We start from the raw sequence: 70486 nt of genomic DNA on the forward strand, positions 1-70486 counted from the left end.
AAACTTTCGCGGCGAGCTCGACCCACTCCCCCACTCGTTTTTGGAATGAGAAATAACATTTGGTCCTAAATGTAATTAGCCTCAAATGCAATCGTTTGACTGCACTAGTGCATTGTTGTTATAGCGAACATCCACATTTAGGTGTTACAGTCAAACTAAGTGAAGCGTACCCCTCAGGATTACATTAATGATTTAATTATTTGAATATTGAACCCGCTAATCGTTTCAGCAGCACAATGACGAATTGAATATTTGAAAATGGAACCAGCTAACCGTTTGAAGAATCCAATAATGGATTGATTATTTGAATATTGAACCCGATAGCCGTATTCGTTTTGAAAAGGCGCGGATCATTGTTCAAATCAGAAGTCCATTTCTGATTGGATTATGCGAACACGTGATGATGGATCGGAACTATTTCAATATGGCGTCAGATATGGGGGGAAAGGTGAGTGCGAGTGTTGTGTAGAACTTCTTGTAAATGTTGTAAATGGAATATTATCGAGAGCTTTTTTCGCCTATTTACATCTTGATGAACTTGAAGAAATTCGAAAAAAAATAGTTTACGGGCGAAGCCATCGCAAGAATTTTTTTATTTCGTTAATATTTGCGATCGACTGTTTTCGCAGTGTTTTTACAGAGCGGTTTGTTCATTTTCAGGATTCCTCGTCAAATAGAACAGTCTTATTGGACTTCATAAATGGTTTTCTAATTTGAGCGATGATCCGCGCCTTTTCAAAACGGATACGGCTATCGGGCTCAATATTCAAATAATCAATCCATTATTGCGTTCGTGAAACGGCTAGCGGGTTCAATAATCAAATAATCAATTCATTATTGCATTCTTGAAAGGACTGGCGGGTTCAATATCCAATTGATCAATTCATGAATTTAATCTTGAGGGCTACGCTACCCTTAGTTTGACTGTAAAGTGACAGCAGTTATTGCTTTCAAATTATTGCAAATTTTCGTGGTTATATGAATAGTGAACGCACTTTTTTCCGTGAAAAATTACTTGCCGAAATTATAAAATCTCTTGACCAAGTCTGTTCGGTCAAGGTGGCCGGATTAGTCAGCGTTCTATTGTTATGAGATCTGTCGATTTGATGCCAAAAGCACATCGGTATAACGATTTGTAGCCAATGCTTCTCGGCCTACATCTCAAGCGAAAAAAAACCCTGATTAAAACCAGCGAGCGAGCCCGCAATACGCCATGAATTTTGGTCACAGGATTTTCTGGTGCAATAGTTATCGCTTTAACATCTCAGTGTGGATGCGCAAGCACAGTTAAACTATTGGATTGGAAGCTTATTACATTTAGGACCAAATGTTATTACATTTACGACTTTATTACATTTAGGAAAGTTATTACATTTAGGACTTCAACAACTTTTTTCCTCAACATATATGCATTACCTCAGTAAGAAACGGAAGGAGAGAAGAGTGAAAATTATGAGCTACAAGCAGCTACTTTTTTCCACTTAACAGAAAATTCTCTTGGCCGATATACGAAGAATTGTACCAGAGTTACAAGAGAGACAATCACAACCAGATCTTTGAAGTTTAAAAACAGCCAACACGTACATTATTGGTGCACGCATGTCTCTCCTCCAGCAACATAGTTATCATTGAAACAACATCCCAGTTTTTCAGTCCAATGGGGACGGAAAAATTAGAAGCGTGGAGCGAAGATGGCGTATATGTCGCCGAGAGGTTTCCTATTTACAACCTTTCGATTTTGCCTCCGAATGCTATAAAAATTATGATCCGGCCCAAGTAGTATGCAGACATGTGTCACTTCTAGACAGAATATGTTGAAAGCTAACTTATCACAGGGTTTTTCTGAAGCTCGATGATGGAACATCGTTGCCAGAAAATGAAAAGTCCGAGTTGGATTCGTTTTATTTCCTCATGGGGGTCTCATATTTTTCCTTTGACCAATACTCGTGACAAGACGAAATACTTAGCAAGATTTATAGGCAAAGGTTATCCTAGATATTGAACCGAAATGAGGAGCAAAGTACATTCGCCCTATTAAAATCCTCTAATTTGGTATGTCGCGAAAACAGTGTGAACTCCAAAATCGGCGTGGTGCTACATTTTAAGCCGTTATTTTCATTTCTGTGAAAATTAATTGGTTTAAACATTGTGTTCCCGAAAAGGAGGTCATGATCAGTCGCATGTGATTTATCAGGCAAGATATAGATAACACAAGTGGCTCATATGCACATTTTTCTGAGCGATTTTCAATTGAGGGTCAAAAGTAATTAAGGATTATTTTAGTTTTACTGAACTTCGCTCTGTGATTGGTCCAGAAAGCTTGCACTGTCCTCTCAACCAATTAGATGGAAAACTGAAAACAATCTCGACTTGGTCATTCGCCGCGTTTTCCCGCGCTTCAAGCAGTCTGCTTTCTTTCACTTTGACTTCTCATTGGCTGATGATAAGGCAAACCTTTGTTCTGAATGATGGACGTTATTTGGTTTTTGTTCTACGACACTCTGTGAAAACTGCTCCGATCTTTTCTTTTTTTTTTTTTTTTTTTTCATCGTTGCATAAAGCAAATATGCTAAGTGCACGATAGCCCCAGCTTAAGAAACTCCCAATAAGCTCCCATTGATGGAATGGCAGAAAAAGGCTTCGTCGAAATTCGATCCCGTGCCCCCGGGATACTAGTGGGCATCAATACCAACCTATAGCTAGCTACCAAACCACATGTTGAGAGCAAAGCAAATTTTTAAGGGATTTATAGTGGCTATGCAATCTCGAGCTCGTGCTGAAAATTTAAAACAAAAAAAAATTCTTTATTTTATTCAAGCTGATCAAACTTTACACTATTCACAATATACGACTTAATACACTTTTGAAGAAAATGACAAGTGTAGAAGCCTATAAAGAAATACAGAAATTTTACTTTTGTAAACATAATTTCCTGTTGTCCCCTCATGGAGATGTTATGGACAATCAAAAATTTCCATTCAGGGTGTGAGTCAAAAATGTAACCCTCGCACAATTCAGTCAGGAGATTGTTCTGCCTTTTCATCATCTCCCACTCTTTCCTCACGGGCACAAAATGCAAGACTCTAATAAGTGAACCTAGAAAAAAAAAAAGTATGCTATTCAAAATTCTTCCTTCTTATTGCATCTTTAAGGTATCTGATCTGTCATGATTGAATAAAAAAAACAATAAAAAAGAAGGGAAGACACTGATTGGACCCGTGAAAGAAAAAGAGAGGATTCACTCCTAAACGATCTTCGCCCAAGTAGAGGCTGTCTAGCTACTCTTTCGGTAGTGGTATGCGTGCGTATGTACATTAGAGACCTGCGAGGAAGGACAAGCGGGAAAAGTTTCGTGTAAGAGCCTATACCTCAATTTTAAAATGCAAATGATGAAAAAAAAAATTAATTTTCAATACAGCAATAAGAAATAAGTAAACAAAAACAATCTAGCCTAAAGACGGCCTCTAATAAAAAAAGAAAAAATTGAAAAAAAAAAAAATTAAAAACTGTAAGAAATGCGAATCAAAAAAACTTCAACAAACAAATAGTATTTTTGATGTTTTTGTTGCAACTTAAGTGATTTTTCGTTCAGTTGCAAGTCTTCAATCCCTAATAGAAAAGATCAGAAAAAACCGCGCGGAGAGTATTGCTTTAAAGAAGCCGTAATAAACTCTTAAATTATGCTAAAAAAAGTATGCTTTTCAAACTTCTTCTTTCTTATTGCATCGTTTGTGAGCATGAGATGACAGTTTTTTTGTTATAAAGAGGGACCACTTTTAAGCTTAAAAAAAAATGGATAGTGGCCTAGATATAGAGATGTCAATCTCCAATCAGTAGCAAAAGGCTAGATGTAGTTACTATGTAAATATCTTTTGATGCAGGAAGACCATCAGGCAGCTCACGAAACCAATTGTCTAGTCTCTGCTAATTCAGTCTAGCTGCTACACAGTCCTTCGTTGCATCTTTCGTGTGGAAAAACATCTGGAATAAATGGTGGGTGTTTTCAATTTAAATACAGGAGTTTGAGAAATATTTCGCTTGCCTTGAATCCATTGCATTTATTTTGAAATGGATTTAAACTAAAGTACTGACAGCACTTGTATCACGGTTAACGAACGCCATAAGCAAACCTCTCATTTAATTTTCCTTGCTATTTAGGAAAAAAGAAACCATTATAATCCAAGCATGAACCAAGGAAACAGATTGAATTGTAATATCCTGTAACTTTATTTTTTTCATAAAAATCGTAGCTAACTGTCAATATGCTCTTAGTAGTCGGCGTTTCTTTTTTTTTTTTTTTTCCTTCTAGTTATTTCCCGTTTCAGCGTTTAGAGAAAAGAACACACTGTCGCAAGGCCATCGATTTCACCTCAACCAGTTTCTTCCGATTGTTATCGAAACTGACAGCTTTTTGCTTCATGGATTGATTTCAGGTTCTTTTATTATGTTTTAATCCCTAAAAAAGTCGAAATCGTTGTAAAACAGATACAAAAACTGGTCTCTTACCTTTTTAATGGACTGCTCGGCCATTTGTTTCCGTTCTATCTTAATGTATACATTGCGTGCTCCTCTCCCTCTTTGATCAAAATTAATGATTTCGCGAATTGCCATACGGATTATTCCAGTAATTCAAAATTCACTTTCTCTGGAAAAGTTACCTTAAATCAATAGCCCCTCGGGGAAATTAACTTTGCTTGTGGTAAGTTAATAACAAAATGTAAAAGGAAAAAAAAACAAATTGTCACGATTTGTTTCTGCATTTTTTTGTTCGCTGCTGGATTGCTACTTTCAAAGAGAGATGTCTACATCTCATGAGAAATAAAATGGAAAAATGAGTTGAATAATAAAGATGACTGATGGGATTTAGGTTTCCCTCGTCATTATATATTAAAGCGAACTCTTTTCTTTCTATTTTGTTCTTGTTTTTGTTTTTTTTTTCATGCTGGGCTCGCATGAGAATTCACTCTCTCTTTCCAAAGCGTCCAGTGATAAAAATATCCTTGCGTGTCTTGTGTCATTGCTGATTTAAGGAAAACTTCACGTTTCCCAGGCAACCAAATTAGTGGAGGTTTTAAAAAAATATGCGAGAAAAATTAATTACAGCAGCGCTGATAATCAGCAATAATAATATCTCGTACGGAATGAGTAATTTTTTCTGCATTATGAATATATCTCTACAATATTTGGCATGGTAAGTCGAACAATTCTGAATTGATAATTTTCTTCATTCACTCGTATCAATTTGTAGTTTTTTTTTAAATCTTTTTGTGATTTTTTTTTCTTTGAAATCTGTTTTGTTAAATTCTGTGAGAATGTTTAAATTATTAGACTGGCCAAGCTACCTTCTAAACCGAAGAAAAGTGAATTTGTTGTGGTTGACTCAGACGCGGATCCGTACCGGTTTCCACCGTTTTACGGAAATCGGTCAGAATTTTCATAATAAAAGAAACAAATAGATATGCATATATTTTTAATAAAATTAAGCTGCAAGTTGCAGCAAATATACTGCCCGACTGACTCAAAAAGCCAGGAAAGGACACTTCAGGTAGTTAAAATTGAAAAAGTTTCCCGTGGGAGCATGCCCCCGGACACCTCCAGGAGTTTGCGCCTTTGGTGCTCTTTTTGCAGTAAATTGGTCAAAATTTTTCCTAGATCCACGCCTGTGACTTTTGTGGAGTTTGAAATCTTCTCTTTTCCAACAGGGTGAAAGAAGAATCGTTCATACCCCTGCGTTTTTTAAAACTGTAGGTTGTGTTCTTTAGGGGTTAATAATATTTTTCGCTTGCTTCCGACCTCATCCTTTCGGGTATATGGTATTTTGAGGACTGGACTGTACTGGACTGGACAAGTAAAACGCGGACAAATAAAGCGTGGACTAGTAAAACGATGACTGGTTATACGTGGACTAGTAAAACGCGGACTAATAAAACGCGGACTAGTAAGACGCGGACTAGTAAAACGCGGACTAGTAAAACGCGGACTAGTAAAACGCTGAATAGTAAAACGTGGACTAGTAAAACGCAGACTAGTAAAACGCGGACTTAACAACAACAACAACAACAACAGAAACAATTTCATACGAAGGCGATTACAACACTTGATGGCGAGCCAATTTAGTGAGTGACAATCCCTGTTTGACCTTTAAGCTACAAATGGGTTTGACATGCGCCAGATACAAACGATTTTATAGGTTTAGGCTAACAAAGAAACGAATTTTATTCAGCAGCAGTTCAAAATCTTAAAATACACTTTCGTCGCAAATTTCACAGCAGAAACGCAGGATTTTGATGAATAAAAGTCGTATTAAGTCTCCTTGTGTCTAGGTAGAAAGAGTCTCGTTGACTTCAGCTTTTCGGTGGAAGAAAAACCGATTTACACACGCCATTACAGAAAACACATATTTGCATTCACTTACAAATTGACTTTCCGCGACATTTTAAAACGGAACAGAGGTAAATCTTCGAAGATTAATCGTCGTTGGAAATAAAAATATACTTTCCGTAAGATCTCTAACTGTTTTTCTTTTTACGAGAAAATCGTCGCATGATCATTTAACTCGTGTGTGTTTGTCACGCCAGTACTGCTGTTTGGTGTATGCTTCTTTACTCTTCAATTGACAGGTGTCACATCGTGACAGTTATTTATCAAAAAAATGCTTCAAAATTTGTTCGGAAGCCTTTAATTACCTTTACAAATAAAAATGTTTCCGCGAAAGCTTCCTCTTTAATTTGAAGAACCCGAATGATTTAGGGCTACAATTACGAGTTTAATTACGGGAAAATCCTCCTTGAACTTAACAATTTGATAGCGAGTGAGTTATAATGAAAACAAACGTTATTCAAATTAAAGAAAAAGCTTTCGCCGAAACATTTTTATTTGTAAAGGTAGTTAAAAGGCTTCCGAACAAATTTTGAAACATTTTTTTGAAAAGTAACTGTCACGATGTGACACCTGTCAATTGAAGAGGAAAGAAGCATACGCTTTTGGAGAAACAGCAGTACTGGTGTGACAAACGGCAAATCGTATTGAGTAGACTGGACTGGACTGGACTGGACTAGTAAAACGCGGACTAGTAAAGCGCGGACTAGTAAAACGTGGACTAATAAAGCGCGGACTAGTAAAGCGCGGACTAGTAAAACGCGGACTAGTAAAACGCGGACTAGTAAAACGCGGACTAGTAAAACGCGGACTAGTAAAACGCGGACTAGTAAATATGTGTTTTGGAGTCGTCAGTCTGCTTGTTTGTTTTCTGTAATGGCGTGTGTAAATCGGTTATTCCGTCTTCTACCGAAAAGCTGAAGTCAATGAGACTCTTTCTACCTAGACACAAGGAGATTTAATGCGACTTTGATTCATCGAATTCCTGCGTTTCTCCCGTGAAATTTACGACGAAAGTATATTTTAGATTTTGAACTGCTGCTTATAAAATCATTTTTAAAATCGTTTTTATCTGGCGCATGTCAAACCCATTTGTAGCTTAAAGGTCAAACAGGGATTGTCACTCACTAAATTGGCTCGCCGTCAAGTCTTGTGATTGCCTTCGTATGAAATTGTTTTTTGTTGTTGTTGTTGTTGTTGTTAAGTCCACGTTTTACTAGTCCGCGTTTTACTAGTCCGTGTTTTACTAGTCTGCGTTTTACTAGTGCGCGTTTTACTAGTCCAGTCCAGTCCAGTCCACGAAATACCGTATGCCATCCTTTCTTGATGTACCAGTGTTTTCTGTTTCCGCCCCTGTCTCTTTCCTAATCATTGATCAAATTGTCGTCTTCTTTAAGGACACTAATCTATACAATACAAGAGGTGGCCAGGGTTAAGAAAAATTTTTGTTCTATTTTCATCGTGCAGGAACAACTATCCGAAGAGCAAGTGCAAGGTATGATTGAAATTCCAAAGCATTCTTAAGAAAATACGAATCTGCTAGAAAGGCTCCTTGTCAACAGAAGATTTTATACAAGACCTTGCTGAGAGTGCAAACTCAGTCGAATAGATATGGCTCAGTTAATGCCGACCTTTGCACTGAATTTGAACCCTTTACACCCCACTATCAGTATGAATATTCACCATACTGCTCCTCGCACAATAGGTGGTTTGCACGTTACGTCATTGCCGCCATGTTGGTGGACGTAAACAATAGATATTTCATTAGCTCCTTTTGTTCGTCCGCCAGCATTTGTTCCTTTCACTATTGTTATCTGTGTCTCTAGAGATTGGTTGCAAACCACCTATTCCTAAAGTGTTGACAAGGAGAATTCGTTTAACAATTGAGGGCTTCTTTCGTTGGTGATCATTTCCTCTATTTTTGTGATCTAAATGTGTGATTCAGGGAAGATATTGTAGGGCGAGATTAGTTAAAAGGTTAATGCAACTATTCTAACCGCCTCCCGGTTAGCTCAATGGATAAAGCGCTGGACTGATGTGCGGGAGATCGAGGGTTCGAGCCCCGGCCGGACCAACACTCAAGGTCCTAAAATAATTGAGAAGAATATGCTGCCTTTCTATAACATCAAGAAACGGTTTAGATATACTAGTCTTCTCGGATAGGGACGAATAAATGGAGGTCCCGTCTCCTGAAGGGTTAGGGGTAGGAGACGTCAATTTCCCACGCATGAGATTACTGTGTGATGGATGTCCTCCCCTGGGTTGGGATGGGTGGGTTGTTGTCTTGCATTTCATACATGAGCCTCTGGCTCGGGCAAGATGGGTAACTATGCCCCCACGTAAAGACATTAAACTTTGATCACTACTATTACTAAAACAAATGATTTGGCCATTTACGTAACATTCAGCGCATGCTGGTTCAACTACGTGCTTTGTGTCACAACATGTCCTCGTATGTTAGGACTAAGTATGACAGCATGGATTCTACATTATCGTTTGTTTTGTTTTCTTGCATTTGATTACCAATTCTATCGGAGTAATTTTCAAATAAGTATCGAAAGTACTTCGAGACTGCACTAGTTTTCCTTTGCTTCACTCCGAGTTGGTCCAGGAAACTTGCACCAGTCATTCAACCATTCGGATATCGAAATAACTCCATGGTCAATCACGCCTGTATTCTCCAGCGCCCTAGGCATTTTTGTTGTTCTAATTTTGAATTCTCGTTAGCTCTTAAAGGTATTTTCCTTTTTCTGATTGGCTGTTGTGACTACTTTACTTTTGGCTCTACGATGCTCAATCAAAAAGCGGACTTCATCTTCGCTAAAGAAGACAACCTCGTTCTCAGGGCGCTTTTCCCTTGAAAGAGAGGACGGGCGGGAAAAGGCCGTGGCATCGGCCGGTCACATGGTGATCTTAAATATTCATTCCAGTACTAATATATGCATTCCTTTGGGAATAAAGATAAAGACAGACTGGCATGGACTCCCCATGTGGCTTTTTTGGTCGCTTCGCATTAACGCCACAGCCTAATTTATTACACTCAGGTTTTTCCTATGTTGGATGCGCAAGTGACCGGCCGAGACCAGGGCTTTTTCTCAGCGATTCTTCCTCTCTTTGAAGGGAAAAGCGCCCTGAGACTGAAGTTGGGAAGAAGACTGGAAATAAATGATGGGTGTTTGTTTCCATTGCGAGCATCTCAAAAAGTGCTGTATCATATTTTTTCAGAATACAAAGACGCCTTTTGCTTGTTTGATCGCGACAGCAATGGCTACATCACCACAAGAGAACTTGGTTCAGTTATGCGATCCTTAGGCTTTAATCCGACTGATCAAGAGCTGCAAGTCATGATCAACTCAGTTGATTACGACGGTGAGTGTTTCTAAGGGAGATAAGAGGGTAGAGAGAGGGATGATCGGAGCTTCGTCGGAGCTCCGACGAAAGGCAAACGCTTTTAATAATTATTCACCGAAGTGGCACGGCAAACAAACTAGCGTTCACCCTACGGAAAACGAAGGTTGAATTCACGGAAAACGGAAAATGCAGCGATCTCACGCTCGGGAAAACTGTAGTAAAATGTTGAGGGAAACAAGCTATACACTAGGGTTTTCGTGGAGCAGAATAACAATCGACAAACACCATGTTTTCATGGGATTCACCGTTCGTAATTCTGTGGGAAAACGCTTGGAAAATGCAGCGTTCGCGCGCACTGGAAAACTGTAGAAAAACGTTCAGGAGAACAGGCTATTCATTGGTATTTTCCTGGTGCTGGAGAACTTGCGATGAACTTCGTGTTTTTCTTGTATTTTACTGAGGGTGGACAGTGAATTTTCCGTACGTTTTCAGATATCGGAAAACGTTAGTTTCGTGTTGAATTTCTCAGTCCGACGCCATTCCAGAAAATTAACAGTGAACCCGGACGGTTTTTTTTTTTTTTTTTTTTTTTTGCCGTGTTAAGGTGAACAGAGGTGGATATAAACATCCGCCATTTTTACCAACACTTTGGTGAATGATTGTTTTATTATACACCACACAGAAACTAAAAAAAAAAAATCAGTTTATATCTGTCAATATACTGAAACATTGGTCGGAAATTAAATTGTTGACGCGCCATTTCGTCTCTTTGGCTGCGCGGGGGTTAATAGTACTTGTCAATCACTTTGGAACCAGCAAATCAGCTCGCACCAAAAGAACCATCGACCTGTGTGGTATAGACCTACATTGCTATTTTTGTACTCACAGACACACATACACACACTTACACACACACACACACACACACACACACACACACACACACACTTACACACACACATATACACAAACACGTTTACAACTATCGTAACGAATGCCGAACGTGAGCGCTTACTCGAGGAAACACGCTATTTAAGTTTACTTTACACATACTGAAGTTTTTACCCTGAAAAGGTGCGAAAAAATTTCCATCACAAGACTGTCGAATAAGCTGAGAGCCAGTTAAATGGCGCGTATCTCATTTTTCACTTGTGAAGAAAACGATACGTCCAATCTGGAGCCGTGTATCCTGTGTTTTTTTTTTGTTTTTTTTTAGGTATGAGCTGTACCAAGACGATTTTCCTTTAACCTTTAGTGGCACTGTTTCTCAAACCTTCGGAAAATTCTGCTCTCGGGACTGTTTATTAAGTTAAGCGAAGACTTGAATGTTAATGTTGACAGAAAAAGTTGAAAATTGAAAATACAACTTGCATGCTGAAAATAGACCTCGAATGTTGAAATTAAAACTTAAATGTTAAAGACAGACTTAAATGTTGAAAATGAAACTTGACTATTGAAAATAAAACTTGAATGTTCAAACTAGACTTGAATTTTGGCAGGGATTTAAAGTCATCGAAGCAGAGCTAAAGCTGTCTCGTGTTTCTCTCTTCACATCTTTCGTGCTTTTGCCAATTCTTGCGTGGTCTACAACAAAACAGAGCAGCTCAAGGCTTCTCTATTTGTTAAATATACATTAGCAGTGATCACTATTATCAAATGAGGCAGCGCTTATGGAAGACCGATCTGAGAGACGGCAGAAATCGACCAGCCTTTTAAATATATCGGAAAAAACTGGTATAGGTGTTAACTAAAAACCCACGCCATTCGCATGTGCCGTTACAACCTTGACAACATCTGGCTTTCGGGAGACACGTTTTTCGATTTCAGATCTGAATTGTTCATCAAATACAGTGCTTTCATTTCGCACCGATTCTTGTTTGAGTAGCTACGTGATAAACATTTGCAAATAGTAAACCGTATCTTCCTACAAGCTAGAGAAAAAAAAATTCGAACTTCGATGAAGCGTGTTATGAAAAATTCTGGGATAATTGTATGTACTAGGAGCAACGTCATCATACCTTAAAAAGCAATAAGAATTTGCTCAAAATTTAGATATCAAAAATAATAAAAACTGACCAAAACATACGCGATAAAATATTATTAACTCATGCGTTTTATCTGCCGCTTGGATTTCTAATGTTTTGCATAAAAGTTGTGCAATGGGAATGTTAATTGCCTTTCGGCCAAAATGCATCGCCTGTTCTTTTCGTCGTTAGCTTTGAATTACTGAAAGTGATATCTAGAGATCAGGTTGAAGAAGGGAGGTTAATGTCTAAAGAAAGTGGGGTGTTGCGTCGGTGAGGGGGTATTACAAAGAAACTTTGGTATTATCAACTTAGATGGTAATATAAATTGCCCACCGTAAAGACTTTCTCAAGTGGACGCCTCGAACGTTAGCCCTTGATCGTCAGAGCGAAAAAGGCTTTGAGCAGCAATGTACAATTACATACTTAAACACGTGAATCTTTAACTGTGTTAATCTTATCTTTGGACAAGATATCGATATAATACCCTCTTTAACTACACCATTCGATACTTTCGTTTATCGTTCTGAAGGTAATTCACAATTAATAACTGTGCCTTAAATAATTTATTCTTATTCTGTATTACTTAATACTGACTACATGGTCTCGGGTGCGATCATTCCCAAGACAAGCACACGTATTTTTTGCTATCATCGGCTGTAATTTGTGCGAGGAAAAATAATATCGAAACAAATAAACAAAGAGAATGAAATTTAAGTTCAATATCGATACGGATAAAAATCAGCTAGTTTAAAGTCGTAGTCATCCCATATTTTAGTACATCGTGTCCGTTCCCTGGCCTTAAATTACCGTATTTTTAAACAGTTTTCTTTAAGTAATCATTGTCGTAATGAAAAAAATTGGCATTTTCACTTTGATAAAGCTATTTTTTAACGTGCGCGTTTCTTAAATATTCCCATCGGGTACTTTTATTTATTCATTCACAAACAAGAGTATAATCTCTCCGTTCACACATTGACTCTTTGTTGATTTTTTTTTTTTAACTCATAAAAAATTGTCTTGTCAATCTCTTTCCTTAGCTCCGAATAACAATAAAACTTTTACAAGTAGATACTGAGGTTACAACGGTGAAAATTGAACTTCTGATCGGGTACTTTTAGCCCTTTGTATCCGAAACTTAAATTATTCTCAGTTATTCTGTTTGCCTCTTCCTCAAACCACAAACGTATGCTTACAATGAGCTCCGATAAGTATGGATTCGTTTCGGTGGACTGAGCATGTAAAGAAGCTATGAGTAAATAACTTCAAAAATCATACCGGTGAAATTTTTAAGACAAGTACAGTCAGTCGCTAAATATATCTTTTTTTTTTTTCGGTTTTTTTGATGCATAAGAACAAGCTTACTTGATATACTACTGCCTTGGAAGCTCTGCCTTTTAAGTTTACGTTGAAAATTATAAGGAAGCGGAATGAGACAATTTTCTGCGAAGCATACAATATGTAAACATAATGTATAACTGTATGTGGGACAGAGAAGTGCGAAATGTAGTTTTTGATCACGATCGAAATAAAAGTTGAACGCTGCAAAGAATTTTCTATTTATTGAAAGATATACAGGTAGTTTAAGATGTCACTACAGCGTCGTGTGGGAAAACGTTGTCAATAAAACGACTTCTCTTTTCCCCAAAGAACTACGCCGGTAGCTCGATGCATCTACCGTTTCTGACGGTGCGACGTTTACCCTTCTACACAACATGTGAATGTAGCGTTGAGTCCAAAGTAAAAAACATGAGCTGTCGAGACTTCCTTGCTAAGAGGACGTAGAAGTTGAAGATTTCACGTTTTCGTTTTGTATAGGCGCCTAAGAAATAAAACAAGTTTTAAACGCCCGTGCTGCCTTTTGTTTTGCTTATTAGATTTGTTTTGTTCCTTACATCTTTTGTTTGGCTAAGTTCTCATTGTCGTCAAGTCTCTATTTCTAAGAACGTGACGTTAGTATTTGACAAAGTGAGAGATACGCTTTTGAAATTCTTACGTAAAAGGATGACTGGGGGCGTGTGATATTTGCACACCCGTGTCACGCCTACGAAAAATAACATGTTATGGGCATAAAACGACTGGGATTTGATCAAACTAAGCCAGAACACAAGAAAGCTTGAAAATTTGAGCCACGAAGCAGTCTAATATGGTTTAAAGCAATTCAAAAGATTGACAGTAAGTAACATTTATCTCTGAAGCTGAGATCACTCGTTTAATGCATTCGACGGCAGCAAATTAAAATGATGCAAAGAAAAAAAAAAAAAAAAAACACGCAAACCTTTTTTTTTTAAGTTTTTACTTGAAACAAAACTTTTTAGATGCCGAATGCTGCGAAAAAAACAAATATATAAAAAAATCATGTTTCTACGGAACAGAATAATTAACGATTTCTGTTTTTTAAAAAAAGGAAACGGTGTGATCGACTTTCCAGAGTTCGTAAAACTTATGGAAGATCAAAAGAAACCCGACGAGCGAGAGGCGGACATGATGCTAGCGTTTCGAGTCTTCGACGCCGACAATAAGGGATACATTGAATCAGCGGAGTTGCGCTACATATTACTCAATATGGACAAAAGAATCCCAAGAGAGGAACTTCATGAGATGATCGTCAGTGCCAAACTGGATGAAGATAAAAGAGTAACCTACCAAGGTGAGTTGAGAAAAACGAGTCGCTTTATGTCTATAATTTGCAATAAACAGCTAGCTGGCCGCCTGTACCGTAGCCTGACTAGGTGACCAATGCAAAGAATCATTCACATTTAGTGACTGAGCGACCGATCAAATGACTTACTTATTGAGCGACCGATAAACAGTACGGCGTACTTTCATAATAAACAACTGTACTGTATAACAATGCTATACTCGATTAGAGCCAACCTAGAAAGCTTTGATAGTTAAACACGTTCTCCTTGTCAGTACAAAAGGGGATGCTTAGAGTACAGTACGGGGAATATGTCTAAGTGTTAAGATGAAAAAGAATAAAGGAAAGAGTTACTAAGAAATACTTGACATTGATTTCTACAGAATTTCTTGCCCTTCTTGAACCACACGGTGAGACATAAAATCAGCTCCTTGTGGTTAAACCCTAAGAAGTTAAAAGGTACTGAAACAACAGCATCACACTGAGTACGTCTGCTGAAAGTCCACCCTCGAGCTGCCATAACAACTGGAACAAGCCAACCCGACGTCATCCAGCAATTACTATATCACTTTATAAACTTCATTTGCGGAAAGAAATTCTAATTCATATAAGATAGTTCCAACCCTCTTTTGTTCCTGTGAGCATGAGCGTTTCATCTTTTACAGATACGCGTTTCATTTGCAAAAAGTACACTTTCGTAGATTGTCCTTATAAATATTAAAACTTTGCCTACGGACGCCACAGCAGAGACATGGCACACCGTGACGGTAACAGCCATGGTGTGTGACGTCATAGTGACCTAGTTAGTGAGTTGTTATCAAAATGGCGGCGAGGTAGGTGAATTCTTAAAAAGCAATTAAACACAACCTTCAAAAAATTACGTTTTACTTTTAATTAGTGCACCTCTCTTGAGGTGATGAATAGTAAATTTTTTACATGGTCTTATCAAGAGCGAAGATAAAGCTTGAGCATACTTTTTCTAAAATGAAATAAAGGTACTGCAAATCAAATTTATGCAATTGGACAGCTTTGCCTTGAAAGAAGTGCCTTCAAATCAATTAGAACTATTATTTACAATAAACATCAAGCATATGTCTCTTATATCTCTAATAAGTTAACCTGAAAAACACATTCTAGTTAATACTAGATAAATCACAACAAACTCACCTCTGTAAATATTAACTCACGAAACAAAATATGAATTCTGAGAGATAAAAAAATACGTTAATAATATATTTGATTTCATATTTAGCCGTTTTTCATTTAACGTTTTTTAAAATAAAAACAATTTGTATTAAAATCACTATTTCTCTGACTGTGTCATTCCAGTTTATACCAATCCACACTATAAAATAATAATAATAATAATGATAAAAAATCAAGTTTGAAAGAAAGAAAACTTCCTCCTTTTTCACACAACCTAAAAAAATAAAAGGCCCCCTTGGAATTCCAAAACCCTTCACTTTCACAATGAAGAGAACCCTCATAATTTGTATAAAAAAAGAGTTTTATGCGCATAAGGATAAAATATCATTTTCATATCATAGGTTTCGCACTAATGGCCCCCGTTTTAAAGCAGAGCCCTTGTCGCCTATAAAAACTCTTAAATTAAAGTTTTAAACAACTTTTAGCTAAAACATTTGTTCAGCGCTAACAGCTAAGCATCGTGAAAACCGAGGTTAGCCAGACATTTCAATCGCTTAACTTAGATAACATTTACCTCACAAATCTCGCACAGTGAGCGCTCCTTACAGTGTACCTTATTCTCATTTAAACATGACGTCTGAGAAATTGGTGTCAAGTTAAACAGTGCTCCTTGATTGATAAAAGGGGGTAAGTGTCTAGAGATAGTGGTAGTGCCGTTGCGTCGGTAAGGGGGTGGTATTCCGAAATAATTTGGTTTTATCGATTGAGTTGTTAGTTTAAACTGGCCACCGTTAAGTGTTTGTAAAGCTGAGCGTTAGCCCTTCGTCAGATAGCGAATATGGGAAGTGTTGGTTAACTAATGTTCTTCTTTTGCCTCGTTATCTTTCTGCTTGACAAGACGTTGATACTATGGGGCTACTCACTCTCGGGAATGAAATCGTTAAAAAAACCGAACAAACAACAATAACACCACAAAATTGTTCTCTAACGTATATTATAAACGGAGTTGTTTCGCCTTATTTCATCTTTCGCCATCTTTTTGACATTCTCTAAAGTTCTGACACACTCTAAAGATAAGTTATTTTAGACGCTATAGCTTCCTTATCTTCATTCTTGTAAGAATGTAAGTGTAACTTGTAAAATATAATTTTCAATATGGGAAAATAAAGTACATTTGTCTCCCATTAAATGTACCGTAGAAATATCTTATATATCCTGACCAAATGCTGAGTTGCCTCCTTCATAACCCTCGTCTCCGCAATTTATCGTGTCTGGTCAACAACTGTCCTTTATCAAGAGCTACTTCTTGGCGAAATGTTGACAACGATGCCATTTTTTGCTCGTAGAATCAAGTGAGGCTGAAGATCTTCGTAGTCTTGTATGATGTTCTGAGGGGCAACACTGAGTTCAAACCTGTATTTTTGCCAAACAAGACAAAAAAAAGGTAAACTTTGTAATAATAAACACGAAAAATTATGCTCGCTTGATTGGATGAAAACGAGCGCATTTTTCATACAACACGAGTGCAAAGTTTGAACACGAGTGCAAAGTACAAATAGCGCGCGCGCTGTCAAAATTTCGCTTGTTTCAACTTTCTGCGAAGCTTTTTTCATGTAAAATTATTAATAAGTAACAACAAGATTTCTCGTGCACTTGTAAGTTTTTCAAAGAATACAAATTTTGTTGTCTTCGACTCGTGCTTGTTAACACCAAATTGCACTAGAAATTATATTATTTCCTGTACTAACTGCACTTGTTTGCATCTCATTCCTAACACATAGTGGCGCTCACATAAACCCACGGTCACGCTCATCATGAACAAGCATGCACGTTGCTCGCACACGCATGAGGAAAAGTGTGTGATCACGTCGCGAATAGGTTTGGATTTACATCTCAATGGTTGAATAGACAGCGCGAGTTCGTCCGTTCACAAATCACGGAACATGGTAGACTAAAACCAAGTCAAGTAATTAATAGTCAAGATTAGCTAAACGCTATTACTTACATTCGTAAGATCATTGCCACTGTAGTTTTCAATTCAGCAAGAGCAAAACTTTGTCCAATGCAGTTCCTGTAGAAACAATAATGATGGATACGATGAGCAAGTGAAACATTGTTATCAACTTTGTGGTAAAGCAGTATTTCCTTTTAACCCTTTCCACCCAGCTAACATCAGAATGTATATCCTCCATACTGTTCTCTATACATTCGTCCTATGGTTCTGATAAGGAGGATTCGCTTAAGTTGATGACGATCGTTTCTTTTATTCTCGTGACTTCAATGTTTGATTCATTATTGATACTGTAAGAAGAGATTAGCTGCAAGTCAGTAAAAAGAAGTCAAAGGATTGACAAGCAAAAGTCCATTTTACAGTTGTGTGCTTGGTTGCGAAGCCTTTGAACGGGAGTGAGGCTAGGGGTGACCTTGTTATGATACAAACTTTGCTGTCTCTCAAATGTAAATCACTTTGTTATCATGCTAACTAGATACAGGTCTCTATCAAAACAAGGTCACCTTCAGCCTCACTCTGAATCAAAGGCTTGGCAACTAAGTACACAACTGTAAAATGGCCTACTGTCTCCGTCCAACTCGATTAGCCAAACTGGTATTTAGATTTACTAAGTCATTCTTTTACTTTCCCTCTTCAAAATAAAAAGAAATCAGCAGTGGTTTAGCGTGGTTTGTGCTCTTATTGACAACGATATTCGTCATCACAGCGGTCAAAATGTTGTGGACTCACGAGGTGCAGCCGAGTGAGTTCGCAGCACTGCAGATTGTTTAAAAATATAAAATAAAACTACTATTGAACTCGGTTTTCGCATGATATCATGAATTATCGCGCATCTAAGTTACCTGGCTCAGCCTTCGGCTTCAGCAGATAACTCAGACCTCTGTTTGATATTTCATGATACCACACTCAACCTAATCTAATAGCTGCTCATCATCAGCACAATTGCCATGGTTACCTTGGCCCGGCAGAGAAAGGAATGTATGCATAGGGTGACATTTTTTCCATGTTTTCAGTTGTGAAACGAAGAGGGTCGAATTTCTAGGTAAAAAATAAAAAAATAAAAAAATTAAATAAAAAAACCTTTCAGGATACTAATTTAGCGTGATAACTTTCCTAACTAAACAAATTCAGTTAATCATAAGGGATACATCCGTTAATAAATGCAAGACGGTTATCAAGATTAGGAACACATTTCGATTTTACATTGACTTGGAACTGGATCTAAAACGTGAATAAAAAAGAAACGGAAAGGTACTTCTCCAGCGAGCATTCACAGTGCGAAAAAAAGAGTAGAGGAAGAGAATTCCGTTTCAGCTAAAACAGACCAAGCCAACGCCCTGCCTATGTTCGGTTTTTTTTCTTTATTATTTTTTTAAGGGGGGGGGGGGGGGGTTTCCCGAACAGAGTCCGAATAAACTACCGGCCCGGAGTTCGCTGTGATCAACCACAAGCTTCAGATTTTTAAAGTAAATTTATTTGATCGCCAGATTACTGACGGTCCTGAAGCATTCGGTGATAACTACATAAATTAGAAGAATGTGTGTTACGTAAAGAAATAGCTAAAAAACGAAAAGAAAAGACCACCAAGCTTGAAATAACCTCAGGGAAAGAAAAGTTACGCTATAGTTCTGGATAGGGCGCCTAAAAGCAGCAAATTAAATTTCTCCATAGGTCTCCGATTAACAGTCTTTGTTTATCGCAGAAATGTCTCCGCGTGCGTATTTATTAACTGATAAAACTGACGACTTTATGCACGTAACGCACGGTAGTATGCAGTTGGCGACATTCGCTTTGGCATGGACGGGTTAGGTTTTCAAACAGGTGTTCTGAAGGAAAGCGTGATAATTTAAATTACCTCGGGATCCGCCCATACATGAGGATTACGATGCAAGGCAAATATATGAGTAGTAACCCATGTTCCTGAAAAATAAGCAAACAAACAAGTTCAATAAAAAACAAAACATGAACAACAGTGACGATGAACTGTCTCTAACGAGAAAATCTGTATATTTCTTTCCACTATAGATCTCTTCACCAAACCATTTTGTGTTACTCGTGGCATGCCCCAGCAATTTGAATGGATACATCAAATGATTAAAGTGCCCCTAAGATCAAAATTTTCGTTCATCATTTTTTTTTTTCATTTTCGTGTTCAGTGTGTCTCCTTCACCTACTCTGCCAAATTTCAGTCTAGACCGAGAACCAGAAATATCTTTTTTTGGGCCGTTAAACTCGCGATTTCGCGTCCGCCATTATTTGACCATTTTCCGGAAATTGATCGCAGGACTCAGATGAAGTGACGTCAAAGGCTCAACGCGAAAATCTAACATGGCAAAATGTCAGGTAAACATAACAGAATGCTTTACTCTATTCTTACAAAAACTAAACAAAAATGGCGAGGCATCGATGCGTAATTCAAAGCTGAAGTAATCGTGCAGACCATGCTGTAGGTATTTCTCTGTATCGGAGCTTTGCAAATAGATCTGAGCGGGAAAAACGGTTGCGAATTGTGCGAACTCGCCGAGTAAACTACAATCCTGCACGAATATTTGTGATCTACTCCGAACACTTCTCGGAGGACTGTTTCGAGAGATCTGTGTACCTTGAAGGATCTAGGCGAAGAATTCTGTCGGATTCAGTGCCTACCGTTCAAAAGAAGGGACAAGAAGAACCGTCCTCTGTGCGATCTCGACGAAAGTGAAGTCTACAAACCTCGACGGGTTTTGTCACCTTTACATATGCGCTGATCACTATCCACCTTTAACAACTCTCTAGCAGAACACCTTAAACAAAGGAAAGTTCTCGGTGAACATTGTGAATACGAATGATAAAATAGCCGAATTGAGGAATTAGATTTCTGACCTCAAAGAGCTCACTTTCACAAAAGAGATGAAAAATATAATTGCGTGCTCTGACTCTAAAAAAAAGCTAGCTTTAATAACAGAGAAAGTAGAACAAACAGCTGAAGACAGATAGAGTGTAGAAACACTTTAAAATGTAGGCTTGCAGCGAAAAAAACTGAGAACATGAAAATTTCTTTAAAATCCTCTCAAACTAACAACCATCTGACAGCCAAGTCAGCGTGCTATCAAAGGGTCCTAAATTCATCCCAACACCCGTGACAAATGAATGTGAAATCAGGCCAAGTTTTGCGAGATTTATTTGCAAGACCAATGCGCCTCCGTTACACCTTTCACGGACAAAACAAAGAACCACTACCGTTTCATATCAAACTGAATGCCACCGGTTCAGTCTTCTATCGCCCTTCAGAGCTACTTGGAAAATTGTCATACTACAACTTGCAGACTGTATTAAGCCAAAAAATACATTGTAACGCAATGAGATCACGGCTCTGAAAGTGCTGAGGCAAACTCTGCTTTAAACCTCACCAAAGCAACACAACGCTAGTCATCATGAATAAGACAGAAAAAACATAAGGCCAAAGTGCAACTCAACCACGGAGTTCACTTCAAACCTCTCAAAGCACCGATAGTAAAAAAAACCCGCTGGAAAGGGTTAATGAGATCATTGACCAATAATGCACCGGGCAAACACATTAATGGCTTACAAATCGCTCTCACAAACCCCCAATATCCGCCTTGATACACAATCAGCCACTGCCGAAAACAATTTTTATATATCTCTCGATCATTTCTTACAAAAAAGGAAAATCCCTTACAACAAGCAAAAATACAATTCGAAGGCGATAAAGCGATGTGACCACAAAAGCCACATGGGGAGTCCGTGCCGTTCCTTATTTATCTTTATTCGCATGGCAAAATTCATCGTTTGCCGGCGCAAAACTATCCTCGGAAGCTTCAGATAATTTCTGGGACAGTTCATCGCCAGACAAAGTCGACATTTTACGACTGACAACGAAACAGTTCTCAAAAAAGTAATATGTGTGATTCTCTGTGCAGCGAACAAAGAGAGTTGTGACAAAGCAAAGCATTAGTTTGTTGAGCCTTTGACGTCATGATGACGTTTCCTACTGTACGGCTGGAACATGTTTTCAGCAATGGCGGACGATTTTTAGACGACTTTGAAGCGGTAAAAATCGGTCATCGAAGGTTTATTTTGAGTTTTTAATAGCAAAAAGGGTTTTAACTTGACCCAACTCAACATTATGTAAAAGAATTAGCCCAAAATAAAATGGCCAATTTTCGTCTTAGGGGCACTTCAAAAAAAAAAAAAAAAAAAAAAAAAAAAAACTGTTGAAAAATATCATATTTTGCCGTGTTACGGCTCACAGATGACGTTCGAATGTGTTTAGTAATAAGAGAGGTACACGACTTAAAGGCGAGTGGTGTCATTGATGTTCTAATCACATGCGTCTCGCATGATCTTGGCATGTACTAAAATCAGGAACACCGGAACACCGGAACACTGGAACACTGGAACACCAGAACACCGGACTGACACCCCGGAACAGCGGAACATCGGAACACCCCCGGAACACCGAATTTGACGATGTAAAAAAATAAAATGTAGATGTAATTTGTTTACCCACGTGACAAGAAAGACCTTAGAAGCTAGAAGCAGGCGCTAAATATATAGTTTCTTAATGTTTCTTATCTTATTTCTTTGTGGTATAAATAAATGTCGTTGTTGTTCCGGTGTTCCGGAGTGTTCCGGAGTGTTCCGGTGTTCCTGGTTTTAGTACATGCCCATGATCTTGAACTGCACAGAAACATGGCAAAATAGAATCGGTTCGTTTCATGCTATGAAAAAGAAGAAAAAATTGAGGAAAGTTAAAAGTGCAACGTTGGTACTCGACCCTTCTGGCTACATGTTCCTGTTAAGGTGATTTTAATAGGCCATTTTACAGTTGTGTACTTAATTGCCAAGCCTTTGATTTGGAGTGAGGTTGAAGGTGACCTTGTTGTGATAGAGGCCAGTACCTAGTTAGCATAATAAAAAAGTAATTTATATTTGAAAACCAGCAATGTCTGTATCATGAAAAAGGCCACCCTTAGCCTCACTCCTATTCAAAGGCTTGGCAACCAAGCATCACCAGAAATCGGGGACATTTCGAGCCCATTACGAAATATCAGCGGTATATCATATTAAAGATAATTCAATATGGCGGCGGTGGACGTGGAGTGAACACGTAACTATCTATTTTCGTAAATCCCCGCCAGAGAAAGGCCTGGTACGTTACTAACCCAGAAAGCCAAAGGAGACGTCAAAACAAGCGCCTCCCGGTTAGCTCAATGGATAGAGCGCTGGACTGTTGTGCGGGAGGTCGAGGGTTCGACCAACACTCAAGGTCTTAAAATAATTGAGAAGAATATGCTGCCTTTCTATAGTATCAAGAAACGGTTAGATATTCTAGCCTTCTCGGATAGGGACGAATAAATGGAGGTCCCGTCTCCTGCAGGGTTAGGGGTAGAAGACGTTAATTTCCCATGCACGAGATTACTGTGTGATGGATCTCCTCCCCTGGGTGGGATGGGTGGTTACTGGGCCCGCAGTGATTGGCGCAAGCTGTTGCGGTGTCCCTGCCTGTCGGCAAATCTTGTAAATAAATAAAATAAAGGAAAATGGCAGCCAAATTGTGCAGTGACAGGGACTTGTATCTTTCGTGTTCTTCCTTCCTAAAATTGGGGTGTTTAAAAATGGCGCATTGGGCTTTTGAGCTCTGTGAAAATACGAAGAGTCTCCTGGTTCAAGGAAAAATTATCGGCCAACATATTCGACCGTTTACGAGCGATTTAGTTGAGCAAACTTCTGCAGAATGCATATTGAACAACGCAGTTGCGAATCCTCACTTGGTTGTTCCCACAACAAAAGAATTGTAACACCTAGTCGAAGCAGATTTTAAGAGTTTGTATGGGGAAATGGAGTCAGAATTATGAGTTTATCGTATACCTTGGGAAAAGGTAGGCTTGAATTTGAGTATCTCTTTTTCGTAGTGATGAATGCTTTAACCGATGCAGGCTGCATTTCCGACCACGCAGCGAAAGAATATCCCATTCTTAGACAGTTATTTCGAAAAAATAATCTCTTCCAATACATTTTCTTATACTGTTTCGGCGCCATTTTGCTTGTAACACGAGAACCGCCTCCGCCATATTATCCCAAATTTCTGGAAATGGCCTGTAACTGTAAAATGGACTATTAAATACAAAAATACAACATACCCTCTGGAAGTAGTTTACCCTCGATCTCATACGGTTTGTCCAACAAGCGACTTATCCTCGGCACGGGAGGATAGATTCTGTTGCTTTCCTTAATGCACAGGTGAACGTAATTTAATTTACTGAGATCGCTCCTAAAAAGAAAGGCAAGTTAGAAAATTAAAGTAAAGAATTAAGAATTCAAAGCGAAAGTAGCGTGGTTTGCAATCTCCTCAACACTCAGATTAAATGTAATTTGAGATAGATCCATATAATAATATAATAATAATAATAATAATAATAATAATAATAATACTATAATATTGATTTGTATTGCGCAAATATCAATCCAGAGTAAAAAATTTTCATCTGCGCATTAAATTGACTCCACAAAATCCTGAAATCCTAAATATAACGTCTCTTCTCCAAATTTTCTGCCATCCGTTCCTCTGATCTGTACTTTTGACAGACCACTACAAATCACTACCGCCAACACGTCTAAAGACCTCGGAATCCCTGTCAATTAGAGGGTTTTTCGGTTGTGTTTGCGTTTACGCCAAAAAAAAAAAAAAAAAAAAAACGATCAAAATCAAAGAAACGAACAAAGAAATGACAACAGCCAATCATAAGAGAGAGGCGTGAGTTTCCTGACCAATCGCAGAGCGAAGTAAAGATAAAAAAAGAAATCCCGGATTATTTCGGGAACTCGATTGGAAATTGTTCCAACTAAGCAATAACCAGTCAAGATTCTAGGTGGCTCTCTGTGGGTGCAAACATACATATTCGAACCCGCGAACGGGCGACTCAACTACACTACCAACTAATCAAAACGTAATAGTAGGGATATACATAAACAAAACGAGTCATATTTGTTAAGAGGTTTCCAAACGTTGCGGGCTTGGCACTTCATCAGTGGGGAATAAAGGGGCGCGTTTCACCCACACGTAAGTGGTTTAGAGAGTCACACGTTGGCGAAAAAATCCTGTACGCAAAGCACAGAGGGAGCTATCCTTGCGCGTCCGTTCTGAGACCGCAGGGAACTGTCTCCTCGCAATCTACACACACATGTATGAGCAACATAAAATAGTCACCATTCAAACTCTTCTTTACTCCCAAGCACTGCATCTATCTCTTCTCGGCATTTTTCTTGGTGTTCGGGGAATCTTGCTAAATTGTATAGTGTCCATGAAACAGCTAGAAAGAAAGATTAAAAAACCTGCTTAAAGGAGTCAAAATAGTTCCAGACGAAAAACTTGAAATATAATGGACCTGTGATTATTTATCACTTAAGTAAGACGGGTGGGGGACATTAAGGGGGGGTACATGTTTTTCAAGAGGAACGAAGGGGGGGATCAGGGTCGTCAACATCGTTGAAAGGGGGGCGGGCCATCGCATGTTTTCACTGTCACACCATAATCAAAACCATTTAACTAATAAAGTCAAGAATCAAAGAGGTAAAAGAAGATAATTCTTCAAACAGTCTTGCAAAGACTGCTGGTCTCAAATGCTGCGAAGACCAATTACTAAGTAATCCTGTTCCGGTCGAATACCTTTGCCAGAACTAATTCTTATATTTCCGGTGATTATAAACGGCCGGTAACCTGCTTCCATTTAACTACTTACAGCTCGCAGTGGTATCGTGTCCCGCAAACATGAAAGTCATAACTTCTGAAGTGATTTCTTCCTCAGTCAAAGCGTTTCCACTTTCGTCCTGAATTGGGGAGAATACATTAGAAGCATTTTTCCCACACAACCCTGCATAGTCCGCACTGTGTGATTGGTCAATCTCGTTTCAAGCCAAGATTAGATAAGCAATGCCGAAAATACATAACTAAATTCTCTTTGCAATCTCTAGACAAAATGGAATCTTCACTAGTAAACATGCATCATGTGAGGGTCCTTGTCGATATAAAAAGCCGAAATCTCATTACTATTGGAGAGAGGAATGTTAAATCATCTTTAAGGGAATCAAGCTTCATATCTTAAATAACTTAAAAGCAACATTACCCTGGCTGCCAAAAGGATATCCAGAAAGTCCAGGTATCTTCTTTTCTTCAATTTCTCTTGTTCGACCTTAAAATAGAGGGAAATAAATTGAAACTAATTTGCCCAACCTTATACAGTTATATATTAGTCAAGTGATGAAAAGAAAACATACCATGCAAATGATTTTTATAGAAGAAAACAAAAATTTGTTCAAATAATTTTCAATATTCCAACGCTCGAAACTCTAGAACACTTTTAAAATCTTACGATACACTCACACTATCTTGTAAAGTTGCTCTCCTTTCTCTGATGACCTCCTTCGCCTTGGCTTGGGTTACAGCGCATACTTCAGAGTATCGTTTGGCACCAGCCGTCATTTTATAAATTATGTCCGAATGCAATAAAGGATTCCTACAGAGGTAAAAGTAATTCAATATTGTCCTGCTAAACGTAGTTGAGGGTTAGGATACAGTCTAAACCAAATGTCCTTAGAGAGTGCACATTTCTGGAAACAAGCTCCACCACCCAATCCAATGGGGTGTGCATGTGCAACATTGCGGGGGTATGTGGGGGTTCAAAGTGGAAGGCGAGGGGTTGGGGGGAGGAGAGAATTTGATTAGAAACCGCAAAACCGTAGAAAAACAATCGTGCAAAGCTGAAAAAAACAAACAAACAAACAAACAAACAAAACAAAAACGATCAAAACCGAAGCTGAACCGCATGCAAAAGCGTCAAACCGATATATTTTCGCATCCCAGTTATCAAAACCCTAATCGATCCGATACAGTGGTGACCAGTGAGCATAAAGCGGTTTCGCAGCTATTGGAGATCAATGCATAATTGCCGCTCAGATCCAAGAGAAATTGGAACCAAAATATGAAAAAACCGAAAACCACACCGGATACCAAATCCAAAATCCGTTAGTCCTTTTGACAAAAACCGAAGACCAAATGCTAAAAAACGGAAAATCCGCAAACCTAAACAAACACCAAAACCGAAAAACCGGACTTTTTGGCACAAAAACCGAAAAACCTTCACAAAGTTTTCACTTTCAAATTTTTCCTCCCCTGTCCTCTATTCTCCTGGTCCCCCCCCCCCTCTTCAACTCTATTGTTCTCCATTATAATATTCTTCAGTAAAACTACCTTACGCTCCCCATTTGTTCAACTTAATTCCTCTGATCACACTAGTCGTCAAACTGATTTCCAGTCTCCCTCCCAAGAAGGTAAACAAGTCAAATTGAGCATCACATGAGCATGACAGCCAGAAAAAGGAATCATATACTTACATCAATCTGTTGAGAACCTCATCAGATGCATCATATACTGCTCTGATATAGGAAGTAGCTTCTCTATGAAAAGGTGAAAGAGGTCAGATCATCATTATTAATTTCCACCTTATTAATCTATTATGCTTGGTAGATGCAGTGACCTCATGGTAAGTGCCACTCGACTCTGGATGAAGTGGTCTGGGTTGGAGCCCTAGCCGGGGAAATTGTGTTGTGCTCTTGGGCAAGACACTTTACTCTCACAGTTCCTCTTTTCACCCAAGAGTAGAAATGGGTACTGCAGGCAAATTTAATGCTGGGGGTAACCCTACGATGGACTAGCATTCCATCCAGGGGGGAAGGAGTAGAAATACTTGTAGGCGCTTCATGTTTTGGAAATGGGATTTAAGCACTGGCCCAAAGGGCCCCTTGTGCTCATAAACAGGCTTTACCTAATCTATTATCCCCCAGCCAAGTGCAAAATGTTCCTTTCTCTCTCTCTAAATTTCCCTGACAGGACACTTTTAACTGGGGCTTAATGGGTAAACAAGTTACATAATATAACTGTTACTAACTTACTCTTGTGTCTGACAGTCAGTTTCATAACTAAGGGCACATTTGAGAATGGAATCCAGTGTCATGAGACTTAAGTGGTGAAATAATTCCACTTCTTCGCTCTCCAGTGACAACCACTTCTCCTAAAGGACAAAAAATAATAATTTGTAATTTGTAATCTTTATTTAGACACGATCAATTCATCAGCCTATAAAAATACATATCACATACGCTAAGATATTTAAAATTAAAACTACATACTATAACACTAAAGCTGTTTTCCGTGAATGCCGTGCGTTAGACTTAAAAAATGTCATTGATCTTACGTTTAAATGATTGCGTAATGAGTGATCTCCTGCAAACAAGTTTCCCCTTTAGGGGTAAATTAGCTACATGTAACATTTTGTTGCACAATTAAACATAATTATCCTTCAAAAAGCAACTTTAGTTAACAAGTGGAAGCAGCTAGTTAAGTATAGAAACCATTTGTCACAAACTCTGTAAACTTAAAAGTAATATTTATATGAGAACTATTTATATGAAAGTCAAGACAGCCAGGAACAGCTGTTTTGACTTGGTTTGGATCTTGGGTTACAACTTACAGTTACAATCAATAAATCAAGCACCCAGTGACTTGAACACAGAGGTCTATAAAATGTGCAATCAATAATTATATATCTGATATTTAAACCTAAGATAAAACTCAAATCCAACTTGTTTTACATGCAGGCCTAATTGTGATAGGGTGCGATAAAAAATGTAGGTTGTGCGATTTTTTCAGCAAAATGTGCGATAAAAATCAGTGACTATGCGATTTTATGCAAATCATGCGGTCTAAATCTGAGCTATTTTATGCCTGTTTTAGAAGGTTTTAAAGACAAAAAACATCTTTTACACACTTCGGAAGACGTGAAAGCCATTTTATACGTCTTCTTTCTGAGCTTGTGCAGATATTTTGTAAATTAAACCGTTTTAACTGTGTGCGCTTCAATCAAGACACTATATTGGATGCGCGGCTAAGGTAAAGTGTTAATTTTTCATTTGTCTTGTGGAATTTTTGCAAGCTTTTATGAATTATGCAATTTTTCATGAATTGTATGATCGGATGTGATATGAGTTCGATTGTGCGAAATCGCACCATCACGTTCTATCAGAAGCCCTGTACATGAGAAACTGAATTATACATCATAACATGCAGTTCAATTGGTTCTTGCTCATGATCTTAGCTGTCCCTTAACAACATTTTGCCTTTTTAACATATAAAGCAAGTAGACTCCATGTTACTGCGGGTTTGTTGACAGATCACAGAGGACTTTTTCTTATCACATTTTGAAATCATCTGTGATCTAGCTATTTTATGAACTGATGGAATCTAATTGGAACAAAATGGAATCTAATTTTTAACTAAATCAAGGTTGTGGTCTAGCAGTGCCCGGTGGCCCTGGAATTTTACTTTAAATTTGCTCTTAAGTTACTCACGAATTTTAGTTTTTTCTTAAAAAGCAATTATGCTGGGCACCCTGGATTTCACAGTTTCAAAGCACTGGGCTCCATTCCATTTTTCCTTAGAGCACAGCCTTGTTAAATATATATTGTCAAGAAATCAGCATTTACAACTGAAGAAAATTTTGAAAATGTTACTGTAATGCTATAACACAGTTATGTTAAAATAATGGATATTTATTTAGCTTATAATAAACAAAATACACAAGTTTGTTGCTTTATTGGAGGTCAATTGGAAGTATGCATTTGGAAGATGGAGAGCATCAGTCAAATTTACAATATTTCCAAAGACAATCAAAACACCCCAGCCTGCCAAATTTCCTAAGTGTACTTACTAAAAGAGTATTTGTAGAATCCTGAAAAATTTGAACGTATGACCTGAGGATCTCAAAGTGAAACGCTGGAGTGAGAAGTCGTCTCATTCTAAACCACTTGTTCCCATTTGCAGCAACCAGTCCATTCCCTTATAAAGGTGAAAAAAAAAGATCAAATTACACGAGGTGAAGTAACATTTCATAATTATGACCCCAAAATTATCAAAGTAGGACACCCACAAATTAAGAGAAAGTGGAAAGTGCATATGAATACTGTGCACCTTATTATATGGCATAAGGTGCATCCTGAGGTAATCCAAGGATTCTGTTTGGTTCTTACTAAGTCTGGTTCTTTTGCCTTATGGACAGTTTCCACAAGAATAGTTATGAGTTGTGTATTTTTGGTTTTGAAAGCAGCTGGTAAATTCAAACTAAACAATTTTGGTTCAAGTGTCATATAGTAAACTACTTACTAACCTGACTGGTTTGAGCCGCACTGGGCAATATTAGCCCAGTATAGTTAGTTTTTGTACTGACCTTGCTGTGCACTGTCCATACTACCGAGACCTTGGGCAAATTTTCCCCAGCACAGCCCTCACACTCAGTTAGTTGGGAGTTAGAATTTAATCATATGTAGTTCTCTAACTTGAGGATTAAAATGCAAAGCAGCAGCAGCAGTAAAGCGCTAGGTATGTCTCCTAGATTCAATGTTTATACATATGCCATTAAAGTCACTTCAAACAGTTGTTTTTCTTTTATTACAGATGTGAGCAAGCTTAAACCATTTGACCACATAGATAATGTCTCAGTATATAGAGAAAGCTTTGAGAAGAGAGGAAGCCATTAATTGGTGAACATTTTTTGGCAAGAAAGCAAGCTTTCCCTTTGTTTGACGGTAACAAGAGTATGGCATAACACCCGCTAGTCAATTCTTCTAGAGGCAGACATCCACCCTATATATCTTTGGTGTCCACCTACTAGACTAATTCTAATTAGTTAACTATTTTTTCTAGTTCTTGAGGGTGTCAGCTTACAAGAGAGTTTATCCATATTGTGAAACTAATTGTGGAGCAAAAATTATGACCACTAACCAGAACAAGTAGTACATAGTTTGTATCTGATTGGTGGAGAGAGTGCCCCACATTTTTAGACCAATCACAGCCAGCAATGACTTGTAAAGCAAACCATGTAAAATTCCTGGACCTCTTTCAACACTAAAATATTACTGTTCTAATGTTATCTACTGCAGTTAAAAGTTTCAGTATACTCACCAAAGAATGGCTTAATAAATTCATAAGTAGGTGCTTTTGGAGCACTACTGGTCTGAACAACCTTGATTGCGTCAGGATGACACAATACAAGTCCTGTCAGGAGAGGACCCCTTCGCATAATATAGCATGTTTTGAACTCAGTTGCACATCTGACATGGAATTGAAGAGTTGTACCATCATGATTTTTGACCTTACAAAAAGAGAATCATTAGCCTTTGGTCACTCCTGTGAGTGAAACTTAACAATAATTAAAACAAGGGGCCGGGGTGGGGTGGGGAACTCATTTGATGGGGCTTGGCTTTTATTATGTTTGTCGTAATCAGCTGATCAGTTTGAAGCTTCAACATTTCCACTCCCCACCCCACTCCCTTCAGGGCAACAGCCGATTTCCTGTCGTCTATGCCAGGGGAGAGTGGGGCATTTGAACCTGATGCCTTGCTGGGTTGAGAGGAATTTGAACTTAAACATGGAAGTGTTTAAAGGTAAAGAGTTCACTTTTGTGAGAAAATAGCTTAGAAGAAAAAGTTTAGGTTTTAAAACTTGGTCAATTAGTAGAAAGTCATAGTTACTGACTTTTTTCTTTTCTAAAAAGTTGACCAGTACTTCAGGGTGGGGCATTTGAACACAGTTTTGGCTGCAAAAAACATGAATTTGATCAAACCAATCTTCAGAAGTTCAATTGCCTGGGAGGTGATCTAAGAGGGAATGTTGAAGCTTCACCTTGACTGATGTATAGCTTGGCCACTTGGAAAAAGAGCCCATTACTTAATTTTCTAAACTTTTCCCACCTCACAGTGACATTTAATTTCTTTTAATGCCACATAAGCAAAATAGTCTAATAATATCAAATCTTGACTGCTCAATACAGGTTGACCACTTAATGCTGGTTCCGAAGAATAGGGGCAAATATAACCCCCTCCTGGTTAGCTCAATGGATAGTCTGCGCCGGACTGTTGAGCGGGAGGTCGAGGGTTCGAGCCCCAACTGGACCAACACTCAAGGTCTTAAAATTACTGAGGAGAATGTGCTACCTTTCTATAATATCAGGAAATGGATAGACATTCTAGTCTTCTCGGATAAGGACGAATAAACCGTAGGTCCCATCTCCTGCTGGGTTGGGGTAGGAGACATTAATTTCCCACGCATGAGATCACTGTGTGGCGGATGTCCTCCCCTGGGGTGGGATGGGTGGGTACTACTGGGCCCGCAGTAATTGGCACAAGCTGTTGCGAGCTCGCTGCCTGTTAGCGAAGCCAACAAATGAAATATTAAAATTAAATTAATTTAATTGATATAAGAAAACGATGAAAAAAGCCTTTTAATGCCATAACTGACCACTTAATATACAAAAATCGCTCAGAAACATTACCAACGTTGACTTCTGGAGAGAAATATGGATTAAATTTTACTTGAAAGATGATGATTCTTATAGTTTCATACGAGTGGTTCCGTTTTAAGTGACCGCTCAATACAGTGGAAGACAATAGAAACAGCACCGCTTAATAGAGGTGAAAACTACAGTGATTAACGGAAAACAAACTTGGTATTTTAACAACCTACCGCTTAATACAGGTTCGACTTTACTTTTAATACACGCCAAAAACTGGAAGTATAGTGCAGCTGTTGCCTGGGGCTGAACTACACCCTTGGTTTATCTAAATTCCATGAATTCGAAGAGCTTCTAGACTCGGTGGAAAAGCTCCTTTTCTCACTTAGGGTAAGTGGTACCTTAAGTTAGGGAGCAACTTCACAATACCCGTCCACATCATTTACACAGTCCTTTTAAAACTTACGTAGTGGAGGTGTCCTGTGAACCAGTGACTAGGAGCTGAGGGGAACGTAGCCAGCTGCCTCTCCTCACGGAATTTCTTGATAAGGCGAATAATCAGCTTACAAATGACGATTGTTGCAGTTGCGGATGCGACAAGAATCCAGTAGTCAGAAATAAAACTCATAGCTAAATTATGCTCGTTCTTACTGTGCAAAATGACTGTATCCTTCGGGGTATTATTTAAATACAATACTTGAACTTCACTCTTCGTAACGCCACAGCATTTCAATCATTGCAACGAGAGGCAAAAATTTGAACATTGGGGAGAGGGGTTGGGATTAGCTTTTTTAGGCCGTGAACAAAGTTTTCATTGCCTCTATCTGGGCTCTACAAAAAGAATGATATCATTTTCTTTCAGCTTTTTTTCGGTGTTGATTTAAATTTTACCTTATTTTCCCTGTTTTCTTCGGAAAGCAGGGTGCGATTTTCTTTAAACTGGAATGTCTACTTTTTTCGATTTTCTACCCGGCTACCCTCTGACAACGCAAGTTGTCACGCCATCAAGCTTCTTACTTGAAACCTATCCTTTAAAACACGATATACGATTTAGTGTCGAAGCTAGAGATAAAATATTCAAATGCTACAATTATTGATAAGAAAAAATACATAAATTAACAATGATAAAACACAAAAGCCTTACAATCTTCTTCTCATGATACTGCTGTCGGTCCAATAGCGTGACAGATTTACCCAAAGGAGCTTGGGTACTCGCTTGTTGATATTACATGTATTTTGTGTAGCTGACTCATCCACCTAAAACCAACACAGTATGGCGGTTCCAGTAGCAATCGGCGTTGGGGCTCTTGCAGCGCTTTATGCTGGTAGAAGATTCCTCCAAGGACCCCGGTGCACCAGCACCAAAAGCCTAAAAGGCAAAACTGTTGTTATCACTGGTGCAAATACTGGCATCGGAAAAGAAACAGCGGTGGATTTAGCTTCGCGTGGAGCAAGAGTAATCATCGGTTGCAGGAACATAGAGAAAGGCAAAGAAGCTCTGAAGGAGGTTCAAGAGCGAAGTGGCAGCACTTTTGTCTTCCTTGAGAAGCTGGACTTGTCGTCCTTGGAGTCTGTCCGCAATTTTGCGGACACAATTCTGAATAGTGAGCCACGATTGGATATCCTGATCAACAATGCTGGAGTGATGGCCTGTGATTATCAGAAGACCAAAGAAGGATTTGAGATGCAATTCGGAGTCAACCACCTGGGCCATTTTCTGCTAACGATGCTGCTCTTGGATCTGATAAAACGTTCAGCACCAAGTCGCATCATAAACGTGTCGTCCTCAGCCCACGCTATGGGTTCCCAGAAGATCAACTTTGATGACATCCACTTTGAGAAGACTTACAGTGCTTGGGGAGCCTACTTTAACAGCAAGTTGGCAAACGTGCTCTTCACACGACAGCTCAGCAAACACCTGGAGGGTACCCATGTTACAGTTAATGCCCTCCATCCAGGAGCAGTCAGTACAGATTTGCAACGGCATTCCGTTTTGTCCAGTATTTTTGTAGCCCCACTGCGCTGGTACACCTTCAAGAGTGCTGAGATGGGAGCCCAGACAACTATCTATTGTGCAGTCTCCGAAGATATGGAAGGTGTCAGTGGCAAATACCTGGCAGATTGCGCAATCAAGGAGCCATGCAAAGGTGCCCAAGATGATGATGCAGCAAAGAAGTTGTGGGATCTTAGCGTGAAGTTGGTCAAACTGGACAAATGAACATAAACATTTCGTCCGAAATGGAGCCATTTATGTTGCAAGTGTCGAATACAAACAAACCTTGATTACTTAGTTTAAACATGGCATGCATAAAGCTTAGAACTGTTGTGAGGAAGTCTTTGAGTTTGAGAGTTTCTTTAAGAGAAAGCTTTTCTGTGCACGTTTATTTTAGTTAATATATCACTTACAGGTCTACAAATGTGTAGTGCAACACAGTCATGCATGTGAAGTAAATTATTGGAGTACGAACTATAGCAATGGGTTTCAGAGTTAGGTGCCAATTAATAACTATAGTCAATGTTGTATGACTTTAAAGTAGCAAAATGTGTTCTAATGTTGAGTCAAACCTTCTTTCAATTAGCAATAAAAGGGTGATGGTAATTGTTGGATGTTAATTGTTGAATGTTGCCCCTCAGTAGCTTAATTTTTAGACAATAAACCTGAAAAAAGATCAAATGAGGCTTTCACAACTACTCTTTAAAATTGATGTCAAAATAAAAATTATTTAGTCATTAAAATAGTTATTAGAACAATAGTCTTGTTTTAATGATTTTTTAGGATATCTCTAGAGAGACCTTATATACCTTGACACTAATTACTCATTTGATCATTTTTTTATTCATATTTGTACCTCTTTATTATTTATCTTATACATTTTATTCCTTGCATCCTTTCACTTTTCACATGCTTTTACTTTACAACTGTATTTAAGCCTTAGTTAGGTGGAGTATTAATTTTTTCTTATCCCTGATGATGTCATGTATTGTTGAAAACTTAGGATTTTAAAATATTTTAATATCAGTTTTACAGTAGTTTAAAGCTTCATTAATTTTGCAGTTTTGTCAGTTCTTGCATGTTGTTTACTGTTTTATCAATGATTAATCTCTTTACCATACCTGTCAGATGTAGTGTCCTTCACAACCACCACTAGGGTTTGTTTTTTCCTGACATTTCTGTGTGAGTTTCACCCTTAGTGAAGATGAGTTAAAGGAGTGGTTTACAAACATGGTTCACAATCTGTGTGAGTTTCACCCTTAGTGAAGATGAGTAAAAGGAGTGGTTTACAAACGTGGTTCACAATCTGTGTGAGTTTCGCCCTTAGTGAAGATGAGTAAAAGGAAGGGTTCACAAAAGTGGTTCACAATCTGTGTGAGTTTCACGCTTAGTGAAGACGAGTAAAAGGAGTGGTTTACAAAAGTGGTTCACAATCTGTGAGTTTCACCCTTAGTGAAGACAAGTAAAAGGAGTGGTTTACAAAAGTGGTTCACAATCTGTGTGAGTTTCACCCTTAGTGAAGACGAGTAAAAGGAGTCAGGTTCACAAAAGTGGTTCACAACCTCCCTGTGCTTCATATCATGATACATGCAAATCGGCACATGAGCCAGTTGTTGCTATAATTAGTTTCATTAATCACAGGAGTTTAAATGATGGGTGATTTCCCAAACACCAATGCTTCACAGCTGTCAAGCATGCAGGAAAGGGAGAAAATAATTTATGCTCCTGACTGAAATGGTTCAGTAAAATTTAGGATTAAATTTATAGTTTTAAATGTGTCGCTATTTTTATAAAGATTAATTGCTGTCAGTCTGCTCCTTTCCAGACCTTTAAAAAAAAAAAAAATGATTTGGCAGACTGAAAGAGGTATGGAAATGATGAGTTAAAAAGGTTGATTTTTACAATGTATGAAAGCGATCTTTGCAGTAATGAACCCTACCTATGTAGTAGTGGAGATAAGGTCTGAAAAAAAATTCAGGCCCATACAGGATTTGAACACATGACCTCTGCAATACAGGTGTAGTGCTCTACCAACTGAGCTAACATGCCAACTGGGAGCTGGTCATCATACTGGATCATAATTATACCTGTTGAAGTGATACATCGATGAATTTGATTATGTGAACATTATGTGTACTGCAGTTTCATGAAAATAATATATGAAAGTGATCCTTCCAGGGTTGACTTTTCTTTTGATAATCAAGGATAGCAGCTCTCTATTTCACAGACCAGGATTTATATTCTAATGGCCCCTTTTTTAAAAAGTTCAACTAAAACAGCTTTCTTTTCTTTGAGGCAGGAGTATAGAACACTAGGTACACTAACTCCTTTTCATTATTTCTACAAATTCTGCTTCAGAGTAAAAATTCCAAAATCCTAGGATTGAAAAATCCCAACTACAGACCCTGGAAACATGTAAATAAAGGCTGATAGTTTCTAAAGAAACTATTTGGGGCTGCATTGGTGGCGGTAACAAAATAATTTGGATAATATAATTTTATCAACAACGTTAAAATGGTAAATTGGCCACTGTAACGATTACAAAAGCTAACGTTTTGAGCATCAGCCCTTTGTCGGAGCCAATAGATGAATTGTGGGTTGTGTGTGCTTTGAAAGGCAGAAAATGGAGCTACGTTATTGGTGGGAACATGGCAGCGAGAAAAACACGAATAAATTAGTGGAATGAAAAGCGTTCGTTGATCCCTTGGGATTTAATCTGGATATATCAACAAAGTTGAAATGGTAAATTGGCCACCATAACGATCACAAAAGCTGACATTTTGATGTTAGCCCTTCGTCTTTCACTCCAACGAATGGCTAACACTCGAAACGTCAGCTTTTGTAATCGTTACCGGGTGACCAATTGACCATTTCAACTTTGTTGATATATCCAAATTATTTCGTTACCCCCACCAACGCAGCCCCAAACAGTTTCTTTCGAAACTATCAGCCTTTATTCACCTGTGGGATTTAGACTGCCGGTTTGAAAGATGAGCTTTTGTTCAAGAGTTTTATGGCTTTCTGGCATGCTACCTAAGTGTAAGGAAAGACTGCAGATTGCCATACCTAGAAACAGGTAGCCTGATAAGCCATATCTATCTGGTATGCAGAAGTTCAAGTCTCCACATTACATGTTATTTTCACATGTAAAAATAACAACATCACTATGGTTACAAAAGAAATTTTGCCTTTCACAGCAAAAGTGAAATGGTTCAGTTTTTCCTTAAAAGTGGTTATATAATAAATAAAATAAATTACATGGACACTTGGAGGTATGAGATTTCTTTTCTTGTGCTGAAAAAGGAATTTCATAATCTCCACTCTGCCATGTAATATCCCTGAAATTCCTTGTCAATATATGCTGTACTCCTGTCATATGACTGTTTAATCAATTATGGAGACATCCCATGGCTGTTTAGATAAGCTGAGTAGAATGAATTTCTGGACATAATACAACAATACCTAACTTTCAGCAACTTCTTTATTTCATACACACTTTCAACAATTTCTTATTAATAATAATAATAATAATACTAATAATAATAACAATAATTATAATAATTACATTAAAAAAAAAAACTTTTGAGATACAATGAAATATATGAAGTTCATATATTTTGTACTGCGGTATTAGATAATACCGCAGTACAAAATATATGAACTTCATATATTTCATTGTATCTTATTTATCACTTTCAAGGGTTTATTACGAATCAAGTTAACGGCCTGCTCCCAAATGGCTTGTTAGCTCAATTGGTAGAGCACTGCACTAGTATCGCAGAGGTCAGTGGTTTGAATCCCGTACAGGCCTGATTTTTTTCAGGTCTGATTTTCGCTATTGCTTAAACAGCGCTATCTACTGCAAGGATCTTGCATCCAATAAAAAAAACTTTTATTTACCATTAATTGGTCGTGTTTATATATAGCTGCACAAGTGCTAGTGGGGCTGAGCAAACAACTGAAACAAATACATGTAATTAATTCAAATTGAACATAACATTATATTGTTAAAAATCCCAACTGGCTGGAGGCAAACCAGTTGCCTATTTACAAGCATGGCCAAGGATTTGAACTTGGAGCTTCCATGAAACAAACCCAGGTTAAGTGGTCAAGGCAGGACTTGAACCCGTGAGTGGTGGATTGCAAGTCTATAATGCGCTGACCACTCAGCCACACTGCCTCCCTATATAGCGCAGAACCATTATATGGATATATTCAGTTGCTCTTCAAAATAATGTCAAAATAAATTATGTTAAAAGCAACTAAAAGCATAAGAAACTATTAAATACTACAAACCCATATACAATCAAAGGCAGCAACAGCCTTGTCATTAAACTAGTTAAAAGATAAGACATGCAGGAATAAAAATCTGTTTGAAGGCTAAATTAAATAAAAAATTAGTTTTAACAGCAGTCTTGAAAGTGTCCAGTGTCTTTATGTTGAGAACTGTTGAAGGTATTACATTCCAAAGATAAGGTGCAACTGACTGGAATGCTCAATCACCAAGGGGTGGATGGGTCACATCTACTCCTTTTTTTTTATGTCAAAGTGTCTGGAAAACTATAAATAATGGAGTCAAATCTGAACAGATTCAAAGTCTAATAATCTGATAAGTAATAATAATAATAATTTAATATTTATACTGCACAAATTAACATGTGGAAATGATCAAATGCGCATCACAACACTTTTTGGGGACTGGCCAGACTGCATCAGCAATTTACAAACAATCGAAGGAAACTTATTTGAAGATGCCCCCTCCCCCCAATTCCCAGTAAACAGGCCAGACCACATCACAGTAATCTCGTGAGTGGGTTCTTTAACGTCCCCTGCCTAACCAAATTAACTAATTACTAGATGCAGGAGATAGGACCTACGGTTTATTCGTCCTTATCTGAGAAGACTAGAATGTCTATCCATTTCTTGATATTAAAGACAGGTAGCGCATTCTCCTCAGTAAAAAAAACTGTTATTTTAAGACCTTGAGTGTTGGTCTGGCTGGGGCTCGAACCATTGACCTCGACCTCCCACACAACAGTCCAGCGTTCTAACCAATTGAGCTAACCGGGAGGCGGTTAGTACAAGCTAACTTGAGTAACAAAGACTCGTTTGACCTAAGAGAGTACCTCATGGATTGCTTTATGATGCTAATTAATACAATTATAAATAATTAGGAGCTAGACCATATAAACACTTAAATGTCAAAAGTAGAATCTTTAACTTCATATGGTAACTAATTGGGTCAGCCAATGAAGGAGAAAAAACAATGGCGTAACACAAAAGAATCTTGGTGTTCCTTTGACCAACTGAGTTGTGGCATTCTGTAATTCTGTTGGAGTTTCATGATATGTGAATTTGGGAGGCCATTTAGTATTAGGCTGTTACAATAATCTCCTTGACTGGTTATATGTAAGAGCACGAACTAATGATTTGGTGACTAGGTGACTTAAAGAAATATTTCCTAATTCTATATTACAAACTAAGATAATAGAAAGTGGATGAGCAAGTTCTGTTAATATGACTTAGCATTCTCATTTTCGAGTCAAACCAGGTTCCTAAGTTTTGAACTTCACATGATGGAACAATTTGGGAAATTTTTGAATTTCAGTTTGAGCATGATGGATGAAAAATCAAGGAAAAGTTTTCTATTAACTGGCAATAGCTGAAGGCTGTGAGAGATGACACCATATCAAAGCCTTGATGATTCTAACATGCACAAACAGAGTCTAATGATCTTATTATATCATGTATATATACTTTTCTCTGTGGGTGTGGTGCCTTCTTCACTTAAAGGGAAAAAGGTTAGGCTTCCTTTGCATATTAGACTACAGTCAGAGCTTGTGGTGACTTACATGTAATTCTCAGGGGAAAATATGATCCACTTTTTTAACTTGAATTTCAGAATACTGAAAAGAATCATCCCTTCATTGGCAAGGTTGAATACCAATTCTCCAAAGTATTGATACTGCAAGGAGAGATTCAGTCTTTGGCAATCTCGACGAGGAGAGGGTTATATATACCAGATCTTCATTCTACAGTGTTCCATGAACAATTGTGTCCCTTCTGATGGATGTGGACTGTTGTATTTTAGGATAATCACACTAAGAAAACCACAACAACCACATGGTGTGTTCTCTCTCCTTTATTCACAATGCATCATGGGTATGATGACATAAGAATATATTACATGGACTATAATGATCTGCTGTGAATAAGGAGAGTTAGGGAATATCCACAACTCATCGCATATTAGAATTGTTCTTGCACTAAGCGGTTAAACATTTCTATTTATCCTAATCAATCAACTTCATGCTTAAGGTTCCATACCTCCTTGACTGCATTGTCATCTTAAGGCACCCTTGCATGCACCCTTGATTGCACAAGTGCAAGATATTTGCCACTAATACCTTCCATTTCTTCTGAAACTGCATGGTAAATACTGGTTTGTGCTCCCTGTTCAGGGGTCTTAATGAAATACCAGAGGAATGGGAACAGCATGGAACTGGACAGAAAGGAGTGCCGGGTGAGTTCTGTATTCACCACCCCTGAATGGAGGGAATTCGCAGTAACATGTGTACCCTCTAGGCATTTGCTGAGCTCTTGTGTGAAGAGCATGTTGGCCAATGCAACTTGCTGTTAAAATAGGCCGCCAATGGACTGTAGCTCTTTTCAAAGTGAATGTCATCAAAGTTGATCCTCTGAGATCCTCTAGCATGAAATGAGGACGATACGTTTATAATGCGACTTGGTGATAAATGTTTTATCAGATCCAAGAGCAGCATCGTTAGCAGAAAATGGCCCAAGTGGTTGACTCCGAAATGCATCTCAAATCCTTCTTTGGTCTTCTAATAATCACAGGCCATCACTTTGACATTATTGACCAAGACATCCAACTGTGGCTCACTGTTCAGCATTTTGTTTGCAAAATTGTGGACAGACTCCAAGGACAAGTCCCTTAGTTCTTCTATTTCCTTCAGAGCTTCTTCGCCTTTCTCCATGTTCTTGCAACCGATGATTACTCTTGCCCCACGCAAGGCTAAATCCACTGCTGTTTCTTTTCCAATGCCAGTATTTGCACCGGTGATAACAACAGTTTTGCCTTCATACGTTTAGTGCTAGTGCATCGTGGTCCTAAAAAATATTTTCTACTGGGATAAAGGACAGCTAATGCGGCAGCACCGGAGTTACGTGACTCGTAGATAACTTGGAGTTGCGCGACCAATCTGCGTGACCTAACGCTTTTGATCTTTCCCAGAAATCAACACTAGCTTGGTATAGAACACAAAATGGCGGACGCTTATGAAGGAGTCAGTCGTGGTACCTTAAAGCTAAAAGGAGTCTCAGACGGAGGCGTTAAGAAGTAAAAGTCTATTTTATATTTTCTACCTAATAATTCATTAAACTGAGATTTCTTAGATATCCTCAAGAAATTTTGCCCTCACAAAGGAAGACTACTTTGCTTCTTAATTATTCTGAAAGTGTCTTTAGCTGTTTCCCTGAATCCTTTTGTATTATTAAGGAAGAAAAAGAAGAACAAGGCAAAGAAAGTGCTTGAAGATTTGTCTCAGAGTGCATCTAAAGGAAAAAATGATCGAAGTGAAGAGGAGCACGAAGAGGAAATGGTTGATACACGAACACCAGCTGAAATTGCTTATGATAAAATTAAAGAGAAAAGGGTGAGTGACTAATCACTTTATTTGATGTCCGTTTGGAAGGGATCCTGTCAGTTTGATCCATGTTCACTCGCACAGCAGTAGTGAGACAAGAAAGTTAGTTGCTAAGTTTCTGCTCGCTGCAAGTCTGAATTAAGTGGTCAGTGACAGCTTAGTGTGAAGTGATTGCTTATATATCTGGTTAATAATACAATAGTTAGTTGCTAAGTTTCTGCTTCTTGCTGCAAGTCTGAATTTAGTTGTCAGTGATAGCTTAGTGTGAAGTGATTGCTTAAGTATGTACCTGGTTAATAATATAATAGTTGCTAAGTTTCTGCTTCTTGCTGCAAGTCTGAATTAAGTGGTCAGTGATAGCTTAGTGTGAAGTGATTGCTTATGTATCTGGTTAATAATACAATAGTTAGTTGCTAAGTTTCTGCTTCTTGCTGCAAGTCTGAATTTAGTTGTCAGTGATAGCTTAGTGTGAAGTGATTGCTTAAGTATGTATCTGGTTAATAATACAATAGTTAGTTGCTAAGATTCTGCTTCTTACTGCAAGTCTGAATTAAGAGGTCAGTGATAGCTTAGTAAGAAGTGATTGCTTAAGTATGTATCTGGTTGATAATACATGTAATTTATGTCTAAACTGAGCTTTAAGTATGTAGACATGTATCTTTATGCTTAACGCTAAAAACCCATCTTGTGTAATAATTTTCTGCTGACCATAGGTCAGCCTCTGAATTTGGCTCCTCTATGTTGTGACCTTTGGATTTGGCTCCTCTATGTTGTGACCTTGTGATGTTAGAGAATTTGTAAACTGAATAATCATAAGTCTTAGGAAGGTAATTTGGTTTTAATCAAGTGAGTTAAGAAATAAAATGTAAGTTTGCCATAATAGAGATTTTCTTAATTTTAGAGCTGACATTTACTCTAAGGAGAAATTAGGTGCAGGTCACTTCAGTTTGAAGACTTAAACTATCATCAAAAGTAAAACAGAGTGGAAATCTCATGTTGTCAGTTATCATTTAAAATTTAAGTTAATTTTTTTAGTGTTTTTAATTGTCACTATAATTTCAAAATCTATTTATTAATTTGTTATTTTTCATCATTTAGGCAGCAGAGAGGATTTTGAAGAAGGCAGAGAAAACCCACAAGCAAAGAGTTGAGGTATGTGAATTCTATAGGAAAATTAATTACTTGACGAGGGAATTCCATGTCATGATGATTGCGATATTGGTTTTCAAGTGCAATTTAACACTGAATTCATGAGTGAAGCAATCAATTTTCTTGAATTACACAGTTGAATGAAAACAAGAAAAAAAGAAAACAGCATTAATTATAGTATGTATATGCAGATGTGAAACAATAATTTATCACTTAGCCTCATTTTCAACTCTCAATTCCATGCTAAATACCTCACTTCGTTAACCAATGAGAAGGTGAGATTTTATTCAATGATGCAATTCTACAATATACTGCATAAGTATTACAAAGTATGTCCAGAACCCCCTTGAATTCTTATCTCCATTGTGGGTAATAATTTGATAAGCTGAATTTCATACACAATTGGATTGGTTCTTACCTATACTCCAGTGGAGTACAGATGCAATTATCATATAAAACAAATGGATTCCATGTTGCTGTGGGTCTTTAATTTTAATTACCGGTAATAGACAGGGTTCCCACACTCCTTGAAAGCCCTTGAATTGAATTTTTTGTTTTCAAGGGCGCAAAAACCCTTGAATTTAGTCTCAGGTCCTTGTAAATTTCTGAAAAGTCTTTGAAAATAAGTGCAGATGAATCAAACTGGAAGTTTTCTTTTGTTTTAGGTGTAAAAACTGTAAGTTTCTAACACAAATCATAAAAACGAGTTTTCCTTTCAAATCCCGCGACTGATTATGATGATTGACATGTTATTTTTATATATTTTGTACCTGATTGGTGCATTGAAAATAACCTTGGTTACCTAGCACATGATCACTTTGATGTGCATGTTTGAAGTGACGCTCATTGAACTTTTATCTGTTACTTTTAACAATTAAGAGCAATGTTTTCTATTTTTTTATTTTTATTGCTATAAGCTCCAATTTAAGGCAAAAGGTCCTTGAATTTGAGAGCCAAGGCAGGGCTTGACACTAACTTTTCAACTTACATCATAGATTTTACGACAATTTCAGTTTATTTACTAGTCAAACTGGCGAGTGGAAATCGAAAACCACCAGCCAAAACTGAATTTCTACTGCTCTGTGGCTAGTGGGCTACCATTAGTGTCAAGCCCTTTAAGGTCCTTGACATAAAAAGTCCTTGAAAATTGGGTTCCTGAAAAAGTGCAAGAACCTTGAATAGATCACAGATGGATGTCAAAATTTGGTAAGAACATCATTGGCACACTGGGCTGCATCTAGTGTGTGGAGTGTGTTCTTATCAGATCTTTGATCAACTACAGTACAGGCTTTCAGCAACATGAAATCCATGTTAAGTAATAATTATGAAAATCTACCCACTTGATGTAGTTTCAAGATTCTGAAGAGTAACTTAACCATGCAAGAATTGTTTTCAAATTGGCTAACAATTCAACTGTGTATGTCGCCATTTTAAGAACTGAATGCCCTCTAAAAGGACTTTGAGAAATCTTGTTTTTATCACAGTCTTTGGAAGTGAAATGTTTGAATTATCAATCCATATTCATTATCTGTGATGCTCGAGAAAATAATCCCACTTTGATTACAACGTGGCTATTTTTGTTCATTTTTATTCAACTTTTACCATACCCATTTCAATTTTACATGCAGGGTTTTTGGCTAACAAATCAGCCTTTGTAGCAGATTTTGACAAGGAGGCAAACCAGAATTAGCTGAAAATGCTAAGCTTTAATCCTTGATGAGTATTATGGGTGTTGTACCATTACTTATTTTAAATGTGAGGGCTTAAATGGTATTTCTTTTTTTATTCTTTTTTTCAGAAATTTAATGATTATCTTGATGGTCTCTCAGAACATTATGACATACCAAAAGTCAGCTGGACAAAATGATCTTCTTATCACTTTGATGTCATCAATTGGTTGCTTGGTGGAGAGAAGGCAAACAAATTGCTTCTCTACAGTGGATTTTGTTAGGAAAAAAAAAAACCTACTGTATAAAAGACTTATCATGCAAGTGGTATAATTATGGTAGTTGTCCTGAATTGCCAGGGTCTCATCAGAGAGCATTAGCTAAAATTAAAACAAGGGATGTTTTACAAAGCCACAATGATTAATTAATTTTTGTAGATGTGGGTAAAAAAGGGGGATCAAGGAAAAGCAAGAGGACCCACTTCTTCTTACCCCTTCCAGCCTGCTTGCCTATTGTCTTCCTCTTGAGCAGTAGGATAGGATGCTCTTGTACCCTTACTCTGGGTTAAGTATCCAAAGTAGAGAGGACATCCATGTCATGGAGGAGTAGTTTAAGGACTCACTAGCAAATATGCACAGACTGTGAGCTTTGAATTAATCAACACTGTACCTTTAAAATGCCCACTTTTACTTTCACAATGTACAAGGTGGCATCTCCTATGTAACCAAAAATGCTTACTGGAGACATTAGCTTAGTGTCCTTTACAGCTGTTATTTGGTATGTCTTTCTACATGTTTAGCTACTTCAAGAAGAGCTGCTGCACAAAGGACCGGCATTTGTGTGGTCCTAGGTCTTCCCATTATTGAATTATAGAGACCGGTATCTTGACTGGGTGTTGCCAAGTAATACTGGTTGGTTAGGATGGAGAAAAGCCTGATGGGAACAAACTACAGCTGTGGGAAGGGGATATGGTTCATTGTTCGTGCTTAACCCCTTGGCTTTCCCTAGTTTTTCATTCTTACAATACCCTCAATAGTAAACTGTTTTATTTGCCTGAGACTCCTTGGTCTTTCCATTTCAGAATGACGGCTACAACACTCCCTCAGACACACTGGGAAATGAAAGGGTTCGAGTTGACATGAAACTATCAAAGCTAACATGCTGGTTGCTTTGTGCACGTTTGATAACTTTGGCTAAAACTGTATGTTCTCTTTAAGTCTTTATAAACATTGTCGATGCTAAAAAACTACTTTAACAATAGAATTGCAAGTGTTTTCTGTGAAAAGCACCTTGTAGTTAAAGTTTGTTCTGTTTTAAAGCCATCTCTTCCAGCATGTCATTCATTGATACCTCAACTTTTATCTGACTGCCAAAATTTTTCAGCTCACCTAAAAGACCAGTAGGAGGCTCACAGCGCTCAAATTTAACATCTTTACCAAACCTTTGTTGACAAACAGCTCTTAAATCAGAACAGGTATTATCAGCTAAACCAATGGAGACAGCATCCTTGCCAGTGAAAAAATCACCGCTAAACACAGTTTTATGTTTGACATCAAGTGATGGTCGCCTTTCTTTCACCAATTCAATGAAGTTGTTGTGAAGCTGCTTCAGCATATTTGTCACATAATCAACATCTTCTTGCTTGAGAGGGCTAAAGGGGTCCATTCGAACCTTGTGCTCACCTGAAGTGAAAATGCGTGACTCCATACCTAGACAATGCAGACACAAAACAAGAGAACAGTTACAACTGTCAGTAGTACCTTTGGGTTAGAGGAATATGTAGTAAACAGTTACAACTGTCAGTAGTACCTTTGGGTTAGAGGAATATGTAGTAAAACCCTTAAGCCCTGAGAGTAACCAGCAACTGATTTCTCTTTATAGTTATAAAAGCTGAATCATTCATATGGATCCTAAGAATAAAGAAAATTATTGCCAACCCAAGAAGCTTTGATTGTTGAAAAAATTTACTTGTAAATACCAAAGGAAACCATGGAGAATGTAGATGCTCATGTAAGGGTGTGAAGGGTAAAAATATTAGCCTTGCATTCAATTTTCTGATGCAATCAATTGTTTCAAAGGGTTTTTAATTTGTGCTCTCTGTAAAGTAAACAGTAGAGGAGTCTTAACACTCACATAAAAGGCAGAAATAGAGGGAATTTTGAATAAAGGGGAAATGACAAGGGTTAGAAGAGGGAGTTCAAAGAGAAAGGAACCCCCCCCCCCCCATCCCTTGTATCCACCTTTAATCAGAAAAAGGCATCACATGCTGCATAGAGGATTGCAATTTTATGGGGAATAGGGGAGGGGTTCATAATGTGAGATGAAGGGTTAGAAGAGGGAGTTCAAGACGAAAGGAACCCCCTCCCCCCCCCCATCCCTTGTATCCACCTTTAATCAGAAAAAGGCATCACATGCTGCACAGAGGATTGCAATTTTATGGGGAATAGGGGAGGGGTTCATAATGTGAGACGAAAGGTTAGGAGAGGGAGTTCAAGGGGAAAGGAACCCCCCCCCCCTCCCCCCATCCCTTGTATCCACCTTTAATCAGAAAAAGGGATCACATGCTGCATAGAGGATTGCAATTTTATGGGGAATAGGTGAGGGGTTCATAATGCAAGACAAAGGGTTAGGAGAAGGAGTTCAAGGGAAAAGGAACCCCCCCCCCCCAATCCCTTCTATCCACCTTTAATCAGAAAAAGGCATCACATGCTGCATAGAGGATTGCAATTTTGTGGGGAATAGGGGAGGGGTTCATAATGCGAGACGAAGATATTCGGGAGAGGCCCATTTGAGGATTTAGATTTCAAAAATTCATACCCCTTAAAAATTACCTCGTCACAGAGAGAGGTCAGTCTTACTCCAATCCGTCGTGGAATGAAATATTCGGCTTTTGCTTTTATCCCCTTACCTAGTTTCTTTATGGTTTCCTCGAAGCCAAACCCTTGAGAAAGGGCACCGATGCTCCCGATAATGGTGTTTGGCTCCACGAAGATTTCATCACCCGCCAAAGCCAAAATGTACCCCCCGGAGGCGGCCATGTCTTCCGCGAATGAAAGCACTGGGATTTTCGTTTCTTTCGCCAAAGCCCGTATTCGATGATAAATTAAGTTTGACTGAACAGGGGATCCTCCCCTACTGTTGATCTGCAAGCACACAGCTTTGGGCTTGACTTTCTTGACGACGAACGCTTTGTCGAGGTGCTTTTCAACCTTGCGTAAATTCAAAATACCTGGCCCTTGTCGAGACTGAGAGACGATTGTGCCTTCCAGACGAACGATTCGAACGACATTTTTTGGAGTACGAAGGATAAAATTTTGAATGTTGTTCATGATCGCAGAATAACTGCAGTTGAAGGTAGCGAGGGTCAAAGAAAGACAAATTGTTGCAAATACTTGAATCAAGCTTCTTTGAAAGAAGTTATCCGCTAACAAGCAATATTTTGTACGCAGGCTCAAAAGCCGAACCGCTCGAAACTGCTGAGTAACAAATTCTGAGAATCTCGAAAATAGATTACCTCGGAAATAGCAGCTTGAAATTAATGGAGGATCAAAAAAACCATGCAGCGGAAGAAAATCCCGCGCTCGACACAATTGCAAGGTCTAGCGGGAAAAATACGGTTCCCCAGATCGAAAAAGAAAATGACAACAGTTCTGGGCTTTGTTCTACGCAATCAGAGCAGTTCTCAGGAAGTGTTTCTTGCAATATAGTGGAGCTCAGTAGTGATGATGAAGTGCAAATCATCGATGTGAAAAGGAAATCACCCGAGAAAAATCTGCAAGCAGATGATCGATGTACTTCTGGAAGGATAAGTCCGAAAGATACAACATGTTCGGTTTGTCTCAGTGAATATGACAACAAAGCTTTTCTTGATAAGTGTTTTCGTATCCTTTTAACAAGTGAAATAAGAGTTTAGATGAGTGAATGGGCTTGAGGTAACGATTGTCAGTTTATGAAAATAACTTGATGTTCTATGAATTCCAGCAACAAAGTGTGACAGTCACCCAGGTTCATGACGGCGGTGGTTTGTACAAATGAAGACCTTTACCCTCCCTGTGTTGGATAAGCTGTGCTATGAGATTGCTTTCATGGAATTTACTAGTAATTGGGTTGAAAGGGTAGGGTTTTTTCATATTTACACAGTTTTATTATCATTATTATTGATATCATTTGTTTCTCCTGCTGTCTGAAACTAAAGAAAGAACCACGTCCTTTCATCTCAAAGCCAGGTTAGGCTTCCGGCTTGATTCATATGTTTGCATGCAATGTCTGCCTCTAACAGAGAACCTTTGCAATTCATTCTCCTATTTGAAGCTAATGCTATAAAACAATCTTGAACCTTAACTTATACTGTAGATGCTTTCTGTTACTTCTGTATTTTACAATGGTCAGAAATAGTAAGGACCTGCCCTCTGTGCAAATCAAGCTTTACATCAATTATTCACAGTGTGAAATCTATGGACAATTACCAGCAGGTAATGACAATTTACACTTTATAATTAACCCTATAAACCAAATTGAATCTTCTCCCCCTTTCTATACTAACATGTTTTAGCCTCTAACACTACCTCAGTTTAAGACCCCAAATGTAAAGAGTTATAAACCAAAATTGCCCCCTTTTATCTATAGCCATAGTGCATAGCATTAGCCATAAATAGAAAGGTATGAAATTTGGAAGATCTCAAACTTCCAATTTGAACTGCCCTGAAAAAAACCTGTAGGCCAAAATTTGGCCAACAGTTAGCAGAAAGTTGACCAACAGTCACCTGACTTTCGGCCTACAGGCTTTTTTCAATTGCCCTGTGGTCTGATCACCCATGTGAGGGAAATCTTGACAAGGATTGCATGGTGTCAGTAACAGTGACTTACATTGTGGTAACCTCCAGTGGAAGACAAGAGTCCTTCTCTTAAATACCCTCGTCCAGATAATCAGACCACATGATCAAAATACAAACTATCCAAGGAAGATAACACATAGCCCATAATTCCTCCATTCCCAGTCTAATGAAGGGATAACACTCGAAACGTCAATAGCTAGTTTACATTATCAACTCATTTGATAAAATCAAAACTACTTTTTTATACTCTCCTAGTGATGCAGTACCACAGTTCCTTTAGAAACCTACCCACTTTATTCATACATCCTAGGAAGTTGTTTTTTATACTTCAACTGTGTGTCAATTTGGTTCGAAAGAATGAACTCAGGTACTTAGACTAGAATCCACGTCAAAATAAGTTGGCACATTGTTTTTGAACAGTTCTTTTTATTTGTAGAATTAACACTTCTGTTTGCACCGCGCTCTAAATTATTAACAAACCCCCTCAGTGTGGCCTGTTTGTTGCTGAAAGATTGCAGAGGCAACTAACTTAAAGCAATGTTAAGCTCTGAATTTCCAAATGTCTTGTCCATGGAGTTTGATTACAGTTATGTTGCTTTGTACAGAAAAGAAAAAAAAAACAAAAGGTTGCTCTATTTCTGTTCTGTTAGCTTGTCAGTTTTAACCATTTCAAATGACTCTTTCTTTTGTTATCAGCATTTTCTCTCCAAACCTGATCCACATGTGCTAACCAATCAGCAACGATCTCAAAGTGGTGGAAGACGTTTCCGCTATAGAACAACAGTAACTGAAGGACACAGACAACAGCAACAGCAACAACACCAGAGGGGTGACACTGACATGTGGGAACAGCCAGCTGGACAACGGCAGACTCACATTGCAGCACAAAGAGATAGAAAGGCAGTGGGTCGCGAAAGGAGAAGGTTGTTCTTAATCTGCAGTTCACAGAATTATAATTATGATGTTCATATATTCACAGCCATTTTTATTCATCACTTTATGGGTTTTACTATGAACCAACAAATTGACCAGCTTCCAGTTGGCACTGCAGTGTTCATGAGTTCATGGGTTCAAATCCTGTTCAGGCTTGAATTTTTTCTCAGGCCTTGTATTCTGTACTGCTTAAAAAGTATTCATTACTGCAAAAATAATTTCAAATTCAGTACTTAATCGACATTCTACATACAGTACACAATTTCCATATATTCACTGTCATTTAAAAGGTAATGGCTTGTATCCTACTACCTACAAGATAATGGCCCATCCCTCCTCCCTTCTTCCCCTCCCCTCTACTTCCCTCTCCCCTCCCCTCTCCCCTTTCTTTCCCTCCCCCTCTCCTCCCTTCCCCTCCCCTCTTTTCCCTTCCTATCCCCTCCCCTCCCCTTCAGGAGTTATCCAAAGGTAATTTCTCCTTCCACTATAATGCATGACCAAGCTTTGGCGTGTTTGTGCGGGCAATATAGGCATTTATTATATGGCTCTGTCTCACAAGGACTGGGTACTACCGAATTTACGAATTTGATTGGCTGAAATCAATATTGAAAGCGGTCTAGATTTTCCCATCTAGACCGGCATCTAGACCGGTCAAGAAAAAAAAGGTACAAAGAATATAAAAAAATTGGCTTATAAGACACAGCCATATAATAAACATCTCATTAACCGAGCTAGGTCGGTCTGTATGGGAGAATCTTGACCTCGGTCGCCGGGTACAGAGCTCACTGCGTTCGGTCTGTACTGGTGACCTTGGTCAAGATTCTCCCATACAGACCTTCCGCTCGGTTAATAAGAACTAAGTAGAGAATGCCAAAGGACAATTAAAATACGTGCATTGGGTGAAAAACACGACACATTTAATTTTTTTCCTGCAAACCACGACAGCTACGGCAACGAGAATGTGGAAAAACAATAGATCTAATTGGCACAACAATAGCCCAGCACGTGCGTTTTAAAACTTTGTACATTTCTTAGCCGTCTTTTGCAAAACAACGTGAAATCACCAAAATTTGCGTCGTCTGCGAAGCGAAACCGCGGTGGCAAATCATTTTAATTTACATTTGGAACTCAACGCTACTTTTAGGCGTTATGTTGAGTTTGAGGTCTGGCGCCCTGTGAGACGATAAACACATGCAGCCATTTTCGAAATTCTAAATAAACGTAGAAACTCATTTTTTAACGTCATCCATGGCGTTGCCGTCCTGACTGCTTAAAGTCCCTAATATTCTCAAGGGGTCCTGCAGTACAAGTGAACGTTTCTTTATGTTATACTTATGTTCAACACAGGACCATCTACAGAAACAACTTATGGGTGCAAAGAGTTACTCAGTCAGGACGCCCAAGGCAGAGAGACATTTGTAAGTTTTGAGATGATCACATGTTAAGGGCATGATAGTATTATTATTCCCAAGTTTTGGATACAATAGGTGGTTTGCAACCAATCTCCAGAGACACAGGTAACAACGGTGAAAGGAACAAATGCTGGTGGACGAACAGAAGGAAGTAATAAGATGTCTATTGTTTACGTCCACCAACATGGCGGCGATGACGTAACGTGCAAACCACCTATAGTCGCAAACGAAAGAGTTAGGGATAGGATGTTGAAACAAGTCTTACTAAACTGAGTCAATACAATTTTATATCAATCTCTTAACTTGTATAAAGTACCCGAATCTTTTGGTACATACTAAAACAGGGGAATGTGGAAAATGCACGCTCTTTAGCTACTCAAATAATCTTAATCGAATGATCCTTTGCTTTTCACCTCCGAGCAATGCGTGCGGGATTTGCGCCCGAAAATACCGTAATAGTTCCAGGAAGAAATGGGTGAAAATCATCTTTTAGTGTTATATACAATTATTCGCGTTAGTGCTGGTGGCTGACTGTGGATGATTACGCGGCTCGGTAAATATCCACTATTATTAAAAACTGGATAATTGGATAATGCAATTCAACACTTTTTATTGGCTTAGCCATTATGGTATACGAGCCAATATACCATAATGTAATATCTGTACATCGTAACATCCGGTTTCTTCTTGCAAAAGTCGAGAAGATTTGTCTAATATCTTGGGGGCATTTTTTTCAATAAAACAATTATTCCACTCGCGCTTGTTGGATATGAGATGATTATAGCCAACGAGACGCGTAGCTATCTATCATCTCATATCCAACGCGCGCTCGTGGAATAATTTTTAACTATCCAGCTCCACCCGGTGAATAATTATGAAATATCAGCGACAGCCTCTGTTGGGGGAGAGGGAGGGGAAGGGGAGGGAGAATTCAAAGGGGTAATGTTCCACCCAGGAGGATGATCAATAATCTAGGTTTCTTCATTCTACAAGTCTACAAGACTCAATGTAATCTTCTTCAGTGGGGGTCAGATTTCTTAAAACTTGTTTATCTTTCTCGTAGCGCCAGAATTTTTCCGTGCTAATCCTGCTTGCACCCACCGACTGATTCCATGGCTTACAAGAGATTTAAGGGTGTTGTTGAATGATATGGAGAGTCATGTCAGTTTTGTCCTTCAGATTATTTTGTCTCTGATTAACAAGTAAGTCATGATTAGATATAAATGACTCTAAGACTGAGTTGTAATGAATACTCGCTCGCATTTAATCCGAGATGACATTGTATTTACTTTATGTTTCCCTTTGATTGGTGCAAAATATCTGTGTCGCTCTCTCAATTAAACAGTCAGATTCAAAACTAAAAACCAATCAACAAATGATAAACACCACAGCGTACACTCTTGAGTTGTGGAAGCACGTGGTAGGTCGCTGAAAGAAGAAAGTAGCGCAAGGGTCGCGCGAGGCGATAGCCGAGAGCGACTCTAACTTCTTGAGTGTCCACCATTTGCCCATAGTTGTACGCTGCTTACGTGAGCAAATGCAAGAACTAGTTTCCGCGCGCTTTTTTTTTTTATCTGGTCACGTAAGATTTCGGAGTTAATTAAAAGGGAATCCTTTTGCTACCATGTATCGTTGTTATGTTATAAAACAAATAGTAAAACACCACAATGCACACTATTAAGTTATGGTTACACTTGGGAGGTTTGCTAAGCACTGAATTGACCAATCAGAGCGCGCGTTTTACTTTGGTTATGTTATGATCAAGATTTGTTTGACGCGTTTCCCGTGCTTTAGGCGGTTTGGTTGTTTTTACTTTGAGTTCTCATTGGCTCTTAAAGGTACCAGGTATTTTCCTTTCTTCTGATTGGCCCTCGTGACTACTCAGGTTCGAAAAGCCCCTCAATGATAAATGTGCGTTACTAACCAAGCTTGTTCGGTCAAGATGGCTGGATATTAGCCTCGTTCTTTTTCGCATATTTATGGACCTCGACATAGTCTCGGTCCATGAAAATGCAAAAAATAAAAGAACCCGGCCAATATCCAGCCATCTTGACCGAACAAGCTTGGTTAATAAATGATTTATTATATTGCAGAACGATTTCGCTTTATTAAGAGTTAAGAATGACTTGTTTCCTTCGGAAAGAATGGAAAGCCTGGAAAGAATGCTAGCTGTGCTTGAAGCACAACAAACTCACGAGATTCGTTTCTGTTTTCTTTGTATTGATTATCTTATGCCGCTTTTTGCCTTTCCGTCGCCCAAATTGTCGAAGATTTACGCACGTAGTTCTTACTCTATTATTTTCATGCGGGCAATCTTGATGGGCCCTTGCCCGCTTGGGTAGCCAATCAGAACGCAGGATTCGCTTCATCTTGCCCACGGGCGCTGCGTGCGATGTAATAATACTTACTACTGCATATACAGAACTTTTTATCCCTGAGATGAAACATCTCATTTCAAGAATTAAACTTTCGGAATTCAATATTTTTTTTCCACCGAAACAGTCACGACGCCAAAACTCTTGATCAGTGTCAAGTTGATAGACTGAGGTTGATGAGGTTGTAAAAATTTATTGATTTTTTTTTTTTTTTCTTTTCAGGGTTGAGCTTAGTTCTGAAGAGTTTTCTCGTCAACTACAGCCCTTCCTATTTGAACAAACAGACCATTTTATCCATGAGTTCGTGGGCTTTGCTCGTTCGCCCTTTGACATGACTGCTTATGATGAGCGTGCGCAGTACAACTGGCAAAACGACACAGGTCAGGAACTCAGAGATACGCCGACTGTGTTCCACAGTCAAACATCAGGTGCGAACCATTTGAGCAACTCATTTTTCATTTTATTTCATACCATATAGCCAATTAGAATCTTGAATTAAAAACGTTGTATATGCAACGGTATTAGACTCAGCCTTATCGGTATTCGCTTTGTGGTTTGTTTTTTTTTGTCACTGTGTTTACGGTGGCGCGGTGTGGAATTGAAAACATTGGTTTTTGTAGGACTAGCCATGGTATACCTTTCTGAAGCAGCATGACCAGTCTTTCATAATTGCGCACTTAAAAATGGTAAAACAGAAAAATAGTAAAAAAAATAGTAAGAAAAATAGTAATGATAAGAAAAATAGTTATGCAACACTTATGTATGATTTCCCATCAAGGTAATATTCTCAAGAGTACTCAGTGCTGACGTGAAAGAATATTATTAGACACTGAAAGTGCTTAAAAAGCGAAATTATTCTAAACAGTTCGGCAGTATGAAGACAGCTTCAAATCCTCAACCTGTATAAGGAAAAATGAAAAAAAAAAAAAAAAAAAAAAAAAAATCGAGAGAGGAAAGGGAAAGACTTGGATCTTTTAAAGAAAAAACAATGCATGGGTACGTTGAAGGCGCGCCCTGACTGCCAAGTCAAACTTGTAATATCCTTTGCTATTGACCCCCGGGAAACGCGCTCGGGATTTGCGCCCCATTGTAATGTTAGTAGGAATAAGGGGGTTAAAATCGTCTCTTTGTGCTATAGTATCTTGTTGTTTTTATATTATATCGCTTAGTGTCGATGGCCAGCGGTGGATATTTACCTTGCTGCGGTCATTTGCATGTGCTTTTGAAAGTGTTTTAAGGGCTTTTGAACAGAATTTCGGATACTATTCTAATGCCTCGAATTCCTTTTTATGTCTGATGATTCCCTTTGCATATTAGGCTGGCAAACACCCGTTCCGGGTCCCTCGGGCGAAAGTCTGTCGCTAACAGACTGGAGAGGAGATTCTCCTGCGTTGCAAACTGAAAACAACAGCTGGTCTCCAAGCTCATCACCAGGCACATCCGGACTAAATGGTCGAGCTGGTTTGGAAACGGCTGTGACCATCTTTTCATCGAACTCGTCAGCTACTTCGCACACAACTCAAGTAGACGTTGAACTCACAATAAATGACGAAGCATCCAACACGGTGTCTCATTCTAACGGCCATAGAAACAGGAAAAGATCTTCTAAGAAAACTGTAGTAGAGGTGACACCAGTGGTACCGGAGAAGAAGAAACATCAACACCATCATTATCATCGCCATTCACACAAACACAAACATAAACACAAACATAAAAGGAAAGAGCCTAAAAGATCTAACGACAAAAGTAATAGAAGCAAGCTTTTTGGTGATACTAATACCGTTGAATGGGGCTCAGCTCCGTCTTTTTCTACACGTCCTTCTGTTTATTCCTCGGAATTTTGTTCACCTCCACCAGAGTTTATCGTTGTCAGCAGTGATACTTCTGCCTCTCCGGTAACTCCCACTGTTCGGCCAGGATCAGCGTGCAACAACCCGACGCAGTTTCAGCGAAGGAAGGGAGGGTCTAGATCGCACTCAAACTCTGGATCACGACCGCTGTCTCAAAGAAAGGGAGGTTTTCAAGAAGACAAACGTTTGCGAAGGCAATCTGGTCATGTTAAACCGCGCTCAAGGGATCGCTCACTTTCGGTAGAAGAGCGTGTGATTAAAGAACATCATCGAGGGCGATCGAATACTAGCGAAAAACGGTTGAAAGCCGATAGTGAACGCTTATCTCCGTCTAGAAAATCTGGTAAACACCGTCGAGAAAAGATGAGAAAGTCCTCTTTACGCCCATCCCATAGTTACTGTCAAAGAACAAAGCGCGGCGAGAAAATTCAAAATAGACGAACGAAGGAATATGCTCGATCTCGTTCAAGTTCGGAGTCTACCTCTCGAAATTCCAGATCACGACACTCACGATCACAGAAATCAAGGACAAGAAACTCACGATCACGGGAACCACGATCTAGATCGAGAGGTCCGCAGTCAAGTAAATCAGAATCACGGGAATCAAGAACGCGAAATTCACATTCCCGTTCACGAGACTCACAAGACTCACAAGACTCACGGTCTCATTCACAATCAAGACACTTCTCACGAGAATACACGTCTCTCTTATCGCGAAGGCACCACAGCGATTCCCGTTCGCGGCGCTCTTCTATATCATCGGCGAAATCTGAACCCAGCGTAAGGGAATTAGCTCCTAATAGTAATGAAGATGCTCTTAAGAAGGAAATTGTAGATTTGGAAAGTCGCATAGTGGCTGACAAGAAGCGACTTCTAAGGCTTCTTATGAAAAAGGAACAAGCGGAAGCGGTATAACCATGACAACAAACTGAGAATCATTGACGAAATATAGCGAATGGTTTGTCCAGGAAGTAAGGTTTTAATTTGTAAGTGTTTATCGAGATGACATACATGTAATTTTGGGTGGTAAAAAGGAATGTTTTGATTTATTACATTACTCGCAGCGCCCGTGGACAAGGTGAAGTGAATCCTGTCTTTTGATTGGCTACCCGAACGGGCAAGGTGGGCCCATCTTACCCGCTTGGGATTACCCGCATTAATCCCGCGCATGAAAAAATAAATAAATAAATAGAATTAGAACTTCTTTCGTAATTCTTGGACAATTTCGGCGATGGAAATGCAAGAATCGGTAGAAGATAGTCAAAACAAAGAACACAGAAACGACCCTTTTCTGAGTTTGTTGTGCTACAAACACAGTTAGCTTTATTTCCCGGCTGCTCTCGAAGTAAACAATTCATTCTTAATTCTTAAGAAAGCGAGATCTTCTTGCAAGACAAGTAATCCTCTATTAACCCAGCTTGTTCGCTCAAGATGGCTGGATAATAGCCTCGTTCTTTTTTTCACATTTTTATTGACCTCGACTTCATCTCGGTCCATAAAAATGCAAAAAAAAAAAAAAAAAGAAAATTTTCGGCCAATATCCAGCCATCTTAAACTCACGCTTAGTTAAAAACGCAAACGTATATATATAACTGCAGACAGTTTTTTTAAGGGTTTAATGATAATAATAATGATAATAAACAGTTTAACGTGGAGAAACACTTAGCTAGAAGCTCGTTTACAGGTTTTCCACCAAACAACTGAAACAAATAATTCAAATTGAAATAACATTATTAAGAATCCCAACTGGCCGAAGGCAAACCAGTTGGCTATATTACAAGTACGGCCGGGGATTTGAAACTCGGGGCTACCGTGAAAGAAATCCAGGTAGTGGCCAGGGCGGGACTTGAACCCGGGAGCGGCGGATCGCAAGTCCGACACGCTGCCTTCTAATATTCAGATTTGGGCGCATTTTTTGGGCGGACTGGAACCCGCTGAAAGAAGAAAACAGAAGTACAAGAGGGGAAGAAATTACCTAGGAGAGAAGAGATCATAGGAGAAAAATACCACCACACTTTTTTAGCACGGGAACTATTAAGAAAACAGTTATCAATTGTTTCTTTTCGAGAGCAGTACGCACATTTATCAGAATCAATATAGCCCCAATGTTTTAGGGAATCGCGGACGTTAATGGCCCGAAGGACAATTGGCCACAACACATCATTTTTGTAGTTTTCAGAGAAGTCATCACGAACCAATTTCCAGAGATTGTCAAGTTTGAAGGCGATAGGAAGAAAGAGGGACCAAAAACGGTGAAGAATCGGGGAAGCAGAATTCTCTCTTAACAGGGCCCGATAGCATTTCTTAGAGGTAAAATCAAAGTCTTGCCACTCTTTGCGGGACACAATCCCGCGAAGAGTGGCAAGCGCCGAAAACCATTTCTCATAATATGGTGTAGAGTCATGCGGACCAACACTCAGGGTCTTAAAATAATTGAGAAGAATATGCTAACATCAAGAAATGGTTAGATATTTTTGTCTTCTCGGATAGGGACGAATAAATGGAGGTCCCGTCTCCAGAAGGGTTGGGGTAGGAGACGTTAATTTCCCACACACGAGATTACTGTGTAATGGATGTCCTCCCCTGGGGTGGGATGGGTGGGATATTGGGCTGACTTATATTGGAGCCTCGCCCTGTTGTGCGATCCTCTGCACGCTCTAGGGAAAGTGATTAAATTTTAATATGACTGTCCTTATCAAAGGAAAATTGCACAAGTGAATCGCAACATGAAGAACTCGAGCATCTGTGGTAAACATGACGGCTAAATTAATACGAAAGGAATTCCTTATCATTGTCAGCAACATATCTGAAAAAGCGAGTGGGATGACAGGTTCACACGGACTTGGCTTGTATTATAAGAGAAAATTACTATGAAGAAGATACTGGGCAAAGAAAGAGGGTATTTAGAGAATATAAACGAAATGAAGGGGTGAAACAGAGAATGAAGCGTGGATATTCCTTTTTTTTAATTAAAAAGTTGAAGTCAAACGCATAGGGCAAAAATTGGCATTTGCGAACAAACGTCAATTTTTGAACATGTTCATTTATTCGCGAACTGAAGTGTTTCCCGGACCGATTGACATCGCTGGCTTGAAAGTTTAATTTTCTTTTCCTTGAGGCTGAGAATGATCCAATATTAAACACCACAAAAATGATATTTTAATCATTCTTAATCACTTGATCATGAGAACGACAGTTCATCTGGGATTGCCCGCTCAGATCCCGCGCAAGAAAAAAGATGCGTGGACCGTACTTACAACCTTCGTATTTTTTTACCAATGTCGGCGACGAAGTCGCAAAAAGAGATAGAGGACCGCTAAAACAAAGAAAAACTTAAACGACCCTCCTAGATTTATTGTGCTACAAACACAGTGGCCTTTTTTACAGGCTCTAGAAATAAAAGTCACTCTTGACTCTTATGAAAGCGAAATCTTTTTTCTATAAAATAAATCCTTTATTGCCCAATACAAGCTTTTTCGGTTAAGGTGCCTGAATATCAGCCTCGTTCTCACCTTCGTCTCGGTCCAACATTCAGCAAACTTGACCTCACGCCTGGTCAATAATACATATATCTTGGATGTTTCCACAGAGGACTTTCCGTTAAAAATACATTTGGCATCCCATCTAAAATAAATAGGGCCGTTTGACTCAGATCAAAAAGCTAATAAAGTCGACTTTCACATAATACATAAAATTACAATTCACATTGCGATAACAAGGTCTTGACCTGTGACTTTTAAGGCAGAGCCTTCAAATTTCAAAATGCAGTACAACGATCCCACTTCTCTCAAACGGAAAGGGAATTTACTGATCAAACATGATTCGATGAGTAGTATTTATTGCTAGCATTTCTTAAAAATTAGTTATGTCAATCATGGACTCATTCAAAAAATCTAATCAACAGCGCACAGACGTATGCGAATAGTATAGTCTGAATATTTTTCACGCCCGAGTAGCTCTCGGTGTCAGTTCTGAATGGCAGTTTCTCTGAATTCAAAGATTTTATTTTGAAATTCTCGCCTTTAACTCTGACGCATTTCTTTTTAATTAGTTAAGAGCGTTGGATTCATAAATTTTAACGTGTTTTGCCAAGTGGTTTATGACGTGATCATCTGTTTCTCGGGATAACGCGATGAGGCTGTAAGACCAAATTCAAAGTGAATCAATTCTTAAAATTAAAAAGTACGGATTACTTCCTCTACAATTCTGGCTTGGTTCTGATCTGCATTATGACTGCCGTGACAACCACAACATAGTGCCTTCTTGAAGGCCTCTTTAAACTGTGGATTTACAATCCCATAAATGATTGGATTTACGATACTACAGGAGAAAAGCAGATATGTAGCTACCTTATGTGCATCTGGTGGAGCATACCCCCCAGCAGCAGTTGTAAAACCAACTATACACGGAGGACCCCATGTCAATAAGAATAAGCAAGCCACCGTGAAACAAGCCTTAAAAAGTTTGATATCAGTACGATCAAGCCTCGGTGCGCCTACACCGTTTTGCGCGACATTTGCGTTAATCTTAGTTGTGCTTTCTTTCACTTTTTGGTAAATTTTCCAGTAGGAGTAAAATATCACACATGTTATTACATTAAAGACCCCAGAAATCATTATGACGAAGGAAAAGTGTCCTTCCTTCCAGTTAACGATACAAAGAAAGGAATCCGAGTCGAACTTCAGTTTTCCCCATCCGTACAACGGAGGCGTGGCGATTAAAACAGAAACCAACCAGACCACACCACAGTACAACCAAGCAACTCTTTTGCTGGGGAAAAGCACACTGTACAAGGCTCGCTTTACGACTTTTACGTATCTGTTCAGGGCAATTAAACCCACATTTAACATGGAGGCCCAGCCCAAAGTAAGTAGCATTGTTGCGGAAACGTCACACCATCCCTGGCTAAAATTCCACTTTCCCGCGTACAAGCCTGCAGCCCAGAACGGCATATTAAGGGTCGCCATGAAGATATCAGTCAGTGCAAGATTTTGAATAAAAATGTTGGTGATGGTTTGCATCTCGGAGTGTTTATTAATTACATAAATAACCAGCACATTACCAACAATAGAAGCGAGGGAAATGAGAATGGCGAAGGCTACTTCGAAGGAAATTTGTGCTCTCGAGCGACCAAAAGGATCCGGGCAAGTTGCTTGAAACATCTTCGACTGCAGTTTTTAGCTGCAATAAACGAAAAAAAAAATATTGTATGTGGTTTATCTGACAGAAGGTTTCATGAAATTTAGTATGCAGTGGTCCGAAGATAATAAAAACTCAAACCACCCCATCAAATGTCGTCTTTGAATCAAAGAAACACCTGATATCTCTCGTGGAAACTTGTGACAATTTTTACTACTTTTAAAAAACCCATCGCCTTAGCAATATATATGTTATACCTATTTCTCTCGCCAAAGCATATGTTATAAATCAAGTGTCTGTGAATCTGCTCATTTGCTACAGAATACTCACGGGATATATCTCTATCTCAAGTTAGAAGCTGGTCAAGATCTTTTTCCACTTGTATTTTCTTTATGTCCGTAAACACCACAATCATGAAGCTATTGCAGCGATGGAGAAGGATTGCCAATGTTTTTTGTGCAAGAGTCGTGTATATGCGATTATTGATATCAGAACAGGAGGACGCAGTAGTGTGGTCGAGAATGTCATTATTCTTGAATAATTTAATCCTTTCTTTCATAATGGGTCGTTCATCAATTCTTAGTCTGAACGATGAGTTTCCAAATTGCCAGAGTAAAAAAGCGAAATAAAAGGACAACCAATCATCAATCACAATAAATGAATAAAAGAAAACCTTCTGCACAGAGAGGAAAATGTGCTTCCTTCACTTTGCAATTAAGAGAAAGCCGGCGGAGGGCAAAAAGCCACCGTAATGAATATATTATATGAACGCAAGTATACCTCCTTAGTCCTTACAATAAAATAAATAATTTTGAAACAAAATAAAACTGCAGAATCATTTCTCCCCTTTCATCGCTTTAGTCGTCTTTTCAATGTGAGACAGCTTTGAATAATTTATACAGGGAATTCAATATTCTAGATAACCGATGGTAAATTAGTGAATTAAACCACGTTATTCATTTTGTGGAACGACCAGGGTATTTTCCCCCTCTCTGGTTGGCTGTTGTGATTTCTGATGATTGGGTTTTACAGCACTAAGTTGAACGCGCTCTGAACTGAATTTACTTTCCAACATTTCTTTTTTATTGATAGAATCAAACTTTTAGAAATATGGCCAAATTACATTATTTTCGACTAAAACTGAAAATGTTTTTTATAACTCAAAGCTTCCTTAACTTCTCTTTTGTTTTTGGTGTCAGATTATTTGCCATCAATTATGTGTGATGTTTTAGGTTAGGGTTTATGAATCAAATATCAATTATGTGCTGAACAATTTATCCTTCATCGTTGCAATAATTGTCTTTTTAATGATACATACCGTTCAAATTAAACATCATTATTTACCTTGTATGAAGTACACTCCACAAGGTCTGTTTCTGCGCTTTTACAGTCCTATTTGTACATTTTCCATAGGAAGAGTGTTAACAACAAAGAAAAAAAGACCTTAGAGTTATTCTTTGATTTTGAGTCAAAATGATAAGAAATGCCCAATAGACATTAAGGAGAATATAGATACTGAGATTCTTGGCGTGAAAGGGAACAACAACGGGAAATCACCAAATTTTGCGTCGTCTGCGAACGGAATACGCGACGGCAAATTATTTTTATTTCCATTTAAAACTCAACGCGTTTTTTATACGTTATGCTGAAGTTGAGGTGTGGCGCCGTATGAGACAGTTAACAGATGCAGCCATTTTTGAAATTCTGATCGAAGGCAGAAATTTTTTTTTTTATCCAAGTCTTCTTTGCCGTTGCCGTCCAGACTGCTTAAAGTCCCTAATACTTCGTGTAAGAGTCCTCTATATGCGGTTATTGATATCGGAGCACAAGGAGGCATGAGTATGGTCAAGAGAGCCATTCAGCTTCAATTATTGAATCCTTTCCTTCATGAGCCGTTCATCATTTCCTAGTCTGAACGATGATTTCAGAAATTGCAAGAAAAGAAAATAGATAAGAAACGTCCGATTAAGGCGTTAGATGGAGGAGAGGGTCATTAATATTCCGTTCATTCTAGAAGAGTTATCCAGCCATGCCAAAGGAGAAACGTGCAAGGCTGATCGAAGAATTAGTGAGACTTTTCCGGCGAGGACAATTTTCTAGCTCACGCGTTTTTCCGGTTCTCACTTTTAAATATTATTATTTCCTCGAAGTTTCCCAAAATGTTGCAATGCACCGGTCTAGTCAAACTGCCAAAATGAAATGGTCCCGTCTAGTTTTAAAAGATACCTCAATCCTATGGATACAAATTTATCGAATTGATACGACCTCTTTCTTTTGCACCTTTGATGAGCAAAATTCGTTTGCCTCTACTCGGCCATTGATTTCCGCCATTTACGGCTACAGACACTCGTTTCAGTTTTCGTGAATTTTGTATGAAATGAGGTAGCAAGTCTTCTTTATATTTACCGAGAGTTTAGTACATTTTAGCCCAACATCGATATTTTGGAGTTCATTATCATGTACGGATTCGAAGCAATTGGGTTTGGGTGAGAATAAAAGTTACTCGTGTCATCAGCGAAGAGCAAAGGGTCTGTTAGTTCAGAGGCATTAGGGAGTTCATTAATGTATGGAATAAACAGTAGAGGGCCTAGAATCGAACCTTTGATGGACACCACACCTAATGGTTTGCATTGGAGAGCAAGCTTGATTGTATTGGGCAAATTGCTGGCAGCTAGAAATTAAAAGTAGCTTTTCAATTACTGCAGAGCCACGTCACGGATACCAAAGTACTCCAAATTGTTAAACAAGACTTGATTGTCGAGAGTGTCAAATGCATTGGAAAGATCTAGAAAAACACCTACCGTTGTTTCGTTTTGGTCGATTGCAGAAGTAATTTTATTACCAAATGAATTAGCGCGTGCGATTTCGAGTGATTTTTTTGAAATCCGAGCTGACTGGGGTAAAGTATTTCGTGTTTTTCGGCAAATTCTACCACGCGAAGGACTAAATTAGCTGAAGTTTGGTTTTAAGTCAGCGAACATGATAAATTGAGGAACTAAACATGTGACAGGTGAGGTAAACTGACCGCTTTGGTTGAAACGCGGAGAATTTCCAGACGGGCCTGTTACTCCGTTGTAGATTGCTGAGCCTCCACGGTGATGTTTTAACTTATGCTCGGGTGGAGCTATTGGTGGCGTGCTTGTCCGCACTCCAAAATCATCATGGACTTCTGTATGCACTTCAATCCACTTCTCGAAGTCCAGAAGAGTTGCAGGTTTCAGCTCTTTCTCTCTCCTGTACTATTTCCACTTGACACAAAGGGAATGGGGAAGCTTATCAACCACCATATTCAAGTTGTTTGCAGCATGTAAATCGTTGGTGTAACCAAGGCGCTTAAAGGTTTTAACAGCAGTTGAAATACCATCTGAGAAACGCCGTACTTCGTGCAGACGATCGTCACTCAGTCTGACCCATTTCCGTAGGCGCTTTAAGTGAGCTTTGAAAACAATGTGAGACTTTCCAAATCTTGATTCCAATTTCTCAAGGGCTTCTACGTACAACTCTCCACTATAACCATAGCCTTCTAGAGCCTCTTTGGCTCTACCAACAACTGCATTCTGTAGATGTTGCATCTTAGCTTTACGGGAAATATCTGCATCATTAATAATAGACTGGAACATTGACAACCAATCATTCCAACGAATTGGATCTCCCTCAAAGGAATCAAGTTTCAATTTTGGTAATGAATCCATGGATGATCTTAAGATAATTGTGTTTGCTGGTGTTTCAACATGCAATCCTTCATTAGAGGCTCCTTCTTCGTCTTGAAACTTTACTTTTAGCTGCTGATGCTTGATTCCCTACTTTGGGGTTGAAATTGACATATGAGCACCCTCGGATGTCATGGGATTCTCAGGTACATGAACAGGTTTGACCTCTTTCGCAGTTTATTCACTCGGACTAACGGGAACAGTCTCCTCATCTTCAAAATATTTAAGTCTCTGTTGTAAGCTACTAGGACCATGAGCGTCATTTTCTAAAGCTTCAGCCTCGACTTCCAAATGAATTGCTTGTGCCTCTATCAATCTAGTTTTCTGAGCTTCTTCCGATATTGAACGCTGCTTTTCGAGCTCAGGCTCTGCTTCCATTTTCACTCTCTCAACTTCTTCTTTAGCTTTCCATAATTTCTTTTGAAGCTCTGCTTGACCTTCAAGTTCTTTTAACTTTTCTTTAGCACTTTCTCTTGGCTTTTTGGCGAAGGCTTGGGCAGCTACTGCTCTCGCTTTAATCACTACGGGATCACTCTTACTGGAAACTTTAGATCTTCGACTGACTGAGGTTGCTTGAGAGGTTTCTTCGCTCTCGCGTTCGTTTAAATGAGATAACGCTTCATCCAATGCGTCATTGACTCGGCCAAACTCAACATCATACCACTCCAGTATTTTATCATGTTCGATCTCAGGCATAAAGGTTAAATACTGTAAATTTAGTAGCTCCACCTCTTGCAAACATTGCTTCAAGTCAGCTACAATTTTTCGAATTTGGAATTTTCTTCCAAACTGCCCGATTTCTGATGACAACGCTTTCAAGTGGACAGTAATTCTCCGCTTAACTACAGATCTCTTTTTACTAGTTCACCACATCGTGATTCCATCCGGCTCGAAGGACCATTAAAATTGTCACCTAAAGTCATCACTACACTGACCAAACATTCTTTGATGTGTGAGAACTGTATTTGATTCCAAACGAAACTTTACATTAAACAAAAATGACGACAAAAAACCAAAACCAAAAAACAACAACAAGAGGCTTCGAGTTACGTCATTAACACATGATGTCAATCATAGGTACCTTAAGCGTACAATATTGAACTAAAACAATGTAGTTATAGTCGCGGCATGCATTGTACAGTGCACTGTGGGTGCAGTTGGCATTTATTGTTTGTTATGCGCCATACTTCATAGTAGAATCGGTGATCGCTCTTAGTAAAACATCACATCACAATTAATTGTCCTAAGAAAAGAAACAATCATCTCAGTCATGTTTACCTTAACTCAACGTTGAATCCGTTCCTTTACTGCTGGAAGATTAGTGAAGTGAGACAAGCAGTATAGCAGACAATCAGACAAGCACTTTGCTGTCCATGGAGTTAGATACCTCGTAGCTACACTCCATGGCCGAACGGGCACCTCTGGACCTGGGGGAGGGGGGTGGTGACTTCCTCGCCCGAAAAAAGCTTGCAATGCCGGAAAAGGGTAAGGGCTGAAAACGGGATAGAAACGGAGACGTTCACCATTTTCCCATCAAATGAAACTGCTATCATTGAAAGCTCTCTATAACTGGTATCATTTACCAGCTGGGTGACATCAGCTCCTTATATGTAATACTTTAATACTGAGATTCACGGATAGAATCGATCGAATAGAATCAACGAATTACTTAATGGAATTTGTGTAGTATTTTTACCTTTCGCTTTTTTGACCTTAACGGCCGCTTGACCTTTAGTCACCTAAGTTTTTCACGTCTTCTTGAACCTTCCAAGTCCACGGACTTAAAGGCCCATTTTCAACCGAGATGCCTTGCACGCCCAGATCATTTTTCATACATGAAAAATACGCTATTTTCCTCTAAGTTGCAGAATCGCTTTGATATCTTCTTCCATCTTACTAATTAGGGCTTTGAAAGTTCCATCTTGAATCATGTGCGAACAACAAACTATCGTAGTATCCATATCAGTAAATAGTTTTTAATTCTTACATGTATGACGGTGAAAAACGTCATTTGAAAAACTGATGCCGCCGAAGAAGCGGTCTAGAGGAAGGCCGGGTCTGCCCGGCTCGGCAAAGGTTATTCGACTTTGAGAGTCTGTGTATGATTTATGGAGGGCAAGGAAAACAACAATGGGTTTCGGTAACACTACAGACAGTGCTTTTGCAGAAATGTTATTGCTTTGTTCCTACGATGGAACTAGAGACTCCGGGTAGATTTTCTCGAGGTGAGAATAATTATTTGACTGATTTTTACTTGAGATCCTGAGATATGTATGTAAGCGATCTCATTTGTACAAGTCATTATTCTATAATTGAAATGCGTAAAGTAAATCAGCTTTGGCCAATATTGGTTATTTGTTTATATTTTATTTAGTGTTGAAGCCGAACAATTTCCTTCAACATCAAGTAAGCTTTGTACAAGTTTTATACACAGACTCGATTTATGATTTTTCAGTCTCAAATATTTAGCTGCAAATTTGTTTACTGTGTTCTTCACCTAATCTTTGTTTTTCTTTTTAATAGTGTTTGTGAAGGACTATCAGAGTTCGCCATTTAACAATAGCGCGATTCCAAAACAAAAACAAACGACTGCAAAGGATCTCGTATGAAAATGGATGGGCCTTTAACAATGAATCGAACGAACTTCAAGAAGTAAACCGAAACCTTCATGTGAACTCTTCAAAATGTTTTCCCGCTCTCCGCGAAATTGGCGCGGAAATTAGGCACGAACTGAAGCAGATGTTGCCGAAACGATACACTTTACATTTTACACGGTGTTATTCAAATTACGAATTCTTTGAAGACACGACTTTCGAGCATCCCCTGAATTACCTGAAAAGTGATTAACTAGAAACTTTATTTACGACTTTTGGAAATCACGCCAACGGCATTGTTTTATAATGTTTACTCCCAAATGTCATTGCCCGAATCAAGAGCGTTTTGCCCGAAAAATTACATTATTTCCGCAGCTGGGGGGGACTGCTAATATCAACCAATCAAAATGCGCTATTGCCGGTCAATATTCCCTCAGTATTGGACCGGGCACTGTCCCGAATGGTCCCGAATGGTCCCGAATGATACCGCACTTATGTCCCGGCGAGCTTCAGTCGTATAATAAATCATATTATTAACTAAGCTTGCTCGGGACCGTACTGGAAGAATATCGGCCCTCGGTCTTTTTTGTATGGACCTCGCTGCGCTCGGTCCGTACTGTCAAGACCTCGGGCCGATATTCTCCCAGTACGGCCCTCGCGCTTGGTTAATATGATATATATATTTCAAGCGACATAACAAAACATCATCAACTATATATAAGCATTACGTCTTAAGGAAAAAACGATTTGGCATGAAAAATATTGTGGACTCATGAACATGTTTAATATATCCAGTTTGACGCTGGTGTTTTTTTAATTTGTGTCTAAGTTTTAATGATTCTATGGCTTTCACTTCCGAGCGATTAATCGTTCCCAATTTCTCGCTTCTTTCCTCTTTCAAGTGTAGTTGTTCCTCATGTAGTTTCCGACTCCGACATACAGAAATATACCCTGACAAGACAAGGCTTTTTTGTATTTTTTTTTTTTTAGAGACGATAGCAAAGTTTATTCCGCGTCCTAACCGCTTTCAAATACAAAAAAGTTCGCTATGAATAATAATTTTTTAGCACAATCAACAGCTAATTGAATATGAACAAAGAATGGTACGTAGTGGGAATAACCATCTAAACAATCCTCGGCTAATTGAATATGCAATAACATATTGCAACAGTAGTGTTTTACAAAGCTTTTGGGAATTTTATAACTAAGCACAATGTAAAAAAACGTTTTTTCCTCTTAATTATCGGCGCGGAGGCATGACAGTTGGCTGAAGGTACTACTTATTTTGTCTCTCAAAAGACTGACAAGAGAGAGAGTTTCCTCATCATATCGTCAAAAAAAAAAACGTAACCGGCCGATGTCTTCCTATTTGCCAAGGGAATTAAATTTAAGTGCTAATTTGAATAAACAGCTACAAAGGAAACGCAAAATTATAGAATCACATCAACAGAAAACTTCACTAGGGGTGGAACACAGACCAAAAAAATTCTAGAAATGCTATGCTCCCCGTCTTTGGGTAGGCTACAACAACTTGGATCGGCAATTCCTTTCTCAGCTGTCAACATTAGGGGTAACGTAGCCACGAGTTGTTCACAGTTTCCTTTGATTTCCCTATTGAGAGATGACCAACAGCCAATTGATTACAGAGGTTACCGTGCTCACTTAAGGTGGAAGGGAAGGGTCTCCCCTGATCACCCTGGTATGAAAACATCTTTGTGGAAATTTCCATATTCTCTTTGTGAACTGACTGAATACGTCTTGAAACTTGAAGCAAGAAAGAATTCCATTAGTTTTATCTGTGAAATTAACACCTTTGATCGCTGTACAGACAAATTGTGACTTTAAAGAGGAATTATGTGATTGTGGCTCTAGTTTGGCTTCAATCCAGTGTCGCTGATTTGTGCTACAATTTAGACTACCGTGTAACTCTTCGGCGTGTATAAATATGTATACCATTTCTATCGCCTTGAACAGAAATATTTCCCGCGCTCTCAGTCGTCATTAGGCTCAAGTACAAGATCATGTTCAGCAACAGCCGAGCCAAGCAAATGCTCTGAACATGGCGCGATATAGAAAGGCAATGTACGGTGCACTGTGGGTGCAGTTAGCATTGGTTTTATGGTGGATATTGTGCTCGTCTACGCTAACACATCTTCAGGGTCCCAAACTATTGGCAGAGCAACTGCTTCTTTATTAATTACCTGGGTTGCCTATTGAAACGAATCACGAATATTAATTACTGCCGGACATCTAGAAAAATACATTTTTGGTATAAACTCGTGCACTTTACACAGACAAGTGCTGTACTGACCGAGGGGAAATGATTCCGCAAGTTTTGCATTTAAATCAATTGGTTTACGGTCAATTCGCCACCACAAAAAAACTCGCCACCACAAAACTCGCCAACACTCGAAGTCAAATCGCCACCGGTGGCGATTTGACTTAAACGTTACTTGTAACCTCTCGTGTGAAATTTTCATCAAATGAAAGCTAACATGTAGGAGTACATTGCGGAAAGGGAAAGGAATTCTGAAGTTAGGTGTAGCATCTCAATAATGAAACGTTAAACGAAATAAGACATGTTTATATCCCAAAGATGATGATCAGTTTGCGAACAGCGACACCAGAGTGTTACTCATCGAGTAATTTTCGCTCAGTGAATTACGCCGACTAAACTGGAATCAAATGAAACTTACACCATAAAAATGCTAAAAAGTGGAATTGACGAATTGACCGGATACTATAAAATACTATATGTATGTTTTTGTTTTTTGTTTTTTGTTTTTTTTGGCTTTCAGCTGTTTGAACAGTAATGAGAAGTACTATGATTTTCTGTGATTACAAACTTTGTCTTTTCTTTCATCGCATTCTTTACTTCTATAAACCACTGATTTTTATTCGCAGGATTAGAGAGTAACTAATTACTCATTGTGGAACAAAAGTACCTTAAAATGAAGTAATGATGACTTTCTTCTGTTTATGTTTTTCAAATATAATAAAGCCCATACAACAAGTGGTTTTACACCCACTTGTAGTAAGTGGGTGTAAAACGTTCTTAGTCGTTCGAACGCAAAAATTTCTTTGGAGGTAACTCTCGCCATTGTGATTTGATTGACTTACACAATTGGCAACCCACTGGTTGTTTATGTAATCAATAAGTACTTCGAGATGCAAACCATCACCAACATTTTTATTCCAAGTCTTGTATTGACTGATATATTTATAACGACTCTTAATATGCCGTTCTGGGCGGCAAGCTTGTGCGTGGG

The 70486-nt window shown here is 38.7% G+C and overlaps 6 protein-coding genes and 2 pseudogenes across 7 annotated transcripts; 4 read left to right on the forward strand and 4 right to left on the reverse strand.

Moving 5' to 3' along the window:
- Positions 1-3881: 3881 nt before the first annotated feature.
- On the forward strand, positions 3882-15697 carry LOC111342553 (neo-calmodulin). The gene is made up of 5 exons (XM_088738303.1): positions 3882-3993; positions 7846-7873; positions 9604-9747; positions 14161-14403; positions 14778-15697. Exons 1-5 carry the CDS (start codon positions 3991-3993, stop codon positions 14813-14815), a joined length of 456 nt encoding a protein of 151 aa, XP_088594429.1. The 5' UTR covers positions 3882-3990; the 3' UTR covers positions 14816-15697.
- An 820-nt stretch (positions 15698-16517) lies between these two features.
- Positions 16518-33047, reverse strand: LOC111342561 (cytochrome P450 4B1). The gene is made up of 14 exons (XM_088738302.1): positions 32360-33047; positions 30567-30756; positions 29317-29444; positions 27503-27621; positions 26945-27007; positions 25935-26067; positions 25678-25743; positions 25294-25381; positions 24762-24864; positions 23695-23825; positions 19407-19471; positions 18507-18589; positions 17546-17611; positions 16518-16953 (listed from the first exon to the last, which is right to left on the reverse strand). The coding sequence occupies exons 1-14, from the start codon at positions 32519-32521 to the stop codon at positions 16833-16835; spliced, it is 1518 nt and encodes a 505-aa protein (XP_088594428.1). The 5' UTR covers positions 32522-33047; the 3' UTR covers positions 16518-16832.
- Positions 33048-33122: 75 nt separating this feature from the next.
- On the forward strand, positions 33123-35006 carry LOC111342562 (retinol dehydrogenase 13 pseudogene; annotated as a pseudogene). Its single transcript, XR_015993135.1, has one exon. The product of XR_015993135.1 is annotated as a retinol dehydrogenase 13 pseudogene (transcript).
- Positions 35007-40010: 5004 nt separating this feature from the next.
- On the reverse strand, positions 40011-41003 carry LOC111342554 (retinol dehydrogenase 13 pseudogene; annotated as a pseudogene).
- On the forward strand, positions 40981-45632 carry LOC111342560 (protein FAM32A). Its single transcript, XM_022949662.2, has 4 exons — positions 40981-41246; positions 41406-41562; positions 42652-42705; positions 44501-45632. The coding sequence occupies exons 1-4, from the start codon at positions 41173-41175 to the stop codon at positions 44567-44569; spliced, it is 354 nt and encodes a 117-aa protein (XP_022805397.1). The 5' UTR covers positions 40981-41172; the 3' UTR covers positions 44570-45632.
- Positions 45399-47759, reverse strand: LOC111342559 (uncharacterized). Its single transcript, XM_022949661.2, has 2 exons — positions 47278-47759; positions 45399-46078 (listed from the first exon to the last, which is right to left on the reverse strand). Exons 1-2 carry the CDS (start codon positions 47696-47698, stop codon positions 45666-45668), a joined length of 834 nt encoding a protein of 277 aa, XP_022805396.2. The 5' UTR covers positions 47699-47759; the 3' UTR covers positions 45399-45665.
- A 47-nt stretch (positions 47760-47806) lies between these two features.
- Positions 47807-57435, forward strand: LOC111342564 (uncharacterized). The gene is made up of 7 exons (XM_088738313.1): positions 47807-48250; positions 48723-48841; positions 49901-50127; positions 51485-51555; positions 52613-52751; positions 54147-54352; positions 55242-57435. The coding sequence occupies exons 1-7, from the start codon at positions 47908-47910 to the stop codon at positions 56687-56689; spliced, it is 2553 nt and encodes an 850-aa protein (XP_088594439.1). The 5' UTR covers positions 47807-47907; the 3' UTR covers positions 56690-57435.
- Positions 57436-59028: 1593 nt separating this feature from the next.
- LOC111342555 (G protein-coupled receptor 161-like) lies at positions 59029-60940 on the reverse strand. Its single transcript, XM_022949658.2, has one exon. The coding sequence runs from the start codon at positions 60934-60936 to the stop codon at positions 59950-59952; it is 987 nt and encodes a 328-aa protein (XP_022805393.2). The 5' UTR covers positions 60937-60940; the 3' UTR covers positions 59029-59949.
- Positions 60941-70486: the final 9546 nt, after the last annotated feature.

This window comes from Stylophora pistillata, chromosome 11, assembly GCF_964205215.1.
Source record: "Stylophora pistillata chromosome 11, jaStyPist1.2, whole genome shotgun sequence".
NCBI classification, from domain to species: domain Eukaryota; kingdom Metazoa; phylum Cnidaria; class Anthozoa; order Scleractinia; family Pocilloporidae; genus Stylophora; species Stylophora pistillata.

What these genes read in the sequence shown, in the direction of transcription:
- LOC111342564 (XM_088738313.1), top strand. Translation starts at nt 47,908, where the DNA reads ATGGAGGATCAAAAAAACCATGCAGCGGAAGAAAATCCCGCGCTCGAC. An exon ending in CCCAAGGCAGAGAGACATTT is followed by an intron (nt 51,556 to 52,612) that starts GTAAGTTTTGAG and finishes TCTTTCTCGTAG; the next exon opens with CGCCAGAATTTTTCCGTGCT. An exon ending in ATTTTGTCTCTGATTAACAA is followed by an intron (nt 52,752 to 54,146) that starts GTAAGTCATGAT and finishes TTTTCTTTTCAG; the next exon opens with GGTTGAGCTTAGTTCTGAAG.
- LOC111342555 (XM_022949658.2), bottom strand. Translation starts at nt 60,936, where the DNA reads ATGTTTCAAGCAACTTGCCCGGATCCTTTTGGTCGCTCGAGAGCACAA.
- LOC111342553 (XM_088738303.1), top strand. An exon ending in ATCCGAAGAGCAAGTGCAAG is followed by an intron (nt 7,874 to 9,603) that starts GTATGATTGAAA and finishes ATATTTTTTCAG; the next exon opens with AATACAAAGACGCCTTTTGC. An exon ending in CAACTCAGTTGATTACGACG is followed by an intron (nt 9,748 to 14,160) that starts GTGAGTGTTTCT and finishes TTTTAAAAAAAG; the next exon opens with GAAACGGTGTGATCGACTTT.
- LOC111342560 (XM_022949662.2), top strand. Translation starts at nt 41,173, where the DNA reads ATGGCGGACGCTTATGAAGGAGTCAGTCGTGGTACCTTAAAGCTAAAA. An exon ending in ATAAAATTAAAGAGAAAAGG is followed by an intron (nt 41,563 to 42,651) that starts GTGAGTGACTAA and finishes TTCATCATTTAG; the next exon opens with GCAGCAGAGAGGATTTTGAA. An exon ending in CCCACAAGCAAAGAGTTGAG is followed by an intron (nt 42,706 to 44,500) that starts GTATGTGAATTC and finishes TCTTTTTTTCAG; the next exon opens with AAATTTAATGATTATCTTGA.
- LOC111342559 (XM_022949661.2), bottom strand. Translation starts at nt 47,698, where the DNA reads ATGAACAACATTCAAAATTTTATCCTTCGTACTCCAAAAAATGTCGTT. An exon ending in GGAAACCATAAAGAAACTAG is followed by an intron (nt 46,079 to 47,277) that starts GTAAGGGGATAA and finishes TGCATTGTCTAG; the next exon opens with GTATGGAGTCACGCATTTTC.
- LOC111342561 (XM_088738302.1), bottom strand. Translation starts at nt 32,521, where the DNA reads ATGAGTTTTATTTCTGACTACTGGATTCTTGTCGCATCCGCAACTGCA. An exon ending in TCACAGGACACCTCCACTAC is followed by an intron (nt 30,757 to 32,359) that starts GTAAGTTTTAAA and finishes TCTTTTTGTAAG; the next exon opens with GTCAAAAATCATGATGGTAC. An exon ending in ACACGATACCACTGCGAGCT is followed by an intron (nt 24,865 to 25,293) that starts GTAAGTAGTTAA and finishes CTTTCTTTCTAG; the next exon opens with CTGTTTCATGGACACTATAC.